General features: G+C 44.4%; 1 protein-coding gene across 1 annotated transcript; it reads left to right on the top strand.

Annotated features, from left to right (window-relative positions):
* Positions 1–16,543: 16,543 nt before the first annotated feature.
* Positions 16,544–39,858, top strand: LOC147689350 (phytanoyl-CoA dioxygenase, peroxisomal-like). The gene is made up of 6 exons (XM_086939918.1): positions 16,544–16,673; positions 20,136–20,352; positions 20,794–20,885; positions 22,169–22,308; positions 36,502–36,606; positions 39,297–39,858. The coding sequence occupies exons 1-5, from the start codon at positions 16,544–16,546 to the stop codon at positions 36,511–36,513; spliced, it is 591 nt and encodes a 196-aa protein (XP_086796044.1). The 3' UTR covers positions 36,514–36,606; positions 39,297–39,858.
* The last annotated feature ends 32,231 nt before the right edge of the window (positions 39,859–72,089 follow it).

Genomic DNA, 72,089 nt, shown 5'->3' on the forward strand with positions numbered 1-72,089 from the left:
AGAGTCTTTGAGGAGTATGAAGCATGAACAAATTAAAAAAACAAAGAAGTGTGGAGTGTGTGGAGTGGACCCCATAAAGGAATTTCGCTATTCTATTTCTCAAAGGGGAAGGAAAAAAAATAACCTTCAGGGGCAAATTATTGATCAGCTGTCAGTGCTGGGGCCACCAACATCATGAATTGCAAATCTGAATCATCACTAACACATTAAGTGTAACAAACACCCGGCCAACACATGAATCATCTCTTCTCAATCTCAACATACATGAAGATGACACTTCACAACAATCACTCAGCATGCAATACACACCGGCATTTACCTGTTCACTGTTATCGATTGGTGGTACATTGCAGTATAAAGATTCTCTATTTGTTTGCGAAGCAGAGAATTGCCAGTGTAAATCGAATTATAATAAGGTCACATGTGAGGCAGATTCTCTAGGGAAGGAAAGAAACAATCACAGCCCAGGCTTGGAGGCAGGCACACATTTGTTTACTCTCTGCCCAATGTCTTGCTTGAGGGAAATGGCATTAGAGGGCGAGTCGTGACTTCTTCACTGCACACAGTTGCGAGTCTGACTTCAATCCGACAATAAAATGTGTCTACGAGTAAGACGGTGGAGATAAATTGGTCAACCAGACACACACAAATAATAGAGTAAATAATGCTCCATAGCTACCTATATATTTTTTGGGGGGGCGTCAAAGAAAGAGAGCCTAATAGTCAGGAAATTGAGCTCGTCCTCAAACTCTGGTGGTTCGCCAATTCAAGAACACCGTGATGTAGCGCTGGAGCCGCAACTCCTGCAAAATAGGACCTGCTGGGAACCTTCCATTTTGGGCTGATGGCTGGCAAAAATTCAAGAAAACCCAACCGTCAACAAAAGAAAAAGGAAGGAGGTCGAGTGCTAACATTTTAGCCAGCTTTGCATTGTAGAAACATGCCTTTGAGTGCTTGCATTTATACTGCTCCTCTGGCCTAAACTCGGCAGGAATGGCAGCCAGAGTTTTTATCTTCCCTGATGTCACTGATTCAGGTGACGTCTTGAGAGCAGGCAATTGTAGGTTCTTTGTGCTTTTCAGCAGGGCCGTCACTGTCCTATGTTACCTTGGTGTTTCAACCAGAGTCTTGAGCCATTGCGATGTTGCTGATGAGGGCGATGTTACTGTACTGCTGGGGAGAGGGCTGCTTTGCATAATGAAGATGTTTTCCTCTTCTTCACATTCCACCGTGATTGGATGGGATTCTGATTCCTTGCCTAGTAGGCTTTTACCCTCTTAACCAATAGCATTTGCAGTTTTTTGGCCGCTAAGGTGTGCCTCCCAGTGGATCATATGGTGCTTTCTCAAATGTGTTGTTTGGCCCCCAATACCAAGCTTACCCCGACTAACACTTGCTCTGCAAAGGGAGTCTATGGCAATGTTCGCCTCCTTCTGGCTTACCGAAAAGAAATCCCAAACTGGGGAGCTCAGTATTCTGAACCTGGTGCCACTGCCAATGTTGGATGAACTAGCGGTAGGTGGACGTTTTGACATTTGACTCTCTGCAGTACCTACCTCTACTGAGGTCGTTGTGGATTTAGGTCACTGCCAGGAATTTGCAAATATGGCAGCTGGTGGTGGTTGGATCTGTGGTGCCACTGCCACATCCTGCCTGGGTAGTTGGGATGGGGTAACGTCGGTCTCCACTGGGGCTGGGCTAACATCCATGATGACTGGCTCATCGTCATCCTCCTCTTCTACATCAGCCTCCATAAACCTAAGGCTTTCTAGAACCTTCCTTTTCCCTAGCCTCATCCCAGTCATCTCGTGGCATATCTCACACTCAGACTGAGGCAGCATACAAGTGGTGTCTAGATCATCAGAAGGGGGGCTTGAAGAAGAAGATGATGCATTACTAACCCTCCTTTTTCTCGCTGGAGATCTGGAAGACAATGGATCATCTGGATCAGATTGCTCTACTTCCTCAACATGAAGCTCAATCTCTTGAACTGCTCTTACCTCAGGCGGAACTACTATTAGCAGTTGTGGCTGTTGTTCTTGTTGTTGTTCACTTCTCTGAGTTTCCTGCAATGATTGGATACTACGTTGCGCTAGAGATAAGTCAATGTCAACATCACTGCTCATTGGTGTTGCCGTGATTAGACGGGCTGCCTCTGTGACAGACATGGGCTCGGGCCTAGATTGGGTGGGTCCACTGGTTTGGATGTGCTGCTCCTAGCTTGCTCCCCAGAGGCCGGTGCGGCAGGCCCAGTTTTTTGCTATTCAAAAAACATCTGGGGTGACATGCCAGTGGTGATGGTGGTGGTAAGCTCCTTCTTCTTCTCACTGGCTACTTTCCTGGTAGCAGTTTTAGCATCTTTCTTTGGGGCTATCTTGAAGCAGTTAGTTAGCAGTGGCACTTAGCTTCACAAGTTGAAGAGATGTCTGATGTTAGGGTCACTCATGCGTCATGCTCACACTGTGCACTGGCGGAACATGGGGGCTGGTTACGCTGGTCGCAGGATCCCCTGAGCGAAGGAGTGAGGGAATTCAACTTCGGGAAAGCGTGAAGCAATGATTTGGTTTGCGGTGGTGAGGTATAGTGGCGAGCGCAAATAAATTTGGCTGATTAATCTGCTTCAGAGGTGCATATGGAACAAATACGGTAACAGGTTCCACCGGTGCCATACAGGGGAATTGGTGCTGGGCGAAGGCATTGCTGCAGAGATACCGCGTGGCGATGGCGTTGGCCGGCATCCGGTCCATGAGTGGTAGAGTCAGCACAGTCTGAGTACAGGGACTCCAAGGACCAGGAGCCCTGCAACGCTGTTCACCTGTGCTGTCTGTTTCCCCTCCCACAAGCCCTATATTACATCTCGCGGCCCCCACTTCGCGGGAGCCGCTCGCTGTTGGGTTCGCTAGGGACTGGCTGCTGTTTCCTGAGTACAGGGACTCCAAGGACCAGGAGCCCTGCAACACTGTCCATCTGTGCTGCCTGTTTCCCCGCCCACAAGCCCTATATTACATCTCGCGGCACCAAGGAAATAACAACGTTAATGAGACCCCGGGGTCTATTATTGAATGCTACCTCGTGAAGGCGGTTGGCGCCATTAGCCTTGAGATAGATAAGGCTGAGCTGTGCCTTTCGCTAGGGCCAGGAAATGTACCCGCTCCTGCAAAAGCGATTGACTCATTATTGGAGTCTAAAATTGAGCCTAGTACTACTAATATTACCCCCCACCCGAATGTCTTTAGCCAAGATCATGCCCCTGATTCTTCCTCGGAACCTAGAGAAGTACATAGTATAGAGGAAAGTAAAGAACCACCTACCCCTAAAAAGAAAAGGACCTGTAGAAAAAAACAGCAAAAACAGGGGACAGTTAATACTGTACAAAGCCATACTCAACTATACGTTCTGAAAATGAATTAAAAAATATGAGGGGGGAAGCATGAGTAATGAGTATACCATGACCCCAAGGGGCTAAGGGACCTCCACCCTTGATTGGCTAGCCACAGCATGGACATGTTGTGGCAGTCATTACATGGCTCGTGGATATGGTCGTAATTGAAATAAATTAGGTAAAAACATGTTTTTGAGGGTCACAAAAAGGAGCACGTATAGAGGGTAACAACCGATTCTAATCACAATGAAAGTCATTTGTTAAAGATGTTATGCTCATTGTAGGAATTCAGGTGGGTTCTCGAGGTAATTTTACAGAGTGAAAAACAATGACTCTCTGCTGGGATTTGCTGAACCTTGTCTGAGAGAAAACCTTTTTCTCATGATTTTCTCATAGAGATTACAGAAGGTGCTTTAGAAGTAAAAAAGAGAGTACATTTTCTATAAATTCACACTATCTTCCTGAGCCATGTGAAAATAAAATCTAGTGTTCTTAGTAAAACATGTACTTCCAGCAGCAGCAGCCTATCAGATCATTTTGCATTAAGGACACTCGCTCGCTGTTGGGTTCGCTAGGGACTGGCTGCTGTTTCCTGAGTACAGGGTACTCCAAGGACCATGAGCCCTGCAACGCTGTTCACCTGTGCTGCCTGTTTCCCCGCCCACAAGCTCTATATTATATCTCGTGGCACACGCTGCACGGGACGCGCGCGGGCGAAGCCCGGGCCAAGGGCAGGCCCATCTGAGCCCGTCCGAGACTGTGCGAGGCTGGGCTGGGTCAACCCTTTTGGATCTGTAACGTGAGACTGTTGAAGAACTTCTGAGTAACCGGTTATGCTAGTGTTCTGTTAAAGTTGATGGAACCGGCTCCCTTGGACAAGCTTAACCGTCTTGTAGTTTTAAAAATAGCAGAAGCACATTTTTTCTGAATTTTAGTTAAGCTTTTGTTTTATAATTTTAAGGGTCTCTGTGTAATAAGGATATTTGACCCGACACTGGTTTTTAAATCTGTACTATCACTCCCGATTGCTGGTTATATTAGAGTACTAGGCTCAGGCTTTTGGAATAAGGGTTACATTCGTAATACCGAGTATATAAGGGTACCTGTGTTCCGGCTATTACTAAGTAAAAAACAATACCTTATTAAGTGGGGTCTTATTGTTTGTTATTTACGGATTCTACTTAAATTCGCCACTAACAATATGTCGAAACGCAAAACTCAAAAAGGAAATAACGATAATGAGACCCCGGGCTCTACTATTGAATGCTACCTCGTGAAGGCGGTTAGCGCCATTAGCATTGAGATAGATAAGGCTGAGCGGCGCCTTTTGCTAGGGCCAGGAAATGTACCCGTTCCCGCGAAAGCGATTGACTCATTATTGGAGTCTAATATTGAGCCTAGTACTAGTAATATTACCCCCCACCCGAATGTCTTATTCCAAGATCATGCCCCTGATTCTTCCTCGGAACCTAGAGAAGTACATAGTATAGAGGAAAGTAAAGAACCACCTACCCCTAAAAAGAAAAGGACCTGTAGAAATAACCAGCAAAAACAGGGGACAGTTAATAAAGGTACCAAGGTTCTATCATCTAATCCTACAGTGGAAGATCCATCTAATATGGGGATTATGTGTGATGCCCAAGTTAATAAGATCATAACAGCCCTAACCCTTACACTAGAAAAATATCTTGAACCACTGGAAGAAAGAATAAATAAACTTAACAGTGAGGTGGTTCGACTTAACGGGATGTTTAACAATTTAGAAAAGTTGCTCAAAGATAATGTTAATAGTCACCATAAAGATCTACAGGGTACAGGAACATCAACTGCCCTAGGGGTCGTATCTGACACCTTAGGGCACGGTAGGGCTGGGCAATCAATAAGCCCTCATCCTGGAGTACTGTAGCGGGGTGCGTAGAAATGGGCAGTAGGCGAGTTTTTGTTCGTTAAGGTTTTAATTGTTGATACAGGATATCAGTACATGTTTTTCTACTGTGAGTCCGTCTCGGGGATCTGCTTCGCTCGGGTCGCTGTTTTCTCTGAGTTTCCTCCTCCTTCCTCCGAATAGGACTCCGCCTCATCTCCACCTGATCCGTCTCCGTGATTATGGTGCTCGCCGCCTCGGGAGAAGACACAAGAGAGGACGTATCAATTCGAGGTATTCTCCAGACACACTCGTGAGGGGAAGGGAGTGAGTGGGCACCACTGGTGAATATTTACATCAAGTGTTGGGGCAGGGAGGGTGTGCAGGAAGGGTTCTCCGGGGAACGAGGGGAAACGGGATTCTGGTTACTCTACGTTCCCTCCTCTTCTTTTAAACCAGCCCGTGATACGATTACGTACCTCGGTGAGACACACGCCTCCAGGTCGCGTGCGGCTTGGCGGCTCGTGTTGCTGTTGGCCTCCAGGCTCCCGCGCCGTCAACGGGTCTCTCTGCTCCTCCTCTCCCTCGGTAGATGGAAAACCGGGTTCTCTTCTCTCCGTTCTGTCTTCGATCCTCTCTCTCCAACTCGCTTCTCTCCGCTCGCGGTCCTCCGCTCCGGTGTACAAGCACACCTGACTGCCTTCACCTGCCGGATTTAAGGCGTGTCTGGGCTCCTCCTCTTCACTGCTCCGCTTCCAGTTAAAGGGCCAGTCGTCTATTTCCTCATCATCGCAGCTGTAGCGTTCTTCAGGCACTGACCAGACCTGTGGTTGGGAAGGCTGAAATGACAGGAGGGGGGGTCACAAGGTGAATACCCACACGGGGTGGTAGCGGCCTTCGTGGCACCCAGTGGCACGCCGCCCTCGTCACAAGTACTTAATCCAGTAGATAACTTAGTCCCTGTAGGACAAAGAAAGGAACTAGCAAGGGATAGTTACACCTGTGAGACAGAAAGCCAAGGCATTAGGAATAAGGAGGCCATTAAGATATCCACAAATCCGACAGATAAAGACGCAGAGGCAGGAATAAGGATTAGATCCATTAATTTGCCCCCGTATTGTTGTCCTTATGTGGCAGTTTTAGTCAACATCCCCCCCTTAGCCCGAGTTCAAAAGAAACACATGCATCCCTAAAGAATAAAATGGTCGATTGGCTAAACCGTAAATGCGGTTTTCAATTTAGTCATGTAGACCAGATCCTTACGACCAGAAGAGTAAACTGGATCGGTCCTACAAGGAAAACAAAGAAGGGGGATTGTGTTATTGTGAATTTTAAGGACCCATATTATGCCAGGATTACATTGGAGAGAGCCTCTGCCCTGACAGATAATGATCGTAGTATTCTAGCCCTGCCCCTTGGTTTTTTCTATAGCCATTTAAAACGAGATATACCCATGGCATTAGATCGGGCCCATCCAAGAACTAATTGGTCATTGCCATCTTTGCAACAATTTGCCCTCCCTGTACACAATAGATTCCTACCACTTAGTTCCCTCGAAGATAATGATTGACACAAACCTGCCCACCACAATAAAAGAATGGCAGGTTTTAAGAGCCCTAGGCAACAAGGGGCCGAGAACTCAGTAGGGCAACTGTCATCTGGTCGGGTCCCAAGTTTACAGGGGGATATAAGCATTTTGGAAGGCAGGAATCTGAGTGAAGAACAGGGAGAGACTATAGATGGCAATGGGAATGTACCTACAGAGGCAGTTTTTTTTAACTATGCTGTGCCCAATATGGTTAACGCGACTGGGGATAATCAGCGGCCAATGACCCAGATAGCAGAAACCATAGAGAAATCTAAAACTAGAGGGTTCAGTATAGCTTCATGGAATAGAGCCGGACTGATTAAGAAACAAAATATGTTAGGATGGATGGACTTTGTTAACAAACATGACATTATTTGTCTCCAGGAAACCTGGTGTGTCGAACATGTAAATTTTGATGGGTTTGTCTCTTATAACTTGCCATCTGCTTTGCGTTCTATAGCAGGTAGAGCAAAGGGGGGTTTGTTAATACTTATGTCCATTGACCTGCCGATAGAAGTTAAAACATCTAATAATGTTGACTGCCATTCACAGGTACTTTGGCTACACCAGAAAAATGGTAGGGAAATTTTGGTAATCAACTTTTATAATAATTTGTTTGATCATACACGTCACAAGATAGTTACCGAATTGGAGAATGTAATTGATATTTTGTGTTGTGATGCAGGGGTTATTTTTTATATAATTTGGGTGGGTGATTTTAATACACAATTGTGCCCCCTGTCTGCAACTAAGATATGTGGGTTTAAGAATAATATAGGAGATGACTGTGTGCACTTCCCACACTATCATTACGGCAAAATTTTAAATACATTTATGGCTTAATTCGGCTTGCATATAATGCAGAGTGTAAAAGACGGCAATGGAAAGTTGATTCCTACATTCCCGGGCAGAAATGCTAACACCATTATAGATCACATATTGGTCTCAACAAACATTGTCTCTCTATGCTTCACACCCCGGGTAGAAGATCTATTATTAAGTGACCATAATTGTATTACAATGACTTTAGATGTATGAGGCAATAGATGCCCAGTAATACAAACAAGGATTGGTAATATAACCCCATGTAGATCCAATGGCACCAGGATAAAATGGAAGGGGGTTAACCCGGAAAAGGTATTAAAAAATATTATTACAGTTGGCTACACAGAGATTATGAAGAATTTGGAAGTTAACGTCGAAGAAGCCCAGATTTTAATGAATTTTTGTAAAATCAATGGATTTATTGATAATATTATGACTAGGACTTCTAACAAGAAATCGATCCAGAATAGAGGATGGTTCAACCATGCATGTACGCACTCACTGAATCAGTTAAAACATGTACTTTCTAGTAGGAGTAGGGACACAGAGCTTGTTAAGAACTTAGGATTGACCTATAAATTGCAACTCAATCAGAGAAAGAGAGAGCTCCAAGAGGAGGCCTGGGACAAATTAACACTGGCCGTTGAAACATCTAACAGCCAGTTGCTCTGGGAAACAGTTAATTCACCCTTCTTAAAAAATGAAGAGGTCCCTGAAATGACATCGTATGTCAGTAGTGTGGCATGGGTCGTGCATTTCGCTAATATTTTTAACCCTGGAAATGTAATTACAACGTACTCCAGGGATTCAGGCATCTGGCCAATTCTACCACTAAACATTACACTCAAGGAGGTGGAATAAGGTATTAACAGCAGCAAGGGAGAGAAAGCCCCTGGACTGAATGGTGTTCCGATAGATGTCTATAAAGTCATTCCTGCTCTCTGGTGCCCCATATTAAATAGAGGTTTTAATATTGTCTTAATGGAAGGATCCCCCCCTACATGGGGTGAATCAATAATTATTCCCATTTTCAATAAAGGGGATAGATCCGAAGCAAACAATTAACGTCCGATTTCTCTTTTAGACTCATCAATCAAAATTATGAGTAGGGTCTTACTAGTTAGGTTAGAGGAGTGGGCAGAGGAATATGGGATTTTAACACAGTCCCAATACGGTTTTAGGAAAGGGCGAGGAACCCTTGAGCAGTGCATTAATTTGGATTTAATAATAGGAAAATGTACATGTGCAAAGCAAGGGTCCCTTTTCCTATGCTTTGCTGACCTAAGCAACGCATTTGATCTAGTGGATCATGCCCTGTTATGGCCGATCCTACTTGGTCTTCGTGCCCCAGAGCCTATAATCTTTTTTTTGGCTAGGCTCTATGAAAAATTATTGACATCTGCGCGATATGGCCAAAGGGGCGACTGTACCCCTAAATTTGAAGTTAAATTGGGCATTAGGCAAGGCTGCGTCCTTGCTCCATTGCTTTTCACACTTTTTATTAATGCAGTGGTTGCAGAGCTTAAACTTGTTAAGTCGGATGCTCCTCAGGTGGATGGTCATGATGTGCCGGTTCTGCTTTTTGCAGATGGTGCCGTGCTCCTATCGAGAACTCCTATAGGATTACAGAGGTTAATAGATACATTTGTTGCTTTTATTAACGGTAGAAAATTGCAGAATAATAAGACCAAAACTTATTCTATGATTTGTGGCTTGAGGCCCGGGAAAATCAAATCCTTTTTTGTAGAAGGACAGAAAATACAAACAGTAGATAAGTTCTGTTACTTAGGGATAAGTTTCTCCAGTAACGGTAAATGGTGGCAGGAAATGATAAATGTTAGGTCCAAATTGGCAAAAAGTGTGCACAGAGTTTTTAGGACTGCTGCCAAAATCGGGGACTGCAGAATTAAAGATATGGTGCATATTTACCAGTCCAGATGTACCTCGATTGCACTTTACGGTGCAGGGGTATGGGGCCATTACCACCATGATGACCACCAAACAGAGGAAAATAAGTTTCTCAAAAAGTTGCTCTGTTTGCCCACTTCTGCATCCACTGATCTTATACATAGCGAAGTGGGGATTAATTACCTGACAGATCTAATTGGGTTAAGACCATTACTGTTATGGAGATCTATATGGTTGAAAGAAGAGACTACATTTAACAGAAACATTATCAAAGATTGTCTTCGATTAGACAATTATTTAAAGATTCCTTGGCTCAACTATATAGCGCAAACCTTCAAAGACCTATGTAATATAAATATAACGGAAAACCCCAATGGAATGATAGAAATTCCTAAGATTGAACTGAAAAATATGTTTTTCCGGGAGAAAAACTGTGACCGTGAAAAAAGGAGTGAGCTTCTGACAACTTGCCAGTTCTATTACTCTCATATAGAAATTGAGGGGTTCCAGGCCTATCTGTGTCAGGTCACCAGGCCATCACATCGATTCGTTCTTACAAGAATGAGATTAGGCCTTGTCCACCATCTGGTAGCATTTCCTTGTGTTAAAAAGTATCCCACTACCCCGTGCCCATGCAATGGACATACTAAACGGAACACTTTGCACTTTCTCCTTATTTGTGTCTTATATTTGAACCTCCGTATTGCCTTCCTTAAACCCTTGTTTAAAAAATATTGTACTTTAACTAAAAATGCTGCTATGAGTCTGCTGTTTACCATGCAAGAGCCTGATATCTGTTTTTATACTGCAACTTATATTTTAAAATCATTCAATCTAAGGAAAAGTATGATGTTTTAAATGTGTCCTAATGTCAAGAATGTATTTCATTGATATAATCTTTTTATTACTACTCCATGCAATTCTTTAAGCTAAACACAGCGCCAGACTTAAAACTCCAAAAATGACATCAAAGATTTTGAGAACCCAGAACTTCCTCTTTTCATTGCTGCTCCGGGTCTGTTAAGCACCCTTCGCACTGAGTTTTGTTTCTGATGTGAGACTGCTTGTTTGAATATGTTTTTCAGATACTGTGATTTGTGAGTTGGTAATAGCATAAAAACCATATTTGTTAGTTTATTGTTGTTTTTTTTCTCAAAGTTTTAAAATAATCCCAATTAATGGGATAATTGAGATTTGTGTTTTGTTCTGGAGTTTTTAATGGGAATAGATACCGATTTTCAAATTGTTTTTTTATTAATAAAAATTATATATAATTTGGAATTCAAAAGTTGTACATGTGACCAGTTTTATGGATGAATTGAGGCTCAATAACTTTCATTTTGAAAGTATACTTTGAGCGCGGCCACAACCTTCAAAGTTGACGCCAGTCATTTAATCTGACGCAAATCAACACTGGGAGGCAGCTGTGTACTGTGCACAACATGCGCAATGATGCAAAGCCTTATCAAGGCCATTTTGGATTGGGTCTGGCTTGATCGAGTCAGTTTGATGCGTTAATGCGAGTCCTGGCAACCTTTTTATGAATGTGTTATTTAAAAAAGAAAGAAAATAAAAACATTCACCAAAATTTAATTGAGTAACATAGGACCTCATGTACAAAGAATGCATTAGATAAAAGTGTTTGCAATTTTTCCACTGACTATTATGAAATGCATTCTTATTTTGTGACCGATCAAAAATACCAGATTGCAGTGAGTCACAATTCAACCTACCTCATAAATATTAATAAGGTAGATAGCAACTTGCAACCCACTATGATTGGCTACAATCACAGGCATGGTGTCCTGTTGGGGTCAGTAGACCCCAACAGGACACCATGATTGATTTTCAACAAAGCAATCTTTGTTTTCAAATGTAGCCATTTTCCTGAAAGGAAAACAGGATGCGTTTAAAAAATAGAAAATGAAAATGTTTACCAACATTTATTTAAGTGCTTACCTTAAAGAAATGTTTTTTCACCATTCACAAAGAGGAAGGGGTTGCTTTGGGACAAATGTGATTGACTGGTAAAGGGCTAGGTAGAATATGTTTTGACATCTTGAAAATTGTGAATCAAATCAGGTTAGCGACTTTTTCGCTGTGGAAAAACATATTTCCCAGCAATGGTAGGGTTCATGATGAAATGTGTCGGAACATAGGGGTGTGTTCGGGAGACCCAGAATCATAGACAACTTGAGTATCACTCCATGAAAAAAAACAGAAAAAAGGCATGATTCATGAGCAAAACATGAGTGTGCTGGCCACTAATTTAAACAGCGGGTTTGTCCACCATTTTGTGAAAAAAGCGGATTCAATTTGCAACTTTCATAAAAGGTAAATAAAAAGTCTTGTGGTGTGACGCAAAGAGATGAAAAGAGAGAAACAGAGAATAATTGACAGATAGAGGCAAGCCAAAGTTCATGCACAGTTGTGGGGTGGTGTTGTCAGTCACAGTTGTGCGGTCACAGCAGGTTAGATGCAGGGCTCAGGCCTGGGCCAGGCCCATTAGCCATGCCCTGCTTCACACCGTTGCACACAGCAGGGGATCTGTGCTTACAGTGGGTTGGGCAGTGCACAGCGGGATTGCTCCACCACCCCTTGAAGGTTGGGTACAGGATCTGCCTGAAGGATGTGCACACTTGGGGTTGAAAATATAGTGTAAAAAACCCCTTGAAATCAACTGAAAAAACTGTTAAAAAACGGAGTAATTGTATTGCACGGATATGAATGTACCTTAAATAAATGAAAAGGCAAGAGGCATTTGGAAAAACAGGAACAAGTTGGTTTAATTAAACGATGCGGCTGGGAGTGCCTGGACAAAACGTGTCTGCTCAAAATTTCTCGATGTACAACGTTTTGGGGTTCAATTTACACAGTTCATGAGGTACAGTAAAAAAAGTCTACATTCCCAAAGAGCATCTCAGTAGTACATTAACAAACTCTAGCATCTGATAAGGACACAGATGGCCCTCGGCCTCAGGGAGAGTTAGTGTGGGTCAGTGTGTATGTGTCCAGATGTCTGGCAATTAGGAGCGTGTGATTGCCGCTTGTGGTGACCTGTTATGTCGTGATTCGTTGAGCGTGCCTATCTACATGTGGTAGTTAGCTTTGTGGTATTTCTGGTGAACGTGAATCTTTGGCCAAACAGGTTTTATTGGAGCCAATTATTTCAGACTTGTTTGTGGTGCAGCTATCTATCTGTGGAATTGATTAGGGTTTTCCCTGGGTGCATGCCATCTTTGGTTTATGGGGGACCCCACCTCTGACCTGATATTCACTAGTTGTGGGCATTGGGTCGCTGGACTATAGCAACTGGCAGAAAGACGGAGCAGGCAGCCACACTTCAATTCAAAACATTATCTTTATTGTTTGCTTTGTGAGGCATGGGTGCTTTCTAAAAGTGTATGTGGGCACACTTGCACCCTTGATCAAACTCGAGGCTTAGGGATATCACTGGAATCCGGTTTTAATTAGAAGAGTGAGGGAAGACGCCTCTGGTGCAAATACAAAGCTACTGGGAAGTTAAGGATGGGAAGAAGGGATCCAGTTATGATTTATTTATTTATTTATTTTGCGAGTTTATAGAGCGCTTGAATAGACTCCCAGGGGAGTATCTCCGCGCTTTATGACTGCCAAACCTACCAGGGAACAAGTTATATAACTGTAATCCAATTCTGAAACCTGTAAAGCTAGACCTGAAACAGAAACGTCTTCAACTTTTTCCTGAAGGCCAGATGATTTTCAAGCTGCCTAAGCTGGAGGGGGAGGCCGTTCCAAATCTTTGGTCCCCTTACCGACAGAGCCTTACCCCCTTGCCTTGCCCGCTTGATCCTAGGAACCACAAGAAGCAATTGATCACTGGACCGTAGAGCACGGGAAGGGACATACGGCACAAACTTGTCTGCGAGATAAGAGGGACCCAAACCATGAAAACCTTTATGTACCGTGCAACAGATCTTAAAGGTGATTCTCTGCCGGATGGAGAGCCAATGAAGCCTGGCGAGAAGAGGTTTTGATGGTGTTCTGGGAGGAGCATTTACCACCAGCCTAGCTGCAGTGTTCTGCACAACCTGCAACCTGTCCAAATCCTCCTCATTGGCTGACAACAGGAGGCCATTACAATAGTCGAGACGACTGATAACCAGCGCCTGGACCAGGGTCTTTCTAATAGTGTCTGGAAGCAGAGGAAAAACTCGGCGTAGAAGCCCTATAGTTCGAAAGCAGGACCCTACAATGTTGGTGACATGCTGCTTCAGGCTGAGTTCTTGTTCCAGACGGACCCCTAAGTTCTTAACTATCTGCTTAGGATCAGGGACTGGGCCTAGGTCTAAAGGCCACCAGTCAGGAGCCCAGCAGATTTTGGCCTCACCAAAGAGCATAACCTCTGTCTTTGAGACGTTGCACTGCAACTTGTTCAAAGACATCCATTGGGAAACTGCTCTCATCCCCTCAGAGAAAGAGTGTAATACCTCTGGAGTTAGATGGTCAAAGGGAAAGAGCAGCTGAGTATCATCAGCATATGACACTGGGCAAAAGCCAAAGGCTCTCAGGATGTTCGCCAGGGGGGCCACATAGATGTTGAATAATGTGGGGCTCAAACAAGAGCCCTGTGGCACCCCCTTAGTAATCCTGGTCTCCTTGGATCGAAAATCTCCCATGGTGACACATTGGGTTCGATCCAGAAGAAAGCTCTTTAGCCAAGCCAGTGCCGTGCCCCCTAGTCCAGTCTCAGTCAGGCGCTCAACCAAAATTTCATGAGAGATGGTATCAAAAGCTGCCGATAGATCTAGCAGCACCAGGACAGCTGATGTTCCTTTGTCCTGGAGCATGCGTAGATCATCGGTAATTGACAGCAATGCTGTTTCCGTGCTGTATTTTGGTCTAAAGCCCGACTGAGATGGATCAAGTGCACCAGTATGTTCCAGGTGATTGGACAAGTGCTTGTTGACATGCTTTTCTATGAGCTTTCCCAAGAATGGCAAGAGGGAAATAGGTCTCAAATTGGTCATGTCAGCCCATGCAGTGGCGGTATTCTTGCGGATGGGTCGCACTTGGGCTCTCTTCCACTCTAAAGGGACACATCCTGTGTCCAAAGAGAGGTTGACCAAACTTTGGATTTCTGGTGCCAATATGCTCCTCACTGAGATCATCACTCTCGGTGGAAGCTGATCCATGGGGCTCCCACTTTTTATAGTTGTAATGAGTCCCTCCACTTCATCCACAGTGATGTTAGGAAAATTAGTGAAGGTGGGGGCGAGGACCTTTTTACTCGCTGGGACCACAGTGGGAAAGATAACATGTCCAATGGATGCTATGGAGGCATGAATCTTTTCATAGATGGTATCGATCTTATTCGTGAGGAAGCTGGCAGTATCGTCACAAAGTTGTTGAGATGAAGTGTCAACACTCTCACATGCTGCCGGCTTCAGGAAGGAGTTCAGTATCTGGTAGAGTATCCTTGGCGCATTTCCTACCGCCTCTAATTGTGAGGAAATATGTTGTTTGCGGGCAGTTCGAATAGCTTTATGATATGAATTTAGCGCCGTCTGATACTTCCCTTTATCTGACTCCAGATGGGATGTACGCCAGATTTTCTCTAATTTCCTAGTACTCCGTTTCATGGATCTTAAATCCTCTGAGAACCACACCTCCTGATTTTTGGTCGGGCGGGTCTTAAAGGTTTTCAATGGAGCTATATGTTCAATGGCAATAGTTACTGCCTTTTCATAATTTTCTAGTGCCACATCGATATCGTTCGTTGTGACATGATCTTGAATAGAGAAGGCATCCCTCAGAGATTCGCTAGTTATCTTGTGCCATTGTCTCCGTTTAATAGGAATCTGAGTGGATCTTTTAGGAATAGGTCCTATCTCAGGAATAGAGAATTCTAACGTAAAATGGTCAGTCCATACATTTACGATAGGGGCAGAGCACTCAATTCCGGGAAACCTGGACAAGATGAGGTCCAGAGTATGTCCGGCCCTATGGGTAGGTCCAATATTACGGAGCAGGAATCCCAATGAAGAAAGGGCATTTAAAAAATCCTGGGTTTCTTTTTCCTCCTGTAACTCAGCATGTATATTAAAATCACCCAATAGTAAAAAGTCTTTATCTCCATTAACATGGGGGGCCAATAATTCCAATAACATGTTGGAAAAATTGTTCATGGGTCCGGGAGGGCGATAGATCAGAGCACCATTCACAAAGCATTTAGGCAAGGTATAGATTTTAAAAACCAACATCTCAATCTTTGCAGAGCAATATTGCTCGAGAATGGAGACCATAATGCTATCCTTGTGCACAATGGCTAAGCCACCTCCCTTTTTTATGGGTCTATCCTGGCAGATAATTTTATATCCCTCCGGTATTCCCAATGTAATGGTAGGGGCAGTGTGAGGCTTTAGCCAAGTTTCGGTGAAGAAACATAAGTCAGGTTGTGCCTCTGAGATGAGATCCCAGATCTGAATGTGATGTTTAGGCAGTGTCCTTGGAAGTCAAAAGTTGTTTGATGTCACTGGGGTCCAGATCTAGTAATCCCTTGTATTGCCCAAGGCAACGCAAGGCTTAAGTCAAAGTGGTATAGTAGGCCGCTTGCATCATTTTTGGTGCCTTGCGTGGTGGAAGGGCTGCACTGGCCTGTGTGACGCAGTCATTAATGTATGCAAGGTGGGTGTTCCCATCCAAATACCAATGTAACAGTAACGCAGTGGGATTTACAAAGATATTGCTGTGTGACACATCTCTCGCCCTTGTGTTATAGCGCCATTTAGTAAATAAAGCACGAATTTGCTATTGCCCAGGTTTTCGTTTTATGGTAGGGTTGGGCCTGAAACACCGAGATACATAAATAAGGGAAGCATAAGATGGAGAGGCATCCACAGCTGGCAGTGGACGGCAAACCACCAACAGCGAGCACTGCTGCACCTTCAGAGCAAGAGGACTACACCTCCCAGAAGCACCGGTTTCTAAGCTCAACATGACCACCGAGGCTGTGAAGGTGAAGACATTCTACAATGCCAATGGCTTCCTGACTGGACTACCCGTGCTGGGCACCGAGGACCTTGAGGCTACAAGTACAGCCTTCGAAGAGCTGGAGAAGGAGTATGGTAAGTACAAAAGGGCAGGTCCCAGTTCACAAATGGTTTTGCAGACCTTTCTGCACAATTCAGTCACTTGCAAGAGTAACGCCCAGACTGCAATAATGTAATGTACACTTGTGAATGCAAAAGATCCATCAGTGTTACCGTATTCACAAGAGCAGCTGTAATGTGCATTCCTGGGGGTGGCGGTGCTGCAGATTCCAATGGCTACTCAAAATTTGGAAGTTTGTATGTAGTTGTGGTACATTTGTGGATACATTACCCCATGTGCACAGCAGAGTTCTCAGTAAATTACACTTCTGTCCGGCACACCACCTTTTAGGTTAGGCTTTGGAGGACATTTGCTCTGTCTGCCAGCATCATCCATGCATATTAGGCACAGAATGCTCATCACACTGCACCTAAGACTAGATCACTCTATTGACTACTTCCAAGGAAAACTAATCCAACACACTGAACAACTCCAAGGAACACTAACCCACCACACGGTTCTGCATCCCTGAAGAACTAAAAACTAGACCAACACACTGAACTGCTTCCAAGGAACACTAACCCTCCACACGGTTCTGCATCCCTGAAGCACTAAAACTATACCCAACACACGGAACTGCTTCCAAGGAACACTAACCCAACACACTTCGCAGGATCCCTGAAGAATTTAAGACTAGCCCATCACACACAACTGCATCTTGGGAACACTAACCCAACACACTGAACTGCTCCCTTGAAGCACTAAAGACTAGACAACCACACTGAACTGTCTCTTAAGAACACTAACCCACCACACTGTGCTGCATCCCTGAAACACTTACAAATAGACCAATACACTGAACTGCATTTTAGGAAAACTAACCCAACACACTGCTGCATCCCTGAAGCACATAAGGTTATACCAACACACTGAACAACTCCAAGGAACACTAACCCACCACACGGTTCTGCATCCCTGAAGAACTAAAGACTAGACAACCACACTGAACTGTCTCTTAAGAACACTAACCCACCACACTGTGCTGCATCCCTGAAACACTTACAAATAGACCAACACACTGAACTGCATTTTAGGAAAACTAACCCAACACACTCTATTGCATCCCTGAAACACTTAAGACTGGACCACCACAATGAACAGCACCCCAAGAAGAAGAACACAACACATTGCGCCACATCCCTGAAGCACTAAAGACTAGATAACCACACTGAAATGTGAAAAAACAATAACTGAAACTAACAGCCTGATTCATCAAGCTGAAATCGGCTCGCAAAGGGTCAGATTCTGAGAATCTGGCCCTTTGCGAGCGCTATTTTTGCATTTGGGATTCATCATCCCAAATGCAAAAATCGGTAATTGCTAATTCGCTAAATTGCGAGGAATTACGTTTAAGGAATCTCTATTTGAGATTCCTTAAATGCAATTCATCAACCATTTTTAAATTGCTAATTCGCAATTTCGGGCCGCTATTTACCGAGAGGTCAGACCTCTCGGTAAATAGCAAAAACTTAGAAAAATGCTTTTAAAAGCATTTTTCTAAGTTGCATGTTGCGCACACACATGTCCTTTGGACATGTGTGTGTGCAACACCTGTGTGAAATTTCATTTGAGGGGTGCTACAGGGTGTCCTGTGGACACCCCTGGCACCCTTCAAATCGCAATCTTATTTGCGATTAGCTAATTGCTAATCGCAAATAAGGAATACTCCCCATTCATTCCTATGGGCCTTTTGGCCCATAGGAATGAATGGCGAGTTATTCCTTATTTGCGATTAGCAATTAGCTAATCGCAAATAAGGAATTGTAAGGAATCGCATTTTTATTGCATATTCCTACTTGAATCCCGTTTTGCGAGTCCTTAATAGCGATTCGCTATGAATCGCTATTAGGGCCTCGCAAAACGGGAGCATGATGAATCAGGCGGTAAGAGTAAGCATGGGGTACACACTAGTGAACAACACCTGATGAATATTGTGCAAGGTGCCTTAATCTGGACTAACTGAAATTATCTTTACAACCGATGGATTGTATGTTTACATCGGATTAGAAGACCATTCTACCTCCAGCAAACACCACTACAGGACAAAATCCTCACAACCAAATGCTCATAAAATGAGTTTCGCCCTTTCACCATGTTTACTTTTGAGCTCTTCCGGCGTCTAATGGTTATTGGCCTGTTCACAAAATACAACATGCACTCCAACAAAAGGGCCTTTGTCCATCCTTTGTACAAATCCAAGCTTCCTCGACTTTACACAAAAGACAGACCTTTTGGCTTTGTAGGTGTGTTTGCATCTGTGTGCAGGTGACATTATTGTGGTTGCAATGTTACACAGGCAGAGCAGAGACGCTCCTCACAGGAGCACCTGGACTCAACAGCAAATATTCACCTTTGAGGACAGAGGGAGGGGGTGACAGGCGTAAATCACCGGAGACAATCCCAAATCTATCATAATTGTAAATATGTGTAAATATGCAAATTACACTCTACAGAAAGGTATTAATTCTCCCACTCGCCCCCCTCCCCATTGTAATCTGTTCTGAACCAGGCCCGCCAGACCCCAGTGTTCAGTGTTTACAACCTAAGGCTCGAAATGCTGTTGCCGCATTAATAGTGTCTGTCAAAGAAGGTCTGAGCTACATCAAATACTCAGCGTCAGTGGAATTATGCTTCAAAGGAGGGCCAAATTATCAAAGATGACCCGATAACGTTTGCAAAGGACCTACCACAGCTCAGCATTGTGTGGGTCCCTGTTTTAATAACTTTTGATCCATTTGAGGTAGAACCAAAACATCTATTAAAATCTTCGAATTATGCAACAGATAATGGATTAGGTGGCAAATGCGACAAACGCATCATAATTATGCTGGGGGCTCTGTACCACATAACTACAGTAGCACAAAAATACTTAAAACAGGAATATTGATTATAGCGGTGACATCAGCAGCTGGAGTTGAACACATGCTGGCACAACATTCGCCATTTTGTGAATTGCAAACCTGCCCTTGTCACCGAACAAGTTTGCTGTGTGAAAAATGCAAAACCATTTTGTCATAAAAAAAACTAACTGTTTTCCTCAAACAATGAGGTGATTCTTTAAACGCCAAATTTACATATTATTACATAATTTAGTTCTTTAAAAAAACGGCTTATCTGAGAAAACAGCATATTTTTCAAAAAGAATTACAAAACGTGTTTCTCTAAAAATATTTTAATTCTCAACTGTAAATGTATTAGATATGCTCCCCATATTAGATGTTTTGTAAATATTTTTTTCAGCTCAATTCACAGTTTATGTAAATAAGAAAAAATAACATTTACCCATTCTTTCTTAGCATGGATGACAACCTTAGCAGACATGGCCACCCGCATCTGGTGACCCTATAATCCATAGGATCACTTGCTGAGCCTCCCCTTAGCACAGGAGGCTGTGCTGTTTGTTTACTCAGTGAATGCTTCTTCCGTGTGTTACACAGGTAAGGAGCACACCCAGTACAGCCTGCATAAAATCCACCTAGCCCACCCTTGGGTGATGGACCTGGCCGCCCACCTGGACATCCTGAAGGTCATCACTGCTGTGCTGGGACCAGACATAATCCTGCCGGACTCCCGGTTCATCTGTAAATACCCCTCCTCCGACATTCCACACACAGATGATGCGGTGCCCTACATGGCCTGGCACCAGGATATCAAGTAAGGCGACGCGCATGCGCACTAGATCCTCATACCTTTGGGGACAGATGGGGGCTTAAACTAGAGGTCTGTAAAACTGCAATGGTGCAGGCCTCATTGGCCCCCATTCATCCGTTTGTTATTGTATTAAATGTGGACATTTTGAATGTTATTTTTTTCTGTAAAATAAAGGCCACTAGCTCCTAAAAATTAAGTTATCAAAGGAAATTTTTGAAAAAGTCGAGTGATAACTTCTTTCTCTCGCAAAACCGATATTTTGCTGACATTATGCCTCACAGTTAATAATTTACACATTGTGAGTTGAGAGCCAGAAATCATTTTTACAGGCATTATGTGAGCGGCATTAATAGCTAAACTGGTTTGACAATATCACCCCTGACCGAGGATGTGTTGACGTTCAGTTAATGTATTACAGCTGGTCTTTCTGTTTACCCTTCACAGGTACTGGGGCTTCGAGGGCGGGCCAGTGGCCTCGGTGTGGCTCGCCCTGGATGACGTAGACACAGAAAATGGCGTCCTTCAGGTTATTCCAGGTATGTGCAGGGCATCAGTCTGAGAGTCTGGGGCAAAGCGAGAAGGAGAGACCTATCTTGCTTTCAGCAAAGAGCTTTTGTGTCATTAGGAGCAACTTGGCAAACGTTATGAAGTTGGGGAACTGTCCATATATTTACAGTGTTTTGATCAGGGTCTCAGACAGAACATATAGAATCAGATTCACTTCCCAAAGTTCAGCAATGAATCTATCAGCTGTGATGCCACCTGGAAACAAATAGCTCACCAAAAGTGGGAATGTAGAAATCAACACAAAAGAGACAGAAGAATCCTGTCACACCAGCAGATCTTCCTCTGAGACTGCCTTCCTCCTAGCTCTCATAATAGGCAACGCTTTCTCTATTTCCATTGAGACCCCAAAAAACACTTCCTACAAACCTTCTGTTGGTCTTCTTCTTGAGTGCCACCAATCCATTCAACAATTCATTCTCAGCCATGACCGCTCCTCAACCAGCCTTCGCCTCCTTCCTCCTGAGCATCCATATTCTAAAGGGCCCCTTATTCTATGTGGCTACTTTATAAGTCCTACGTAACAACACACAATTACATCCCTCTAATTATTATGAAGGTAGAGACACAGAAGTACCCAGAAGTATGAGAGTGATTGGTGAGGTGGCGGGAAGAGGGAAGAGGTAAGAGGAGAAGGCATGTGATGGTCCCTAGATGGATGCTTGTGGAAAAAGCAGGACCCAGTTGTTCATGGTCTGCCCTTTCACATTGGGAATGTGTGGCTGGGGTACAGAGGTGGTCTTGACAGGGGTCACCATCAGGAAATAATGAAAATGTTTACACTCAATCTGTGACAATACCGCATTACAATCTAATTTGCATTTAATGTTTTTTTGCTCTTTCTATTCCACCCCCAAAAAACTCTATTTAAAACCTCTGTTAAACCGTTGGGGTGTAAGAAATTGTAGGCCTGCCTTCTTAAGACTGTTAAAACTTGAAGACGAGCACGTGATTTTTGCGGTATCTTGTTTTTTAAGATCTGTCATGTTGTTGCGGAAAACCATGTGGTAAAACATTCTTGCCTGGGTCCCTCTATGCCTACTGTGTTGGTCAGCACAAATTCCATTTCATATTGTATTGTATTTGAATGAATTTTTAACACTTGATTATTACAATTGCTGTTTTTTAACTGTTAAATCTCATACGCAAGCATTTATTATTAATTGTGATGTTTTTATATGTATGTGTTGTGCTTTTATGATTTTACGAAAATCAAATAAAGCTTATACTACTACTACTACTGTGTCCTCTGTAGGAAGTCACACGCGGGGCATCCTAGAACACCAAACAGCCATCAACCCAGGAAACATGTTAACTGCTAATCAAGAGATTCCCCGACACTTGGTGGATGCAGAGAACGCGGTGGAGTGTCCGCTCAAAGCTGGGCAGATGTTGGTAAGTGCACCTTGTTCCTTTATTTTCCTGCACATTGTATTTTAACTAATTCTAATTAATCGACTGACTTACTGTAGGATTTGTCTACCACACAGTACCCTAACAGTGATGGGTGACCTAGCACAGTTGCCTAGTTCAAATGAGTCTTGAGCAGGTGACTGAAGGAAGTAGCTGCAGGGACAGTCTAGACATTTCAAGGAAGGCCAATCAAGGCAAACGTATCCTAATGTAGAAACATTTTTCTCTTTGATATGGCGAAATAGGAGTCTTAAGTGTGCACACCTGAGAACACCTGGCCACCCTAGATGAAAGATATACCAGGCAGGCATGATTTAAAGAGAGTATACTCTTTGATTGAGAACCAGTTAAGAAGTGGTGAGCATCTTAAAATTATCTTTCATCTTTAAACTATGCACCAGGTGAGTGTCACTTATCACATCAGCTATAGTCAATGTACAGTCATCTTAGGGAGTTCAGGCATACACTTGTCATCACCTATAGTATAAGTATGGCAGACTTAGGGAGATAACCACAGACCTCTGATCATCTTTGGTCTGTGTGTGGGCACACATAGAGAGATCAGTATACAACTTGCATCACCTGTAGTTTATGTATGTCCGACTTAGAGAAATCAGTGTACAGCTTGCATTACCTATAGTAAATGTACAGGATACCCAAATTAGCATTGTCTCACTTGGAGTTGATCACTGCTCCAACAATGTCGGCCCAATGTACCACTGTTACCAAACTGGACCCCTGCATATGACTGAATAACATTAATAGACTATGTGATAGCTCAAAGTAACTGGTCTGTGACCCAGCAATTACTAGCCCTTTATTTTAGAAAAGCTAAAATTGGCATCAGATCATTTTATCTGTATGAATCCAAATTCTTTAGAAATCTAATTATTAAGCCTAGAATGTTTATGCTATAAATACAAGTTAATTCCAATTATAGTTCCAGAAAGCCCAATACTACAAAAACTCCCATCAGAAGCAGTACTGACGTGTGCTTAGCCCATGACCTAATAAGACTGTAACTTCCACTGGCCCATTTTGTGAACACTACATTTTACATAGACCATGCTGTGGTGACATCACAAACTACTGTGGATAATGGCCGTGCACTGCGCTTTTTGTTCAGTGGTTTAGGGCGTGAGTCGTGATCCTTCGGATTACTCCCCGCTAAGGAGTATAAGTAATGTATAAGGATTGCGCTGGCACTATTTGTGCAAGTGTATCCTAGGGCACTGACGGTTGTGTGCTGGAATGACCAGCAAAACTATAGTCAATAAAGTTTTCAACAAAGATTTTCTTTTTAACTTTTCATAAGTATTTTATTCATACTCATAGAGGTTATTCCGTGTAAATGCATGAAATTTGTTCAACCATAAATCATGTATATCCGACTTGGTTTTCAACAAATATTCTTTTCATCCGACTTATTTATCAAATACATCCAATGCATTTCGGCCATGGGGCCTTCATCGTGGAAATCTGTGAAACAAAGGTTGTATCTATCACTATCTTACATATTCACAAGTATTTATCAGTAAAAAGTGTGTTGTAGCAACGTTCAACTGGGTTTCAATATTGGTTGAAAAATATGATCTCTATGTCTACATTAAACATAAACAAGAATTAAGCAGGACAATCACTGTTGCATTAGCTAGGTTTGATGACTTCCCCTTAATCTCCTATTGGGGCGCAATCTAATTGAAAATGTGACTCGGAGCTAATACTCATTACGCGCTAGAATCTTAAGTGTGACATTCCCTGCGAGTTGCCCACCCTAATTGGCATACTCATGGCATTCTAATGCGTTGTTTTCACGGCTACGTGCTTACCGGAATCGGCATTTTTACGGTGTTAACATTTGCCGCGTTTATTTAAAAAAACGCCTTAGTGCCTTGTTTATAATGCTCGCATTTTGAGTTACATAACAATGAGCATTTTAAAGTTTAGCGCTCAACCAAGGTGCTTACCGGAATCGGATAGTTCGTGTTGTTCAATCGCGCTGCCTGGATTACTGCCTTTCCTGCAGGGATGTTGGCGTGTGACGCGTTTAGGGTGTGATTATGTGAGAGTTACGCGCGCCTATGTTTAAAGGGCCAGACTGATGGGAATTAAAGGGACTTTACTAAAAGATGTGTGATGCCGCCTAAAAGGACATCACTAAATGCAACTAAATATAAACATGATGTGGGGGTACCCATAACTGATATCTAATTATCATGAACATTGCTAACACTTATGCAACATCGGTATTCTGCACAGCACAAAACGTGAATTGATACATTATAAATGAAATGTTCATAAATAGCAACTAAATTCTGTCCGTTCATTAATCCCATGGGGGCTTAAGGTCTGTAAGTGGTATATCCAGTAGTTTTCACGTTTTAACAGGGCTTTTCTGTTGTCGGTTTCATTTTTTTCCACAACTTCCAATATGCAAGCTTTGATTTGATTGATTTGATGATTATGCTCAACAAAGTGGGTGGCTACTGCTGATTTTAACACTTTAGTTCTTATGTTGCTTTTATGTTCGGTTAGCCTTATTTTCAATTTGCGTTCTGTCTGTCGAACATAGGCTTTTCCACACGGGCACTTCATCATGTAAATAATGTTTTTAGTATCACAAGTACCATTGACTTTTAGCTTGATTTTATTCCCTCTCATAGGGTGGGTGATGGTATTACCCTCCATGATATTGTTGCAATTACTGCAGTTTTTACATGGGACTGTGCCTCTGAATTTCATGTTAGGTTTGGTTACTGTAGCATTCTTGATGATTGCTCCCACATTTTTGCTCTTGAGAACGCACATACTGGCTCATCAAGGAAAATGTTATTAAAATCTGGTTCAGTTTGTAGTATTCGCCAATGTTTCTTAATGATTTTTTTGAACTGCGGGCTCGCTGTGGAAAATTTGCTTACGCATGTTATTTTGGTTACCTTTTTGGTTTTTGGCGTTGAAAGTAGTGTTTTTCTGTCTTTTAATTGAGCTCTTTCAAGAGCTGAGTTTAACACCTCATTTGGATATCCTCTTTTTTTGAATTTGTTTTACATGATTCGAGATTGCGTCATTGATTCTTCAGGGTCTGAGACAATTCTTTTCACACGGAGGAGTTGTGAATATGGTAAATGTTGTTTGAGTGGAGTGGGGTGGAAGCTCTGATAAGTTAGTAGGTTAATAGGGACCCTTTCCTGTTTGGAATCGTACCTGTACTGTGTTGCCGCCCAATCTTGCAGGAAAAACGCCGGTTTCACTCGCAGCCTCCCCGTGTCCCAGGAGGGATTGACCGCCCCGCCGCTTTTCTACAACTTGCAGCACCCGCTTCGCGGGTGCCGCTGCGCGGCGTGTGGCGTGGGGTCGAGGCTGCTGGAGTGCTCGTGAGACGGAGAAAGGAGGAGAGAGCACCGTGATCCAACTGAGGGCGCGCGCTGCAGGGACTCTCAAGACCAGGAGTCCCTGCGCTGCACAGGTGTGCACGGCCGCGCCCCCAGTAAGACACGCCCCCGGCTGACCAGAACTCTTAAGCAGGAAGACATCCTGTTTGACGTGTGACCCTTTCCTGTTTGGAATCGTACCTGTACTGTGTTGCCGCCCAATCTTGCAGGAAAAACGCCGGTTTCACTCGCAGCCTCCCCGTGTCCCAGGAGGGATTGACCGCCCCGCCGCTTTCCTACAACTTGCAGCACCTGCTTCGCGGGTGCCGCTGCGCGGCGTGTGGCGTGGGGTCGAGGCTGCTGGAGTGCTCGTGAGACGGAGAAAGGAGGAGAGAGCACCGTGATCCAACTGAGGGCGCGCGCTGCAGGGACTCTCAAGACCAGGAGTCCCTGCGCTGCACAGGTGTGCACGGCCGCGCCCCCAGTAAGACACGCCCCCGGCTGACCAGAACTCTTAAGCAGGAAGACATCCTGTTTGACGTGGGACCCTTTCCTGTTTGGAATCGTACCTGTACTGTGTTGCCGCCCAATCTTGCAGGAAAAACGCCGGTTTCACTCGCAGCCTCCCCGTGTCCCAGGAGGTATTGACCGCCCCGCCGCTTTCCTACAACTTGCAGCACGCGCTTCGCGGGTGCCGCTGCGCGGCGTGTGGCGTGGGGTCGAGGCTGCTGGAGTGCTCGTGAGACGGAGAAAGGAGGAGAGAGCACCGTGATCCAACTGAGGGCGCACGCTGCAGGGACTCTCAAGACCAGGAGTCCCTGCGTTGCACAGGTGTGCACGGCCGCGCCCCCAGTAAGACACGCCCCCCGGCTGCAACGCCTCCCCTTATGAACAGCGTCCCATCGCGTAGCGGGACGCGAGCGGGACGCCGAGCGAAGCCCGGGCAAAGGGCGGGCCCTCTGCGGCCCTCAGAGGCCAAAAGAGGCCGGTCCGGGCCACTTCCCTAACTGGATCCAGCGCATATCGCATATCAGGTATTTAATCTTGACTTATTCACATCTGTCGAACCCACCTACTGCTCTCGCATCCTGCATTGTAGATTATGAGGAAGACTGCCAAGAAGTCCAAGATGCCTACTCTAAGATCAAGCACAAAATCCAAAACGGACCTGCCTCCGCGTTTACCAACTTTAACCGCTATCGACAAGATGCTCAAACAAACCATAGGGGCGGTATCTAATACCATCGCAAACACTGAAAGAAGGATGTCCCTACCACCCGTGACTATTGTCCAAGAAACCCAGGAATCCCTTATTAATCTATCTGAAGCTTCCCAAAATCTGGCAGAGGAACTTGACACTAGCCTGCCCCTCACCCCCTCTTCTTTCATCGACCTCCCTTGTGCCCAGGTGTCCACCGAAATTAGTAGTGAGAGATCTGGCGCACAAACAAACAACTACAATAAGAAATCAAATATTACAGACAAAACCTCACATAAGGAAGGTCCCAAATGCGGGGGTAAAAAAGGATCACTAAAAACTAGAAACCATAATTTGGTAACGCCTATAAATCCATCCACACCAGGAATACCCTGTTGGATCACCAATATGGTGGCTGACCTCAAAACGGACCTTGAACATTCCATCACTGTGCTGATAAAACCCCTTATAGCCAAAATCGATAGATTAACATCACTCGTAAATAATAAGGGGTTCGGCTCGAAAGGCCAACTAGTGCAAGAAGGTGCCTTAACAAAACAGAATGAGCCAATACCCAAAAGACTAACCAAAGATAAGGCCGCTGCAACACCCGATACGGCAGCAAAGATCTCCAACAGAGTCACACAAAAAAGCATCAAAGATACACAAAAGGCTACTACCACACCGAACACAGGTAAAAATAATAAACAAGCAATCACTGATAATAACAAACTACCCCCTGGACCCCCTCAAACATTGGAAGGTAATAATGCTCAAACCCCCAAAGCGAATCCGAAGACCAATTCGACTCCCTCCACAACAACCACCAAAGAAAATAAAACAGCAACTCGCTTCAGGACAATTAACCTTCCGCCTGAAGCATTACCCTTTGTAGTAGTTTTAACAGGAGTCCCACCTTTAAGGGAGGGCAAACGGGAATCACAAGTAGAGCTAAAAAACAAATGTGCACAGTGGTTACAAATACATAGACCACTGCCCCCCAATATTTATGGGGAGATTCTTTCAGTAAGAAGGGGGGAGTGGATCGGTAAAGGTACAAAGACCATAGCAGGGGACATAATCACGGTAAACTTCAGAGACATGGCAGCAGTCAACTTTATCTGCAATGCCCCCCGAGCTATACCCGTTCACAAATTCATCCGGTACATCTATCCTACTTTTATCCTTTCGCATTTCAAAGACCCAGGCAGAGCAACAGACCACCACCGACTAGAATACCCCATATGGACCTTCAATATGGACCTCCCCAGTGGCAAAGGCCAAATTATGTTATTCCAAATTATGACTCCTCCCTAATGCAGCATGCACACTGGAATAGGTTCAGCACACTTGAAGAGGTCGACTGACAGGGACGGGATAAACAACCCCCTAAGTTCGCAAGGTGGAAGGAGGTAAGCCCACTATCATCAGGAAGAAGAACGGGGGCAGGAAACGGAACAGTACTTGTGCCCAGTAAAGGAAGCAGTACCAAATCGCCAAACACAAGTAGAGGAAAAGACAAATCCCCCAAAATATAGGTCAACCACCAAACAGAGCAGACTAGCTGCCCCTAGCAGTATACAACCCAGTCCTGTCATTTCATCGAAAGCGGGAAAATATGCAATGCTCCCTTCAGGAGACCCAAAAGGTACTCCAAAGGATATGACCCAAGAAAACTTACAAATTGCATCCTGGAACATTGCAGGATTAGCGTCCAAATTTGAATCTCAGGAATGGCTTAGCTATATAAACAAATTCCAAATCATATGCCTGCAAGAAACCTGGGCTACCGAACTAAATGATTACAGCTTGGAAGGCTACAAAAGTTTTTCTGTCCCAGCTAAAAAAGTACCCTCGGGGAGAGCTAGCGGAGGACTCGTTACATATGTCAACCTGGACATTAAGGGCACCTGGTCCAACATCAAATGGGCTTCACATAACCTCCCAGCACTAAGGTTCGTCTCACCAAGACTAACCTTTTTCCTAGTCAACTGGTACAATGCTCCTGGAACGACGGAGAAGGGAACCGCCGCTAACGAGCTGGAAGCCTGTCTAAAAAATCTGAACTTTTTAAATAAGACACCAAGCCTCACAAGCTTAATACTTATGGGAGATTTTAACTGCCACCTTTGTGATAAACTAAAACCCTTTAACAAAGACTGGTCAAGATGCACCATAATGAAAGGCCCACACTTCACTCATTCAAAAGAGGGATGGGACCTGGAGAGACTAACAAAAAGGCATGACCTGACTCAAACTCTAGACCTCGTGGCGCTGGGTGAAAAAGGAGAATTAACCCCAACATTCAAAGGAAGAGGTTGCCACTCCTTTATTGACTATGTTTTAGTCTCTCCCATATTAAAAAGAAACATCAGCAAAACTATAATAGAGGCCAGCATCTTTAGTGACCACAACCCGGTCATTATCACAATTGAAGGTTTTGATTTTAACTTGTGTCCAAAGAGACCTGACATTATGGAAAAAGCAGTGGATCAAGGAAGAAGAATTAAATGGGCCAAGATTGATGGGGACAGATTTTACAAAAAACTACTAACAGAGGCCTCAGAAGCAATAGACAAATGTCTTGATCCAAGTGTGGTTGGTGTTCAGGTGGTCAGGGCATTCGAAGAAATTGCGTGCCATGTAAATAATTCCCTAAAGACTACTGGGTCTAATAAAACGTCCTCAAATCCTCGCTGGTTTGATTCGAACTGCACCAAGGCACTTAAAAAACTGAAGGATAGCCTCCACACCAAACCAAGGGATAAGAACATGGTGGGACAGAACAGAGCCGAATATAAAAAAGCCCTGAAGAAACGCAAGCAAAGCCTACAAAATCAAGCCTGGGAGGACCTAAGGGACGCCGCTGAAAGGAAAGACTCTGCAAGTTTCTGGAAGGTGATTAACTCCCCATGTTTTCAGGATCAAGGGGCACCAAAAATTATGAATATTATTCTGCCGGAACAATGGCAGAACCACTTCCAGAGCCTATACAATCACTCAAGCCACCTAACGCTGGAGGATGCTCCGAGGGGCTATCAGCCGGCCAAATTGGACTTTTCCCTGAAAGAAATCGAAATGGGAATAGCAGGGCTCAGTAAAAATAAGGCACCGGGTCCGGACGGAATCCCACCAGACCTATTTCTAAGCAGACCCGATCTATGGGCCCCGTTGCTTACCAGGGTATTAAACGAGGCAGTGGTGGCAGGTCTGCCTCAGTCCTGGTCAACGGCGACCATAGTTCCCATCTACAAAAAAGGGAACCGTGATGACCCCCAATGCTACCGACCCATCTCTCTTATTGATGTGACAGCAAAGGTATTGGGGCGAGTCATTCTACAGCGGTTGCAAGACTGGGCCGAGGAGCACCAAGTCCTTTCGGATATCCAATATGGCTTCAGGAAAGGTAGATCCACCACCGATCAATGTCTAAACTTATACCTCCTGATAGCTAAATATACCATCGCTGGGAAGGGGTCCATTCACATGGGGTTTATGGACCTTTCAGCGGCCTTCGACCGCATAAATAGAAGAAAGCTCTGGTCCATGCTGTTAGAACTAGGAGTGGATCAACCGCTAGTCGACACCCTGCAAAATCTCCACCGGAACACCACCGCAAGTGTGAGGTACAATCAAGAGGGAAAAAAGACCGACCCCTTCACCTGCACTAGTGGAGTAAGGCAGGGATGTATCCTCGCGCCCTTTCTTTTTTCTATCTATATTAACTCGCTGGAAAACGACCTCCTCAAACTTAAGGTGGACTCACCCCAAATCGGTCATCGTGCAGTGCCTGTACTACTCTACGCCGATGACGCGGTTTTGCTTGCCAGAACCCCCATAGGATTACAAAAACTGATTGACGGGTTCGTCATGTTCATGGACAAACTGGACCTGGCGACAAACCTGGAAAAATCCTATATTATGTCATCAGGGCAACTGACAAAAGGGAATTTCACCTATCACATTGGGTCACACAAAATAGACCAGGTCAAGACCTTTTCATACCTGGGGGTATTATTTGATCATCATCTTACCTTTAAACCTCTGGTAGAAAAGCATTCTATGAAACTGACAGCCTCAGTAGGAGCCATCATGGGGTACGGGCAAAGACTAGGAAAATGGTCCCCAGAACAAATATTGAACTTGTACAGGTCAATTTGCTGTGCGAAGGCATCCTATGGGGCAGAAGTGTGGGGCTTCCTGGACAATAAAGTACAGCAGATCCAGACAGAAGAAAATAAATTCTTGAGAAGAATTCTGAAAGTGCCCCAGAGTGTATCGGCCCACATCATCCATGAGGAAGTGGGAGAACCCTTCATTGAAGACAGGATTAAAATTAAACCTCTCCTGGCATGGGTCAAAGTATGGACCAACCCAGAGGCGGCCCTAACAAGACAAATTATATTGGACTGCCTCAAACGAGACAAAGGTCAAACCATCCCCTGGCTGAAATTCGTCAAGAAATCTTTAGCAGAGATTGATTGTACTAACTTTTTTACATCTCCAGACTCTCTAACATCTGAGAGCAAGGCCCTGGTGAAAAAACTCTTTCCGGCACAGCTTAAGTTATCAAGGGCAGAAAAAGAAAACCATAAACCCACTAATCTCTCTTATAATGAACTCACAGCGAAGCACGGGATGGAACCTTATCTGAGGGTCATGTATAACGCTCAGGATCGCTACGTCATGACTCGTTTTAGACTCAACATGCTCCACCATCTATTCGCGGTCCCGGCTGGGTTCACCCACACTGTGGAGGAGAAGGGTACCTGCGGCTGCGACCACAGGTCTCCGCAGGATACCCTTCACTTTGTTTTACTGTGCCCATTTTATACCGTCCCAAGACGTAAGTTCCTGGTGGGGATCCTGAAAGACTTAAAGTTCAAACATGCAAAATTGGCCCTGAGGTTCTTACAGGAAGCGGAGGATGCTTATACCCTCTTTTGTACCATAAACTTTATTCGGGTGGCAATACGACTGAGGAACACTAGAGAAACTGGTCCCTAACATTACTTGTCCCCTTGAACATTTAAATTCCTGATCCCCTAGCCTTCTGAATTATGGTGCCAGATAATTTTAACATTTATAACCTTTTAATGGAAAATTATTCTCGTTTTTAAACATTTTTGTGTGTATTTTGTATTTGTGCTTTTATGGTGTCTTTTTAAGAACCGAATAAAGATTACAAATTGATTGAATTGATAGTAGGTTATTGCGATCTGTTGTTTTGGTGTAAAGTGTGGTTTCAAATTTGTCACCTGTTTTTTTGATTGTTACATCTAGGTAGTTGATTTGACTGTCGTGGATTTCATAGGTGAACTGTATCCGTTGGTCTATGAGGTTTAGTTGTTGAATGTTGGAGATCAAGCTCTCTCTCGTGTCTTTCCACAATATGAAAATATCGTCGATATATCTAAGATATAGACGTAACCCTTGTTGCCATTGTTCTTTTTGTAGGATGTGGGTGTTCTCATATTGATGCATAAAAATGTTAGCGTACGAAGGGGCTGCCGGATTTCCCATAGCAGTACCCGATTTTTGTAAGTACCATTTATCTTCCCATCTGAAATAACTGTGCATTAGGGTGAAGTTGAGTAATTCTAACAAGAATACTTTCATATTTTCTTCATATTCCATGTGAAGCAATGCTTCTTCTACTGCTTCTAACCCCATCATGTGGGGTATAGAGGTGTATAGAGCTTGGACGTCAATAGTACACATGATTATCTCTTCGTCAGGTTCAAGATTTAAGTTGTCTAGTTTGATTAAAAAGTCAGTGGTGTCTTTAATGTAAGAGTTCATAGTGATGACGTAGGGTTGAAGATACTTATCAATCAGTTTGCCCACTGGTTCCTGGATGCTCCCACAAGTTGAAACTATGGAACGACAGGGAGGTTTGATAGGATCTTTATAGATTTTTGGTGTCAAGTAGAATTTTGGTGTTTTGGGATGATCAATAGTAAGGTATTTTTTCATTTTGTCATCTACACATCCTTTTGTTATGCCCTCTGTGATGATAGTCTGGAGTACTGCTTGTATTTCTTTCGTGGGGTTAGAGTTGAGTTCCATATACGTGTTCTCATCCTGTAGATGTAATGAAGCTTGTGAATTGTAATAGTCCTTGTTCATGATGACAAGACCACCACCCTTGTCCGCTCTTTGGCAAATAATCATGGGGTTGTTTGCTATGGTTTTAAGGATGGCATATTCTTTTTGAGTGAGATTCTTGGTCTTGGTTTGTTTTCGATAGTTGATTTTATTTAGATCCTGTTTGACTAATTGTTCAAACAAATCCAGTGTCTTATGGCTGATAGGGGCCATATATGTGCTTGTGGTGGTGAGGCCTTTAAGGGAGTCTTCCTTAATGTCTTGGTGTTCTCCTATAATGTTAGTGAAGAAGTGTCGAAGTCTTAACTTTCTCATAAGTTTGAACAGGCTGATATTGACTTCTAGGTGGTTTGTGTGTGCGGTGGGCACAAACGATGTCCCTTTTTGAAGAGTTTTAATTTGCAGTTTAGTTAAGTTAACATCTGAAATGTTGATTACCAAGTTGTCTATCGGTTCTTTTTCTTGTCTTTCTTGGTCGTTACATTCCGAGTTTGTGGAGGATCTTTCTCCTTCTCTTGTTCTGAGTTTTCTTCTTGACCTCCTGGGTCGTCTCCTGCTTTGGGGCCTACTCCTAAAAAAGGCTGAACAACTGTGCTTGTACTAGCGGTGGGTGTAGGTACTGTAGGTCTTTTTCTGGATGTTTCTGAAGTAGCGTCAGTATCTGAAGAGGATGTATCCGTCTGTTGTGTATATGGGCGGCTTTGTCTTTTTCTTGCATATACTTCAGCCCAATTATAAACTTCGCCCAGTTTATAGTCGATGGTGTCTCGACAGTATTTGCGCAGTTTTCTTTCATTCACTTCTTCAGAATGTTTTGCCAGTTGAGTCTTGATGTCGTCTAATATTTTGTTCAGTTGTTCGGGGGTCATCGTTTTTCCTAGTTCTTCTTTAACAGTAACGATATCTTTCTCTAATTCTTCCAAAATTTGGGACAGTTCTTCAATAATCAACAGAATTAGGTCTAAGGAGCACTTATTAAGGATTGCGTACCATTTATCAGTGAATTTCTTGGAGTTTTTGCAAAGAGATGGTTTGAATAATATTCTCAGTCCCCTTGGGATTCTTGACACCTTGTGGTATCTAATCATTGTGCTGGCATGTAACCGCTGATTGATAATTTTACGTGATAAATACAAGAGTTGTTTCACTTGTTGATCTTTTGATTTAGTTGTGGTATATTCGATAGTTTCTTCATGGATAAGTGAGTATATTTTTGATGATTCCTCGTTCGAGTATGCAAATGTATCTGCTTTGGTTTCCGTAAGTTTGGTAATTTCATCATATTGCATTTTGTCCTGAGTTGCGTGCTACAGTCAATGAGCAGGAACGAATCAAATCACTGTGGATAATGGCCGTGCACTGCGCTTTTTGTTCAGTGGTTTAGGGCGTGAGTCGTGCTCCTTCGGATTACTCCCCGCTAAGGAGTATAAGTAATGTATAAGGATTGCGCTGGCACTATTTGTGCAAGTGTATCCTAGGGCACTGACGGTTGGGTGCTGGAATGACCAGCAAAACTATAGTCAATAAAGTTTTCAACAAAGATTTTCTTTTTAACTTTTCATAAGTATTTTATTCATACTCATAGAGGTTATTCCGTGTAAATGCATGAAATTTGTTCAACCATAAATCATGTATATCCGACTTGGTTTTCAACAAATATTCTTTTCATCCGACTTATTTATCAAATACATTCCAATGCATTTCGGCCATGGGGCCTTCATCGGGGCAGTAATCCAGGCAGCGCGATTGAACAACACGAACTATCCGATTCCGGTAAGCACCTTCGTTGAGCGCTAAACTTTAAAATGCTCCTTGTATGTAACTCAAAATGCGAGCATTATAAACAAGGCACTAAGGCGTTTTTTTAAATAAACGCGGCAAATGTTAACACCGTAAAAATGCCGATTCCGGTAAGCACGTAGCCGTGAAAACAACGCATTAGAATGCCATGAGTATGCCGATTAGGGTGGGCAACTCGCAGGGAATGTCACACTTAAGATTCTAGCGCGTAATGCGTATTAGCTCCGAGTCACATTTTCAATTAGATTGCGCCCCGATAGGAGATTAAGGGGAAGTCATCAAACTTAGCTAATGCAACAGTGATTGTCCTGCTTAATTCTTGTTTATGTTTAATGTAGACATATGGATCATATTTTTCAACCAATATTGAAACCCAGTTGAACATTACTACAACACACTTGTTACTGATAAATACTTGTGAATATGTAAGATAGTGATAGATACAACCTTTGTTTCACAGATTTCCCCGATGAAGGCCCCATGGCCGAAATGCATTGGAATGTATTTGATAAAAAAGTCGGATGAAAAGAATATTTGTTGAAAACAAAGTCGGATATACATGATTTATGGTTGAACAAATTTCATGCATTTACACGGAATAACCTCTGTGTGTATGAATAAAATACTTATGAAAAGTTAAAAAGAAAATCTTTGTTGAAAACTTTATTGACTATAGTTTTGCAGGTCATTCCAGCACCCAACCGTCAGTGCCCTAGGAGACACTTGCACAAATAGTGCCAGCGCAATCCTTAGACATCACAAACTAGACACTGACAAGAAACTAAAGAAGACAGGACAAAAACTACTTATTCCATAGAGAAAGTTATTTTCTGACTGTTAGAGGGTTTTTTGTTAATTTGTTTTGTAGTATTTTGGTACTGTTCAAATGGTACTCTCACTAATGTATTTTTTCCCTTACATGTTATTTCAAAATCTTCTAAAAACAGGAAGGTTTGTGAGGTACTCTTCAGTTCAAATTCGGGAGTTCATACTAATTCAAATTGACTGGCCAATTAATGTTTCTTTTAACGTACGCTATAAAACTCAAACAGCCTTCCAACATATTATTTGTATGCTTACTCACTTCCCCATGGCAAAGACATATTCAGTGAATAATAACACAAGTGATATGAAAATGTCATAGTGTTTTTAGATTTGTGTCAAATGTCTTGATTGACAATTTTACTGCGGGGGACAAACATTTATGTGGTCTTTCCTGTTGTATGAAGTCATGTATACATTTGCTATCAAGAGCACATTCAAAAATAGTTTTTGAGCCATCAAGAAATTTATCAAATTCAAGAAACACCGGATAATCGGACCTTTCTTAATGCCCTGTTGCTCTGTTTACATGCACTTTGGATTCTCATTGGTTTGAACAATACACTAATTTCATGAACACAAAAATACTTTTGTGCACAGGATACCATGTTAGAGAGCATTCATTCCATTTAGCTAGTATCAGTAGTCTTAGTCTGCCATTTTCCCAAGGATTTGCTTAGAGATTCATGGATCTGAGCCTTGATGTGCTAATGATCTCTCGTAATAGAAAGGTATAACTATGTAGAAGTAAATATTGACTGCAAGTAAGGACCGCTAACCCCAATACTCTTCTTCGTCCTTTGGTCCATCTCCTTATAAACCTTTAATGTGCCTGTCCACTCCTAAATATTTAATATCATCATCTTGTCCTTCCAGATCCATGATTGACTGACCATCCATGCGAGTGACCCGAACATGTCCCACAGGAGAAGATGTGGATTTGTGATCCGGTATATCCCCACTAGAGCCTATCCTGTGACGGTGAGTGGAGTCGAAGGATATCAGAATTGGACAGACCGTCTATCAGTTCAGGTGCAAGTCCTGCCAACCAGAAATCAAATATAGAACAGCTGCTACAATTTCCCTGCCCACTTTGAAAATTCAGATCTTTTACCATTTCTAGAATTTTTTTTTTTCTGAAAGTGAGTATCTGTTGCCCTGGTACTTTTTAGGACACTTTTAGGACACATCAGTATGAAATCCTAATAGTTTCTGAAGCCTGTACATGCAGCCCCAGAGAGGGCCATCAATTGACTGTGAACTGTTAAATGCTTTTGCAGTATTTTAAAAAACACAAATAGAAGGTAGTTTTGTATTCAATATACTTAAAATGAAGAACAATTGCTTACATCATTGGGGAAACCAGTAGGCGTCCACATATAAGCAGAGGAACAGTCTAATATACCGCATAGCTTCCTACAGAATAGACGCTGTACCATTTGCACAGCGCTGCACCAGGCATCAAGCGCTAAAGGGAACAAAACACAGCTTCACACAAGGAGAAACACATCATTTTGTAAGTAATTTTCTAGCATTCTGATTTGTATCTGGCAGCTTCTGGATTTCTGTAAATTTGACATTGGGCATGTTTTGAGACCAATCAGTGTTAGATGCTTGTAGGGATTAGTGAGCTTTGGATTGCAATCGTTTATTGAGGTCATGTATTTATAGTGTAGTACTGTCTTTTCATGGGTAATCAGTTTTGGAGATTACCTATTGTGGAGATTGGTACATTGTGCAGGTTAGTTTTGGAAGTTGCGTGGTTTAAAGGTAATAGAACATTTTAAAGGTTTGTTAGATTTTGATGCTAGTTAACCCAGGAGAATAGTTGACTTTGAAGGTTAAGTAGGTTGGGAAATGGATATTATACAGTTTCGCATGTTAGTAGGTTTTAGGATTTAGTAAATTTAGACCCATAAATAGTTTTTGAAAGTAGCAAATTTGGAGGTACATTGTTGGGTTAAGTAGGTTTGCAGACTATAAAGGGTTGTTCGTTTGATTGTTTGTGAGAGAAGGTGGTTAGTTTTGTAAGACACTCAAGGTAAGATACATTTTATGTCTGCTTTCCGCAAAGCTTAACAAAGTGCATTATTAGAAGTTAAGCTGTGCTGCTAAGTTAGTGCCTGTGGTGGATGCGGCCACACTAAAACGCACAGTGGCAACCAGCGTGCCATGCCATGGTTTGATGACAGACTGGTCAGCATGTTTTTCAAAGACAACCCCAGAGATAAAGGTTTGTTCTTGAGATTAATAAAAACTCAATGCCCCTGACAGGCAGGAGTTTCCTCTCAGCATGTCACAGACATTGTTCTTGTCTTCTTGTCAGAGGCCGCATTATCTCGCAGAATGATCCTGAGCTGGAAGTTCATTGGGAGATCCGTCCTAAATAGGGTAAGTCCCTGGTGATGCTCGGTTAACAGTCCTGCATCAGGCGGACTCCTGGGAAGGAGTTTATGATGGTGGATCTTAACCTGTTGCATGCACATGACGGCTCCACGCCGTCATGAGTCACAAGGCGGCGTATGCTCATGACGGTGTGGAGCCGTCATGCCGCTGCCACTCCACCCACGTGGCACTAGTTCCCCGCCTGTGCGGGCGAATGAATGAGTGGCCAGGGTTGTGAAGGCTCCATGCAGTCATGAGCACATGCCGCCCGTGACTCATGACGTTGTGGAGCCGTCATAAGTACCGGAGCGCCACGCCCACCCCTAGGCCCTCCCACATCGCGGCTGCTTTCGCGGCGCAGGAAAGGGGTTAATGGACTCCTAGGAAGGTGTTTATGATGGTGGTCCCTAGTGGAGCTCAGTGGACTCCTGGGAAGGTGTTTATGATGGTGGACCCTAGTGGAGCTCAGTGGACTCCTGGGAAGGTGTTTATGATGGTGGATCCAAGTTGAGTGTAATGGACTCCTGGTAAGGTGTTTATGATGGTGGGTCCAAGTTGAGTTTAATGGACTCCTGGTAAGGTGTTTATAATGGTGGACCCTAGTGGAGCTCAGTGGACTCCTGGGAAGGTGTTTATGATGGTGGATCCAAGTTGAGTTTAATGGACTCCTGGGAAGGTGTTTATGATGGTGGATCCAAGTTGAGTTTAATTGACTCCTTGTAAGGTGTTTATAATGGTGGACCCTAGTGGAGCTCAGTGGACTCCTGGGAAGGTGTTTATGATGGTGGACCCTAGTGGAGCTCAGTGGACTCCTGGTAAGGTGTTTATGATGGTGGACCCTAGTGGAGCTCAGTGGACTCCTGGGAAGGTGTTTATGATGGTGGATCCAAGTTGAGTTTAATGGACTCCTGGGAAGGTGTTTATGATGGTGGATCCAAGTTGAGTTTAATGGACTCCTGGTAAGGTGTTTATAATGGTGGACCCTAGTGGAGCTTAGTGGACTCTTGGGAAGGTGTTTATAATGATGGATCTTAGTTGGGGTTGCTGAAATTCTGTTGTTGGAAATATAATAATACAACCTCGAAGTGGGTGAACGGGCATCTATCACTCTTTAACAGTACCACCCACTTCTAAATGATCCCGCAAGTCTTGAATTTAAATTGTGTGGTGAGAGAGACTTTGAGAGAATCATTAAACAATGATTGGTGGTCCTGTGGGAATGGCTCATATGTCTGTCAAAGCCAAACCCTCTCATCCTGATGTTGTTTTCTACTCTATGATTCTAGGACCCAGAGCGCCCTCGCTCCTTTCCTGCCACAGTCCTGGTCGCCGGAACAGATGAATATAAGCATTTCGAAGATCATGCACCCAGTTTCTTCTGTAAGGCTTTCTGAACCACAGGGACACTTCTGGCAGCAGATCACTGATGGAAAAGCACTATCCCTCCTACTGCACACGGGGATCGATTATTGTAATTGAAATTCAATAAATGACGGAGCACTGTTGCTAATGTCCACCATAGTTAGAGACGCTATTGACTGAACTTCATGCCTCAGGCTTTAATTTTTGTCGTGCAAATGCTAAATGAAGTATATTAAGTCCAGTAATCTCAGATTCTCTCCACTCTGTGAAGCAAACTGTTGACTTAACATAAATAACAAAATATTTCAGAGCTTAGAAAAGTACCTACTTTCCACTTTTATTAGATAACTGAGATATGGACCATGGACACTCTAAACTGTACTTGTATCGTGAATTCTCTGTTGCTTGTCATTATTATATTTATTTAAGGCATTTGTATAGTTTTGAATCAATAAGCAGTGTATTAAATATGTATAATTCCAAAGCATTATGAGTCCTTGTATGTGTACTGCACCTATAAATTCACCCCGTGTCACAAATTCATATACATTCTGTTCAGGATGCAACGAGGCTGCTTAGAAATGCAATGAATTTGTGTCCTGGTACAGACCGCAAGACCCCTATCCCTCACCCATATGTTGCTGCTGCTACTCCTTGATGGAGTGTCAGAGAAGAACTACTGGGTCCAGTGCTCCTGGGCTGGTGGAAGATGATGTCGGAGAGCCTCTTGCATGAACTAGATATCCCAACCCTCCTGTGGGCACAGGTGGTGCCAATGTGTTTCAGTCAGTGGAGTGCAACATATCAGTTACACTATTAACTCTCATTCATGGTTATTCCATGTCCTTAGAGTTCAGCCCTGTGGTCGATCTGCTGTTAAAGGGCTTTGAGAAAAAAGAAAGAAGGAACAGTTAAAGGGAACAGTATAAATCCCTCCATGTCATCGCCTCAATCACAAAATATTGAGGTTAAAAATATAGCAATGCAAAAATATTGCAGAAAAACATGAAGTACAAAAATATCGACCTCGAATACTTACTCTGTAAAGTTCAAATAATATCTACTATACGAATGTCATGGTTAACCTTAACGAAATTACCTAGCTAAGTTTATTTATTTTAAAGTATTTAACATTCAAGTAATTTAAAAAAAATACATTTACTTTACAAAACATGTTAAAAAACAAATAGATATACTAAAAAGTAAATAGAAATGTGATAGATTTAAAAAAAAAATGTTTTGTTTCATTTATAAAGCGCTCTATCACCTGACAGCATCCTGGCGCTGAGAAACTCGGAGTACACGGCAGAAAAACAGAGAGGCAGGGGCAACTAATACAGAACAGTATAACAGCTAAGCTTTAGGAAAAAGCAAAGTTTTTAACCTTCTTCTAAAAGGCAAAAGATCACTGATCTGTCTTAATTCCAAAGGAAGTCCGTTCCCAAGTCTGGCCGCAGCAACCGTAAAAGTTCTGCCACCGCTTCTGACTTTCCTAAAGCTGGCTACCTTAACCAATCTAGTTGAGGCGGAATGGAGGTCCCTAGCTGGAACATACCACTCAAATTTCCTCTGTAGCACGACCGGGCCCGCCCCATGCAGAGCTTTAAACACAAGACAGAGGGACTTGAACTTTACTGTCTGTCCCACCGGAAGCCAGTGTAGTTCTTCAAGGGCCCTGGAGGATGAGGACCATCTCGGCCAGCCCAAAGCAAGTTTAGCTGCGATAGACTGAATTCTCAAAAGTCTGTCCAGTAGGGGCTTGGTAGATTCAAGCAAAAGGGCATTACAATAGTCCAGTCTACTCAAGACTGTGCTCTGTACAACTAGTGCCCGCGCTTGAGGAGGTAGTAGGGGAAGAATTTTACGTAGTGACCTAATGATCACCAAGCAACTTCCCACCGTTCTGGTGACTTGGGCCTCCATGGTCAACTTATTGTTAAACATAATGCCCAAATTGCGAACCTTCTCCACTGGTCTCACTGCAATTGACATATCACTAGGCCAAAAGTTGCTAGGCAGCGCTGAAGGAATCCTGTCCACAGGGCAGAAGAGAACCTCCGTTTTACCGGCATTAAATTGTAATGAGTTATCTTTCAAACATTGAGCCGTGTTACGCAAGCAGCAATGAAACTCAGCAATAGAGATAGATTGTTCACTATCCAATGAGAAGATGAGCTGCGTGTTGTCGGCATAGCTTGTGATGTTAATCCCATGCTCTTTAACAACCGCATTCAAAGGTTTCATATAAATGTTGAAGAGTATCGGGCTGATAATATAAATACTTGAATTTAATAAATGTGGACTAGATATGCAGATGCTGAGGAAGTAGGAGCGGTAGGGGGCACTGAAGAGGTCATCACCAGCGGCAGCGAGTCTGACATCTCTTTGGTTAGTGAAACTGTACCACCTAAAGGAAAAAAGCAGACTTTTTTAGACGAATACCGGACCCTAAGAAGGGGGCGCTTAACAACCAGGGAGACTCCGGTACCAAAGCCCAGGGGACGGGGAACTCGAGGAAGAGGAAGAGGAAGGGGCAACGCCGCAACAGAAGAACGCGGATCAGACAAAGATGGCAAAAGCGACAAGGGACGTGGCGATATGGGAACCAAGAAGGGACGCGCCCAAAAGAAATATTGATGGATGATCAAATGGTAAATATGACCATAGTGAACCTATCTAGAAGGAAACTCAACATGAATGAGAAGAGAACCCTATGTCTAGGATTGTCATTTTGCCCCTCTTTCCCATCCAGGTATACAGACAATCGCATAGATTTATTCAAATATACACGTAAGTTGAAACTACAAAAATGGTATAAATTGAAGGGAGATCGCACTGAAAACCCTTCTGATATCATTGACATCTCTAGTGTATATAATTTCAACATAGCTGATGTTGAAAATTTGGAAACTATAATGGAATTAGGTATCACCGAGGGGGAGGGTGGCACCCCCTGCAGTTCCACACAAATGCTTAGAGATTTGGACATATGCACAGACGCCGCAGCCAACACTAAGTTTAAGAATAAATCCAAGTTCATACCTATCCTACCTCATGACAACATTGACTCTTTTCATGAATGTGTCAATAACAATTTAAATGAACTACGACACAAACAGAGACACAAACCAAAAAACAAACAGAATCTCAGATACAAACAGAGAGAGGCTATTAAATCACTAATGGAGGATGATTCTATCGTCATCCGTCCTGCTGACAAGGGAGGAAATATTGTTGTCCTTGACAGGGAAATGTATCTAGAAGAAGCTAACAGACAATTATCTGATAAAAAATTCTATGAATGCATTGAAATGGAAATTTATGAAAAAAGTATTTGTGGTTTATGGGACCTACTGTTTGAATGGAAAGAGAGGGGCATTTTGACGTGGGAGGAATATGAGTATTTGAAATGCGATTATCCTGTCTTGCCGGTACTTTATCTGTTACCCAAAGTACACAAAAATGCCACTAGACCACCGGGGAGGCCCATTGTGTCTTCTCGTGGCAGTGCGTCTGAAAAAGTCTCAAAATATATAGATCATTTTCTAAGAGAACATGTTATCACGTTAGCAAGCTATGTACGTGATACCAAAGATTTTTTGAATAAAATTGAGAAGTATGATTGGGAGACAGGCTCTGTACTTATAACACTTGATGTACAGAGTCTATACACCATTATTGATCACAAGCAAGGTGTTGAAGCCTGTGAGGAATTTCTGAAAGAGAGACACATAAAATATAGAGAGCACACTCGGATGTTGCTCAACATGGTGAGATACGGTCTAGAGAATAACATCTTTCTCTTCAATGGCGAACTATTTAGACAGGTCAGTGGTTCAGCCATGGGCTCGTGTTTTTCACCCAGTTTTGCCAATTTGTTTTTGGGTAAATGGGAGAGTGACATTCGTTCTGATCCCACTTTACAGCAGGATTTCAAAAAGGTATCGATGTGGCTGAGGTACATCGATGACCTTTTCATTATATGGAAAGGAACCATTGAGGAGGCAGATAATTTCATCATGAAATTGAACTGCAACTCCAGGAACATTGTTCTCAGTGGCTGTAAAAGCCATACAGACATTGAATATCTTGATATTAAAATCAGGATTGTGAATAATGAAATCCATACATCACTCTTTCGCAAGGCGACCGCAGGCAATAGTGTACTACATGCCCTGAGCAGTCATCCAGACAAGCTGAAATGGAGTATTCCGTTTGGAGAACTGTTGAGGGCCAAACGCAACTGCAACACTGCGACAGCATACTTGGAGGAGAGTGGTATCATTCTTGACAGATTCAAGGAGAGAGGTTATCCCAATTGGGTTCTGAAAAAAGCTAAGGACAGAGCCAACACTATCCAAAGACCCGATACCCTCCTAGATAATAGCGAAGAGAAAGAGGAAGGAGGTGACTCCACCAGACTCATCCTCACCTATAGCAATGACTCCCAAGACATCAGGAGAATTGTAGCCAAAAATTGGGACATTCTCAAAGCAGACAGTGTTATAGGGAAGGAACTACCTCCTAGACCCAGTATAACATACAGAAGGGGAAGAAGTATTCGGGACATGCTAGTGCACAGTGATATCACTGTGTACCCACCCAGCAACATACAGGGACTATCCGGTTTCTTCCCGTGTGGGCACTGCAAAGCCTGTGCCAACAGCAAATCTGTGAAAGAAGTGATGTATAACGGTGTCCAGAAAAAGATTGTACCTTTCCTAACATGCAGCTCCACGTTTGTTATATACGCCATTACATGCACCTGCAATAAATGGTATATAGGAAGCACGACCTGTATGGCCAAAAAGAGAATACTGGAACACACCAGAGCCATCAGTAACTTTGACCCCAAATACCCGGTGGCACGACATTTTAGGGATAAACACTTCTCTAATGTCAAGGATCTGAGTTATTTCATCTTGGAACAGATCAAGAAAAATCCCAGAGGGGGTAATAGGGTACTCAAGTTACGTCAAAGGGAGTCCAAGCTTATCATAGACTTCCAAACTAAGACACCGGGGGGCCTTAATCAGGATGAGGAGTTAGCCGTGCACCTCAAAGAATAATATGTTCAGTTTATAGCGTTCTCCTTTAACCATGTTTTTGACTGTCTGAAAATGTAATTTTTAGCTACATGTAACCTTCCAATTTGATGAAACTGTTTTTAACTGTCTTTGTTATTTGTTTTGTTGTAGGACCGAGATTTGGGGCCCAATTCACCTTGGCACTTCACCTCACGGGACCCCTCCCCTTATCCGGTTCTTGTCACATGAGCACCCCTGCGTTGAGAATCTGCCACCACTGAAAACTTAAGTGGACCGACTTCCTTTGTGAGAGTTTTTTTAGGCACTTGCCATTAAGATCACGTTCATCAGGACTTGACTGTAATCAGGAGATTTGTTTTTGGGCACTTGCCATTAATTGATCTCGCTCTGCTCCTCTGATATGGGATTCCTCTTCCCTTCACTATCCATTTGCAAATTCTGTGCGCATGCGCGCTTGTATTTCCATGCGCCTCTGAGTGAGCCCCGAGTCTTACACGCATTGCGATCCATGGGTGTAGACAATATGTGACTTAGCGGTCTTTTTGGTGTTATTTGCCCCCTCTTTCCGCTGCGTTTTTGCCGTGAGTAGGCAGCTTTCATTTACATGTTGGCATTGTTTGATTTACATGTGATGGTAACATTGTTCTCATAACATGTCGACAATTAACTTTATCAATACTTCAGTTTGTAAACGTACTACTTTACATACTTTACTCTCACTATGATATGAAAGGGAAGTCCTCTCTCTATTTCCACTGTTTTGTAATATATGGCACTGATTTGTTAACACCAATTCACGTGATCAAGCCGTTTGTCGGCGAAACGCGTTGTGAATTAAAACAGCACTGGCTCTAATGTGGTGTCTCCGAGTTGTTTCCTGAGAGCGTGGGATATGGACTGTGCTTATTGAGAACATATATATATATATATATATATATCCATACTAATATAATAAAGAGAGAGCCCAAACCTTTGAGGCGGGTAATCTCAGGAACCACAGCACCAATCACAACACCCAATACAGCGTTGGAAAGGGCAGTTGCAGCAAAAGGACATAGGCTATGCAGACACCGACCATATACATTTAAAAGGTAAAAGAACCGTGCCAGCAAAGTAGTCCCTTGTGGGTGTGTCTGCGTTGTGCTGTGGGCGTCTGCTGTGGGCGTGACAAACGCTGGGGGCGTGTGGTAAGTTCCACCCTTCATGCCATGTCTCATATCGTGTGCTAATCCCACCCTGCTCCCTTTAAATACCTCTGCACCCCATAATCATAACCCACCCTTACTCCTTAAAATAGCCCTACACCCTTAAACACTAACCCATCTTAACCCTATAAATATACCCGGTACCCCAAAACCCAAACCTATCCCTAAACCCTAAAAATACCCCTATACCCCAAAACCCAAACCTAGCCCTGAACCCTATAAATACCCCTGTACCTCAAAACCCAAACCTACCCCTGAACCCTAAAAATACCCCTGTACCCCAAAACCCAAACCTAGCCCTGAACCTTTAAAATAGCCTTGTACCCCAAAACCCATACCTATCCCTAAACCCTAAAACTACCCCTGTACCCCATAACCCAAAACTATATCTGAACCCTTAAAATACCCAAACACCCCAAAACATATACCTCAGTACCTCAAAACATATACCCCTATACCCATACTTACCTTATCCAAACATAAAAAAAAAACATGCTTTTACCATTCATGCATTTACAACGAATTTCGTTGTAAATGTATGCGTGGTAAAAGCATATAAAATGTAATGCCATGCGTTATAATGGCATTGCAGAGTCATGGTACTTTCATAATGAAAGTATGCGGAGTGATGGTATGCGGAAAGAAAGTTGCGGAATAATGGGTGTTTACCCTCCCCCGGTAAGTACATTGGTGGCACGGCGGCCCACATCTCCAGCAACATACTCATATTTTTTCACCACCCATTTGAAAAATGCACAGGTCTCTCTCATTGATGGCCAGCACCGACATACACTTTTAGACACACCTCCCGCCACAAGTTCTAGAATTGCGAACTTTAGAGCTAGGGAGCTACGTTCGAATCTCGGCATCAGCTCAACATCCTGTGATTCCAGGCAAATCACTTTGTCTCCCCGTGCCTACCACAAATGAATGTGTTCTTCTGTAATGTAAATTGGGCTCATGCCATGTTGTCGAGTTCACGCTATATAAAGTAGGGAAACGCGAGTTCACATACTACTGAACGCACACTCTTAAGTGCATCAGCAGTGCACTGTGAATCGGAGCGTTTCACAGGCCTGTCACAGATAAGAAATGCTATCAAAACAAAATCCTACAAAACAATATACTACTGGCCGGCTGCAATTCATACCCGGACAACGTCGGGACAGGCTGTATATATATATGCTCCTGCAGTGCCCACCCCCGGGACACTGCTGTTTGCTATGACAGGGCGGGAGCCGCGCGGCTCCCGCCCTGTCATAGCAAACTTGCTTTGGATTTTGGAAGCGAGAGCTAGGAAACCTGCTCTCGCTTCCAAAATCCAAAGCTGATTGCTTTTCCACACGGGGAGCTGCATGTCGGCAGCTTCCCGTGTGGAAAAGCAATGCTGGCTCCTGCAGGACGGGGGAGCCGGCAGGACCGTTGGGGCATTGGGGCTCCCCCCACGGTCCCCACTGGTGAGGCCAGGCCCCGGGTGATGAGGTCCTCGGGGCCAGAATTGGCCACGGGAGGGGGGCCTAGGCGGTCCTCTTTTCGTTTTTTTCTCTCTAAATAATTAACATGTCGGCATGCTTGGAGGGATGGGGACCCCGAGGGAAATGTAAATTAGTGAAAGTGGCCGTTTAAAATGTTTTCATTTTTTTAATGGAGTCACCACTCTAGCAGGGCTCTCAGAACGGCCCCTGTATGAAAGCGATGGGTGTGCGGCTCTCAGCGCGGCACTCAAGTACTTCTTAAGTCTTTCAAACACTGAGGGGTATATGCTCAAGGACACATCGCAGAGTTAACACCACTTTATCCCAACCAAAATGGTGATAACTTTAACATACCATTCACAAGCTGGAGCAAACAGCCACCTGTTTACCAGCAATAGCAGCCTCAAAAAGCATTGTCAGGGATGACCTCGGGGAATATTGCTAATGAGATGTAGAGTAGGCGTTCCCGCGCAAAAAGCAGCGAACACATCACTTAACATGTTTCTCAACCACCAGCAAGATCGCCGAAGAGAGTACAAAACAGGCTATAAGGTGCGTTAGTAGCAGGAAGTTTATACCTGCTCTGAAGTGGTGTAAAGTCAGACTACAACCTGCAACATGAAAGGGAGCCCAGCCCAGAGCCACACCTGAACAACAACAGATGCAATGGAGCCAACGATCATGAAGTTCGGATACCCAACACTGCTCTGACACCCCCCGCCACGTGGCTCCGGCCCTGTCATAGCAAGATTGCTTGGATTTTGGAAGCGAGAGCTGGTAAACATGCTCTTGCTACCAAAAACAAAGCTGATTGCTTTTCCACACGGGGAGCTGCATATCAGCAGCTCCCCGTGTGGAAAAGCAATGCCGGATCCCGCTGGACGTGGGGAGCAGCGGGACTGTGGGGGCATTGGGGCTCCCCCCACGGACCCCAACGGCGAGGCCAGGCCACAAGAGATGGGGTCCTTGGGGCCCTTGGGGCCGGAATTGGCCACGGGAGGGGGGCCAAAGTGGCCCTCTTTTTGTTTAAAAAAAAAAAATTAACATGTCGGCATGCTTCAGGGGATGGGGTCACGAGGCGAATGTAAATTAGTGAAAGTGGACGTTTAAAAATAATAATTTTTTTAATGGAGTTGTGACTCTAAAACGGCTCTCAGCGTGGCCCTGTGTGAAAGCGTTGGGTGTGCGGCTCTCAGCGCGGCACTCAAGTACTTCTTAAGTCTTTCAAACACCGAGGGGTATATTCTCAAGGACACATCGCCGAGTTAACAGTTCTTTATCGCAACCAAAATGGTGATACATTGGACGCACCATTCACAAGCTGGAGCAAACAGCCCATATCACCAGTTTACCAGCAATAGCAGCCTCAAAAAGCATTGTCTTGGATGACCTCCGCAAATATTGCTAATGAGATGTAGAGTAGGCGTTTCTGTGCAAAAAGCAGCGAACACATAATTTCGCAAGTTTCTCAACCACCAGCAAGATCGTCGAAGAGAGTACAAAACAGGCTATAAGGTGCGTTAGTAGCAGGAAGTTAACACCTGCTCTGAGGTGGTGTAAAGTCGGACTACAACCTGCAACATGAAAGAGAGCCCAGAGCCACACCTGAACGACAACAGATGCCATGGAGCCAACGATCGTGCAGCTCGAACACCCAACACTGCTCTGACACCCCCCACCGCCAGCCACCGGTCCGCCATCCCCTCTCACCCCCCCACAAACAAAATGTGACAGCAACCTTAGAAAATCTGGAAGGTAACAAACTGGCTGATGTCGCACAGTTATAATTAAGAAGATGCATGTGAGGTTGCACAAATAAGAATCTCAGTCCTCCGTGGATTTAGATATAAAACATTTTATTTAAACAAAACAACAAAATAAAAGTAGGTACAGGCATGGCATGTCATCCCACGACAATTTGTGAATCACAGCCTGCAAGATAAGACGAAAGATAAGATTGTGCGTCATGCGTCCATCAAAAGCAGAGAGAGAGAGAGAGAGAGAGAGAGAGAAAGAGAGAAAGAGTGAGAGAGAGGAAGAGAGAAAGAAAGAAAGAGTGAGAGAGAGAGGAAGAGAGAGATAAAGAGAGAAAGAGTGAGATACCAGGGATAAAGAGAGAAACACAGTGAGACAGAGGGAGAGAGAGAGAGAGAAAGTGAGACTGAGGTAGAAAGAGAGAAAGAGAAAGAATGAGAGAGGAAGAGACAGAGAAAGAGAGAAAGAGTGTGAGAGAGAGAAAGGAAGAGATAGAGAGTGAGAGAGAGTGAGAGAGAAACAGTGTGAGTGACAGAAAGGAAGAGATGGAGAGGGAGAGTGAGGTTTGACACTGTGGAGAAAATCCTCACAGCTCACCTTTCTGCCACCGGTGTGTCTCCAACCACATGCCGGGACATAGTGCAGCCCTCAAGTTTAGTCATCTGAAACATAGTATAGAATCAGTAATGGCAGAGTACATACAACTGCAGACGCCTAATTCTCTGCTACACCCCTGCGCACCCAGGCTGCTGCACCCTATCGACTCCCATCACCCAGAGGTGTGTGCCCGCTGGTGTGCACCCAGGCTGCTGCACCCAATCCACTCCCACTGCCCGGAGGTGACTGCCTGTTCCTGTGCACACAGACTGCTGCACCCCATCCACTCCTACTGCCTAGAGGTGTCTGCCCGCTCCTGATCACCCAGGCTGCTGCACGCCATCCACTCCCACTGCTCGGACATGTCTGCCCGTACACGTGCACCTAGGCTGCTGCACACTATCCACTCCCAACGCCCAGAGGTGACTTTCCACTACTGCGGAAACAAGACTCCCTGCTCACCTTCCGCCACCGGCGTGTGTCTAAGAGGATCCACCAGGTGCCGAAGCAACCTTCTCAGCCGTTGCGTACATGCGGTCTAGCCGAGCTCACAATTCAACGTGGGTGTTGATTGCCAAGATGGCCACGCATCATCGCAGGCTGCACACACGCTCAGCTCTCGTGGCACTAACTCAGTGGAACTGAAGTCTTCGCCTCATGGCGGGAGGTCCGTGTCGGGGGAGGTCGTCAATCTGTGAATCACAGCCTGCTAAACAAAAAGCAAGAAAAGATTGTGCGTCATGGGTCCATCAAAGGAGAGAGAGAGAGAGAGAATGAGTGAGAGGAAGACATAGAGAAAGAGAGAAAGAGTGAGAGAGAGAGGACGAGAGAGAGAAAAAGTAAGAGAGAGAGGAAGAGAGATAGAAACAGTGAGAGAGAGGAAGAGAAAAAGAAACAGAGAAACAGAGTGAGAAAGAGGAAGAGAGACAGAGGAAGAGTGAGAAAGTGAGAGAAAGAAAGAGCGAGAGAAAGAGAGAGAGAGAGGACGAGAGAGAGAAAGAGAGAAACAGTGTGAGAGAGTGGAAGAGATAGAGTGTGAGAGAGAGGAAGAGAGAGAGAAAGAGTGTGAGGTAGAGCAAGGAAGAGATGGAGAGGGACAGCGAGTGCCCACACTGTGGACAAAACCCTCACAGCTCACCTTTCCGCCACCGGTGTGGGTCCAACCACGTGCTGGGACATAGTGGAGCCCTAAAGCTTACTCATCTGAAACATAGTATGGAATCAGTAATGGTAGAGTACATACAACTGCCCACGCCTATATTGCTGTCCCGCCTTTGTGCTTCCAGGCTGGTGCACCCCATCCACTTCCACTGCCCAGGGGTGTCTGCCCGCTGCTGCGCACCCAGGCTGCTGCCGGTGTGCCTGTGCCGGCCGCAGCGCATCCGATGCGAGCAACTTTGAAATGCTGTAGAGCCCGTGTGCCCAGGCTTTTTTATTGGCAGGGTTACGTGTCCTGTGACGCCTGTGCTGGATGGCTGTGTTGTGGGTGTATACCACCCGTGAGGGAGTGGCTGTGGCGTACTGACAACTAGGCTGTGACCAGCAGATCACTGCAATGAAAACCTGGGCCATGTAGTGTTGTTGTCCTTTCCTGTAAGCGTAAGCAGAGTGGGCTGGCCTGGCGTATGCCAGTCCTGCGTGAGACATTGAAGAATGACTTCTGAGCTATGGGCGTGGCTCCGTCCTGGGCTGTATGAGGAATCAACTGATGCGGGTATCTCTGTTGTAGTGCTGCTGTCACCTGGGTCGCAAGCACCAATGTGTCACTCTGTGAGTCAAGTCCCACAACATGACCAACATGGAAGGTACAGGGAATCACTGACCCTACATTCATCCATAGTTCCACACATGAAAGATGGTGGACAAGATATATCTGTGTGGATATGAATGTTTATTGAACATTCAGTGGAGTGTTGCAGCTGTAGCAATACAGGGCCCTGCAAAGTTCAAGTTTCAGTTTTTGGTACATGGAGGGCAGCTAATTAGAGCCAAGCTTGTGTTCGGGGTTAGGCTGCGCCAACATATGTACTTATACAATCACTCCGCCAATGACCAAGCACTTATAAATTCACTATACACTCTCCTTGCAGTACTCTAATGATCCAGTCTCTACGTGCGTACTTGTACAATGACTGAGACATAGTTATATAACCAATGTTTTCCCCACTGCCAGAGGTAAAATGGTTGCATACGCTGTCCATAGCACAATGTAATGTGGTAGGACCCAGGGGCAGCATCTTGCATACATAATGAACACACCGACACAGATAGATAGTGGAACTGGGTACAGGCACGTGCGCTCGACTCCTTTTAAATGCCAGGGTCACATGTCCAGTGACGTCTGTGCTGGATGCGTGTGGGGTGATTGTAAGCCAGCCCTCCGGGAATGGTTGGTGCTGGCAACAAGTACAACAGGAATCTTTGGATCAGACACAGAGATTCAATCATAAAGCGCCAATGATTTGTGCTGCAGTAAGGTAGGGGCAGCAGATGTGAAATAATACACAAAAGATTCTATCGTAAAGGGTCCATGACTTGTGGTACTCTAAGAATGGGGGAAACAGATGTGAAATTATACACAAAATATTGTATCATAAAGGGTCCATGAGTTGTGCTGCACTGAGATAGGGGCATCAGAAGCATTTAGCGTGTGCGTAGCCAGCGATGATACGTGGTGTGGGCGAGCCGCAGTGAGAGCAATGTCTGTTGCCTACTGGACTGCGTCATCTGCAATCGCGACTCGATGTGAATTGTGAGCCCTGCTGTCCGCTGTGTAGCTCGAAGGCAGTAGTCAGCACAGACATCGAGGAATGCTTTTAGTCACTTCCTCTTGAAAAATTCGAGGACATAGAGTACAATTCTCTCTGCAATAAATAAATCATGTCTCAATTTAAATTGTGAGCTCTGCTGACCGCAGGGTAGGTGTATGGAACAAAAGATGATTTTTTTTTAATACACTGTTGAAATATGTAGGTTTCAGGGATGTTATAGTTATTTGCCTACTGGACTTTGACATTAATGAATGAAGACTGAATTTGAATTGTGAGCCTTGCTGAGCACAGTGTAGGTCGGAGGCTGCGCTAAGGAAGGATCCACAGCCATGTGGAGTTGATTTGAGCTGCATGGAGTTAGTGGTAGGTGTGGCGCTCAGCGTGTGCGCATCCAGCGATGATGCAATGTCTCTTGCCTACTGGACTGCGTCATCTGCAATCGCAACTCAATCTGAATTGTGAGCCCTGCTGACTGCAGTGTAGGCCGAAGGCAGTGGTCAGGAAGGGCCCACAGCCACGTGGCGTTGACTTGAGCCACATAGACATAGTGGTAGGTGTGACACTCAGCATGTGCGCAGCCAGTGATGATGCAATGTCTCTTGCCTACTGGACTACATCATCTGCAATCGTGACTCGATCTGAATTGTGAGCCCTGCTGTCCACAGTGTAGATCGAAGGCAGTAGTCAGAACAGACATCAAGGAATTCTTTTTGTCACTTCCTCTAGACAAAGTCTGAGGACATATAGTACAATTCTGTCTGCAAGTAATAAATCAAGACTGAATTCAAATTGTGAGCTCTGCTGTCCGCAGTGTAGACTGTCATTCAGTGTTCCTTTGGACTTGCAAGATGACTTTGGTCATTGTAGTAATAGGGAGATTTGTAGAGCGCCTGGTTACGCACACCGGCGTGTCCCCGCGCTGTGACAAGTGGAAGTGACAGAATCAGGCGGCTAGTAGCATTGCCAGACTAGCGGATAAAGAGGAAGGTTTTAAGTTCCCCCTGAATCTGGATTCAGATGGCTCTTGGCGCGGCTCTGACGGCAGTCCATTCCAGCTTCTGGCTGCCAGATACCGGAAGGACCTGCCCCCCATCCGAGCCTTTCTTACTTTGGGGACTTTCAGTAGCCCCGCACCGGTGGAACGCAGGGCACGAGATGGCTCATAGTGAGAAATCAGGTCCCGCAACGGTATCGGCGCCTTACCGTGCAAAATGCGGTGACATGTACACAATGCCTTATACTCAATCCTGCTTCTCACTGGGAGCCAGTGAAGTGCCTGGAGCGCTCTCCCTGAGGCCGACCTTCGAGGTAGTCTCAGGACCAAACGGGCCGCGGCATTCTGCAATACCTGGAGACGACTGATGTTCTTTCCTGTCACCCCCAGATACAGCAGATTGCCGTAGTCCAGTCGCGCCGTTACCAGGGCGTGCACCAGCGTCCTACGGGCCTCCATCGGAAGCAAATCAAGGATCTTCCGTAGTCTTTTTAGGACACTGAAGCATACCCCCACCACTCGGCTTATCTGGGGTCCAAAAGTGAGGTCAGCATCCAGCCATACCCCAAGATTTTTGGCTTCTTGACACAGTGTAGGTGTCAACCCCAGACAGGATGGCCACCATGCCGACGACCACACTGACGGACCTCCCCCCACCACCAGCACCTCCGTCTTGCTGCCATTTAACTTTAGGCAGTTGGCAGACATCCAGGTTGCCAACTCCTGCATGCATACTCTAAATTTCTCTGCAGCAAGACCGGGCGCTGGCGATAGGGAGATGGCCAGCTGTGTGTCGTCGGCATACGACACTATGCGAAGCCCATGGCTTTCCACTATAGTGCCCACTGGGGAGACATACAGGTTAAAAAGAGTAGGGCTCAGGGATGACCCTTGGGGCATGCCCTGACCCAAATTAACCACTCTCGAATAGTAGTCTCCCTGCCTGACCTGAAAGCCTCTATCTGTCAGTAAGGACTGGATCCACTTCAACTGAGCACCAGAGATCCCACCTTCATTCAGACACTGTAGCAAGATGGCATGAGCTACACTGTCGAATGCTGCGCTGAGATCCAACAGGATCAAGGCCATAGTTTGGCCCTCATCCACCCCCTGCCTCATGGTCTCGACTGCTCTAAGTAGGGCCAACTCCGTGGAGTGCCGGGGCCGGAATCCGAACTGAGTGTCGTGAAGGAGGCTTGCCTCCTCCACAAACTCTATTAGTTGCATATTCACCGCCTTCTCCGCCACTTTAGCCATGTAGGGTAAAAGGGAGATTGGGCGAAGATTTTCCAATTTTTCGAAGCTAATGTTAGGCTGCAATTTCAAGGGTGCAAGGGTGTCAAAAGGACACCTTGTTGCACCCCTGAAACTGATATGTGCTCCCATGTTATGCACACACATGCCACAAGGGCATGTGTGTGCGTAACATGGGAGTTTGAAAAATGCACTTTGGTGCTTTTTTCAAAAAAATCACAATTTACCATCACCTTTCATTTAATGGTAAATTGCGATTCTTAATTGCAAAATCGCAATTCTTTTTACTTTACTGTATTGCATTTAAGAAATCACAAATTGCGATTCCTTAAATGCAATCGCAATTTAAGAAATCGCGATAATTGCAATTTTTTAAATTGCGAGTGTCAAGTTGTTTCATGCATCGCAAAAGCTAATTTTGTGATAGTAAGCGGCCGATTTTTGCGAATCGCACTGTTTGCGATCGCAAAAAGCTTTGATGCATGTGCCTGTATATCTTTCTGAATTCTCAACACGTTAATGTTTATGTTTCTTTATACCCTGCTAAAGGATGGAATACACAGCGCCTCGACAACTGTCATAATAAGTTGCATTCGATTTTCCAGGCAAGTGAGGACATTAGACAGAAGATGCATAGTCAAGGGCATTTAATCAGTGACATAGATATGTAGCATACATAAATGGTGTTGAATAGCTATGTTGCTTATGGAAACATGGTTAATTGTATGTGGAACTTAGGCTGGGTGGTTGAGGATACAAAGATGGAGTCACAGATGCATTTGTGGACCTTAACTTACATCACACATCAAACCCAATGAGTGCAACATAGAGCGGTGATCTGAGAGCAGAGAGTCATAGCTTGCATTGAGCTTGGTCAGGCATCCCTTGGACACAAACTGCCTGTTTTCTAATTTGTGCACTTTGAGATTCTGAAGACTCAAATCTCAAAATGGAAGCCAGATGTATGGGTCTGCAAAAACAAAGAAATCTATCACAGGGATGGTAGTGCTACCATGGTTGGAATGTCTGGAATAAACGCAATCAGCTTTAAACTGATTGGATTAGCAATAGTATGTGCACTGCATTAAGCAACAATTATGAATTTTAAGTAATTGACATAGCAATTAGACCTGCACTCTGGTCACACAGGCACGGAACCTTTAAGTCAGGGAGACACCAGGTAACCTTATTATAAGTTCTAGTGGAATGAAGTGTTCATCTTTTTCCACTCATGAGAGAGCTGAGGGACTCCATGATGCTCTCCTTTCTCTTGGAAGAGTTGTGGGTATCATTCGTACTCTGGGATGGGTCTGACTTGCACGTCTCCGTCACAAATTGATGCCACATGAACTTTAGAATATTTTAAGATGCCCTCTACTTCATAGTGTCAATTGCCTTCACCTGTTGCCCCACACTGCACCTTATGCAGGCACTGGGCAAGCAATTAAGAAGTTTGTGCATCCAGATTAGAAATAGGCTCAATGCTGGTGTAAAGCCCCTGAGGATGGAGAAATGCAGCATCACTGTGCACAGCACCATAAACAACAAACCGAAGGAAATAATGCATGAAGCAATCTCAGCCGCTGGCAATTGCTTGGAGCCACATTCCACTGGTCAGATGTTTGTTATTTCTCAGTTTCTGTGGCATCATTAGTGTGCATGACTCTCACCTCCCAGGGGTCTGAAATCACCTTCAGACATTCATCTCGACTCAGTTCTGCCTTTTTGTTTCTCTTGTTCCTGGTTCCTTGTTGTCTCAGGGTGGTGGGGAAATTGGCTAATCAAGGGAAACAATGAAGTCCACAGGATGTTAAGGCCAAACGTTTGTGTTTTGACATATGAGAGAGCGCAAACTGAACAAAACGCATGAGTGCACCATAAGTACACGTTAGTCGCATAATTATAATAAGAAGTGCCTGTAAGTGTCGAAGATATATTCACCTATACTTAGACGTGTGTAGTTAACACAGAAAATACATATAGAAGTGGGACTGATGCAGAAATATGTGGAAAATGTATTCTTATTAGATGTGATTAATCATGATCCATGTTATGTAGCTGCTAATGGAGGAATGTCATGCTGCAAAGCATCGAAGGGAGCAGGCCTCATGGTCAGGGCGGAAGGGTCTAGAAATGACCACTCATACATAAACATGGATTGCACTAACGTTATAGTGATTTTGTTTATTCATTAGATTTATATTCCATAGGAGTGTTTTCTTATTATCCAAGAATAAGATGCTAACATGTTATTTCAAGTTAACCTCTGAGAAAAGGGTTGTAGGCCTGAAAAGAGAAAAAGGGTTTCTTATTTGCACGTGCTGATACATGTCGAGTTGCATTGGGAAATGTTGCAAACTTTTGTTAAAGGTCTATGAGAATTGGGATTCAAGCTGCGGATGTCTGTCTGCAGGTGCGAGGGGGTTTCGATTAAAAGTTTAATGAATAGAGCTCTGTTTGAGTAGACTGGTACAGACATGGAGGAGGATTCAGGAATGTTTAGGGGGTATCAGCGGGCCGGAGAAGAGCCTGAGAAGCAAGGTCAACGCTGAACACAAGTCCCAGAGGAAGATCATCATGGAAAAAGCCAGAATCGACACCACGTGAGGGGCGTCTCGTGAGGGGCGTTTCCACTGTAAACTGTGTTTTGTATTAGGGTCAGGATCCCTGGGTGGAGTTAGAGCAGATGCCTGAGGACCCTTCAGAGAGCGGATGGGTAGGCAGAGAGGGGTCATGACTGGAGATCATAGGGTTTTCACCTAAGACTAAGAGTGGGTGATCTTCTTAAGAAGACATTCACAGCTGACACCTTTGATAGGTCGGGACCTGGTTAAGTAGGGATACCATCTAGTACAGGGTAGGGACAGCCTAACCTGATTCCTTCCTTCCTTTGTGAATGTCGGATAGATCGCAATTCGTGTCTATGCTTGCATCCCTGCTGATTCTGGAGCTAGTCCTAGTAGTGTTCTTTGCTCGCCTAAGAAACTTTAGAGAACACATGTTTATATTAGTGCCTCTATACCTTTTGAATCTCGTTTTGAGATGCCTGTATTTGCAGTTATCAATGACTCTGTAATAAACCTTTGAAACTTAGAAGTAGTCTGTGGTTTTTCAGAGTCTAGTCCATCGTTGATCAAACTAACCTGGTATTGGATGCACTTTCTTTCCTCAATGACAGGCAATAAAGATTCAGTCGACCAGAACGGGGTTTAGATCTGGAATGATAAGATAGAGATCAAAAATCCCGCCCTCCCAGTTGGTAGCAGAGGATGGTTGCCTTCTTGAGGAAGGTGATCTAGGCCAGGTTAGATTACCCCAAGGCCCCAGAAATCGAAAATCGATGATCGGAAGAACCGCCCGCCGAAGAGGGTGCTGACGGCGCGAGAAAGAAAAGCAGCAGTAACGGTCGAAAGTGAGTTGAAAGGGTCATGCGTGTTAGATTGCGGTGTTTTCGTGTTGCATCTATGTTGTAATGTTTGGCGGAGTTGAATGCCTGTAGAGTGACTGTGGAACAGGTTGTGAGCGCGCGCAACCGGTGCAAATCTTAAGTTCAGAAGAGAGCTTAAGTGGTTCGGGTGTATCGGACATCCAAAGTAATTGTCAACCAAGTGTGAAGGGGGTCATGAGGTACCATTGATCGCCCGCTGGACCGTGATAGGGGGAACGTAAGAGTGAGCGTGTGAGTAACGGACTCTGGTCGGAAGTTACTGTGTGTAAGCAACCTATCAGAGAGACGATTGCCTGGAAAGGTATTTCGTCAGTTGTGGTGACAATTACAGATAGACTGTGGACGTACAGTCAAGAAAAGTGATCGCTTGGTCGGAAGTAGTCATTTTTCGGTGTATGAATGGGACGCATGCGTGACCGGGAAACGAGCTGAGAAAGGAGGGGAACTGCTGCGAGACGGGAGACGAGTGACGTCAGAAAGTGCCGCGCTGGGATTGGCCGGCACAGGTGAGACCGCGCTGTGATAGGCCAGCTAACAAAGCCGCGCTAGGATTGGTGGATTGTCGCCAGGAAGTAAACAGGATAGCGAAGCAGGAAATTGTACGTTTAATCATGAAATGTTTTAAATGGTTAAGAGCGGCGTTTAAGAGAGAGAGGCGGAGATCTTATGATGGGGAAGAAGCCCCGCCGGAGGGTACGCCGGCAGATTATATGGCGACGAATGTTGGATTGCATACTATATTGTGGATTTCAAATTGGTGTAAGATTACAGAAGGAAATGAGGAACTGACGTTCCCAAAGTATGGGACGTTCAGATTAGAGGTATTACATCGATTAAAAACAGTTATGACCGCAATGAGACCTCTGCCTAGACCGACCCAGTTTGAAGCCCTCAATGCATGGATTAGGGCAGCGCACGATAGAAACCAGAACAGGCGCCAAGAAAGGGTGAAGAGATCGGTAAGAGCAGTGCAGGATGCCAAATGGGATGCGGATGCTAAAAGATGGAGAGTGCATAACCTTGCAGTAAACAAACTGTACCCAGTGATAGAGGTGGCGGAAAACAAGAGCCCATTCGAGGAAGATGATGAGAGCGAGACAGAGGACAGCCTGATAAATAGGTTGCTAACAGATAGGCCACCCCCGTACAACAGAGAGACAGAAAAGGCCGAGCCCAGCAGAGAAGGAGGGGCTGACATAGGGGAGTATAGACCACTTCCTAGCACGGATTGGGATCCCACTTCAAGTAAAGTATTGCCTCAACCTGGTCCGGTGCAGAGGGTAGTCGGAAGGTTTGTGGTACAAAAGGCGCCAGAAACGGAGCGTGCCACATCCTATGCACTGCCAGACGCCCTGCAAGTACCTGTTACAATAGGTCCTATAGTATCGATATACGACCCAGAGAGAGCCAGCGGGGAGGAACAGGTACGAGTGGACAGGGAGAGAGCAGAAATGATGAGGAGGGACGATACGATCAATTCCCCAAGACAGCTGCCAGGACCAAGAGATTGGAGTACCCCAGTACACACAGCAGTAGATCCCACAAGAGATCAGGGGGGCCCGAGGTGGCCGATGGATCTGAGGGGATCAGGGCCGAAATCCTTCCAGGAGTTAAGAGAGTACCTGAAGGAATGGGATGCGACAGTAGAGGCTCACAAGAGCCTGATAGCAGCGGAAGCTGAAAGGGAAAGCCAAGATAGCTGGATCCGGACTCACTGCGGGGCTGGCGAAAGCAGTCCGGAGTGGGACGGGAGGAGTCAGGAAAATAGAGAAGATACTTGTCGCACCAGAAATGGAGGTAGACCAGTATTGGAGAACAGGAGCCCGGAGTGTGGGGGGGTGTCCCGCCCCATTTACAGTGAAGGGGATAGGAGAACGCAGGAGTACAGGGACAGCTTTAAGTGTACACCCCATACGTCTGGCAATAGCAGACAAAATGAGAGTTGCGAGAGGTCTCGCCATGACCCCTGTGATCACGGACATGGACGGAATCCAGAGGATATGGGGAGCCGAGAAGGGGCTTACCAGATATTGAGCGACACTAGACAAAGAGGAAATAGCGACAGGCTGGAGAACAGCAGAGAGTCCTATCATGGGGCCAAGGAGAACAGGCAGGAGGGACAAAATGAAAGTGGGGGAAACAGGGCAGTGTTTCCCCACCCTCCAAGGGAAGATGGCCGAGCATGGGACTTAGAAAGATGGGAACAAGGGAGGACTCTCCTTAACGCCCCTGAGCCTAGACGTAGGACCCGGAGCTGGGATGGGAGAGATAGCAATGAACACCCTAGGAAAGACATACTGCGAGCTGAGATAAAAGCAAAGAGACTTGATGTCGCCAGTTTAAGAGCAGATCTGGACGACATGGTAGATGGTACTTTGCCTTTGGAGAGAATGGAAATGTATGAACAGGATGAAATACTGTTCATGGCAAAGGACGTCACTAGGAAAGCGAGAGCAGCACATGAGAAATTAGTCGAACTGGCCGGAAAATACATGGTAGACTTGTCAAGGACTAAAGCATTACAGGGTAACCACAGGCTACATTATTCAGATCAGGACCTAGATGAGAGAAGAACAATTGGATTAAAAACACACATAAGGGAACTGATCACTGGAATAAGGACATGGAGAGCACTGGATAAATGGGAAGAAAGATGGTCCAAGAAAGGGACCGTCAGGAGAAGCACACTTGGGATGTCCCCAGAGGGAGGGCTGCAGAAGATAGAGGCATACCCTTTGCGCGAGGTTGCAAACGGGAGCTACGTGCATGTGCCCTGGAGTAGGGGGCACTTAGCTGCCTTTACCAATTCCTTTCCTAAATTGAGGGAGAATCCAGTGGAGTGGTATAAGCAGGTAGAGAGGTTCGTAAAAATCTCCAAAGTACTCTGGATTGACCTGAACACCCTGTTTGACATTGTAGTACCAGGAGACTTGTGGTCAGCATGTAAGGTCAGTGCTGAATGGCCCACATCAGAACCAGAGAGAGATGCACAGACTAATGGGCCGTCCGAGACAGTAATGGCCAAATATGAGAGAGTGATGACTTGGCTGAAGGATAAGGTGCCAATGCAGGACATAGATTGGGTCAAAATAGATCGAACTAGGCAGGAACCCAAGGAGACAGTCCATGAATATTATGAGAGGTTGCTGAAGGCGTTTAAACAATATAGCGGGTTGGACGTAATGGATCCTAAAGACATAGGGCAGTTTGTGTCTAAATTCGTTTTGGGCTTAAGACCGGATATTTGTTTAATGATTCAGCAACACTTGATCTGTTGGCAAAATAAACCCTTGGACGAAATTCTGAGATATGCTAGGTACTGCAGCGATGAGATAGATTCAAAAGCCAAGAAGCTAAAAGAAAAACTGATGGTGGTACAGATGCAGTCAGCTGGCAAGGGTGGACAACAGCAACAGGGAACAGGGACTGGGGGCAGGAGACAGAATAACCAGAACAAAGGTAACGAGGAGAACTCCAACTTCAGACCTAGGGTAGATATTGCGACATTGAAAAAGACGACCCGGTGCCACCAATGTAACGAGGTGGGACATTGGAAACGCGAGTGCCCCTACAACGTTGAGATTGGAGAACTAGAGATAGAGGAGGAAGGGGTTCAAAACACTCCCGGAAACGGGGCAACAGCATACCAAGGGAAGGTGGTCAAAGGGGGGACCCCAGCACCACGAGCCCAGTTCCCTCAGCCACCCCGAATAGCGACAGGGGGAAAGACCTATAGACAGATGCCTCTTTTCGTAGGAGGAGAAGAGTGTTACTACGTTGATCCCCTAACAGGACAGAGAGTGGAGAGAGAAGACTGTACCCTCGGGCCGTCTTAGAGGTGGATCAAAGGGGACCATACGTTGAGGCCGAAGTGGCAGGGTGCCCCACGACTTTCTTAGTAGACACAGGGGCCACTCGATCCACAATAAGATCAGCAGTAGTTCCAGGTCTGCCAATGTCCGGAGAGACGATTCAAGTGGTGGGGGTCGCAAACAGGAGAATGACAAGCCCATTGACAGAACCAGTGCTAGTGAAGATAGGGAAATACAGCGATGAACATCAGTTTGTGGTTTGTGATTCTAGTCCTGTATGTCTATTGGGAAGAGATTTATTGTGCAAGTTAAATTGTACAATATACTGCACACCGCAGGGAGTGGAGGTACTGACTAATGATGATGACGCTGACTTTAAGGTCGCAAACTCAAGAACGTGCGTGGAGCTGTACCCCACTCTGACAGTGGATGAGCTCCCCTGGGATCTAAGGGAGGCCGTGGTACCAGAAGTATGGGATTTCACTGGGGAAGAGATTGGACTAGTCAAAGGAGTGGACCCAGTGAAAATCATAGTAAAGCCGAATGCTGAGTTTCCGAGAACACCCCAGTACAAATTGACCCCAGAAACGATTGCAGGTATAAAACCCGTGATCGAGTCCATGATTAAGCAGGGAATACTGAAGGAAATCGTGGGTAGTCCATGTAACTCCCCGATTATGGGTTTGCAGAAACCAAGTGGGAAATTCAGAATAGTGCAGGATCTTCGAAAAATAAATAACATAGTTTTCTCATGTTGTCCAGTGGTACCGAATCCATCAGTGATATTGTTTCAGATACCGTTCCAAGCCGAATGGTTCACAGTGATAGACCTTTGTCAAGCTTTCTTTTCAATCCCTTTGGACGAGGATAGCCATTTCCTTTTCGCTTTTAAGCTGGAAGGTCGAGTATTAACATGGTGTCGTATCCCACAGGGGTATACAGAGAGCCCATCGATTTTTAACCAGCTTTTGAAGAAAAATCTTGAAAGTCTAGTACTGCCCCAGAATTCGGTTCTGGTCCAGTACATAGACGACCTACTTGTCGCGTCAGAAACTGAAGAAGCTTGCAGGGAGGACTCCATTGCATTGCTAAATCACCTAGCTGTAAACGGGCACAAGGTGTCTCCGAGCAAATTACAGTACTGCCTGACAGAAGTGCAGTATTTGGGGCACAGGATTGAAAAAGGAAAGCGGAAGGTGTCACCGGACAGAATCGAGGCGATCATGAAAATGAACGCACCTAAAACACAGAGAGAAGTTAGGATGTTCCTAGGGATGGTGGGTTATTGCCGACAGTGGATAGCGAACTTTTCACTGAAAGCAAAACCCTTGCAAAAACTGAGGCACAAGGAGGTGAGTGATCCGGTACCATGGGACAAAGATTGTTTTATGGCGTTCCTGCAGCTGAGGGAGGACCTGTGTCGTGCTCCTGCTCTGGGAATGCCAGATGACGACAAACCATTCTTGCTTTACTGTTGTGAAAGAGAGGGTTGTGCCTTGTCAGTCCTGGTCCAAATCCATGGGAATGCCCGTAGACCAGTTGCCTACTTTTCGGCTACCTTAGACCCAGTAGCCGCAGCGTTGCCCGGATGTCTCAAATCCGTTGCTGCAACGGGTGTCAGCATTGAGCGTTGTGAGAATATAGTTATGGGACATCAGTTAGAGGTGTATGTGCCACATTCTGTTGAACTGTTGATGACCAGGACCAAAACACAGCATCTGACCAATAGCAGGCTCACGCGCTATGAGCAAGTCATTCTTGCTGCAGAGAACGTGACCCTCAAGAGATGCTCTGTTTTGAACCCTGCCACATTGATGCCACTCCCAAGTGACATTGATGATGATGTATGTACAGACCATGATTGCCTCGATGTGACTGAACTATGCACCAAACCAAGACCCAACATCATGGATGAGCCACTGACTGACCCTGATGAAGTTTTCTTTGTCGATGGCTCATGTGTAAGAGACGATGTTGGTCAGTTGAGAGCAGCTTATGCTGTTTGTACAATTACCAGAGTTGTGGAAGCCGCATGCCTGGAAGGAGTACACTCCGCTCAGGTAGCTGAAATTATTGCATTGACGCGTGCCTGCCTGGCAAGCAACAAAATTCGAGTCACCATATACACCGATAGCCAATATGGTTTCGGGGTAGTTCATGATTACGGGCAATTATGGTCTCAAAGGGGTTACATGACCTCTTCAGGTTCCCCCATTCGAAATGGAGAGTTTGTACGCCTATTGTTGGAAGCCTTGCAATGTCCGGCAGCTATTGCCGTCGTGAAATGTACCGCACACACAAGGAACATGGACTTTGTGTCACAGGGCAATAGATACGCGGACGAGGTGGCACGATACTGTGCCGAGCAGGGATACTCCTTCACGGAGGTGGAAGTGGGTGGAATCAGTGTAAGGACTGAATTAGCTATGATATTGGAGACAGTAGATACTTGGGACGAGTTAAAATGTGTACAAGAAAATGCACCCGATTTTGAGAAAAGAACATGGGAAACTGCAGGATGTGTGATAGGTGACACAGATTTTTGGGTCTCATCCGATGGAAGGGCAGTGTTGCCAAACGAGTTGGTGAGCCCAATGGCGAGACAAATACATGGTCCAGTACACCTGGGGAGAGACGCTATGCTGAGAGTATTCAGACAAACCTGGTACAACCCTAAGTTCAGAGTAGCAGCCGAAGCAGTGTGCCAGCGTTGTGTGACCTGTCAGCAGCTGAACATAGGGAAAAGAACACCAGTTACATTGAGCCACATAGGGAGGTCTGGAGGTCCATTTAATCGAATGCAAATTGATTTCATTGAAATGCCAAGGTGCAACCGCCTTCGATACGTGCTGGTGGTTGTTTGCATATTTTCCAGATGGGTCGAGGCATACCCTACACGCAGGTGTGACACCCTCACAGTAGCCAAGTTATTGCTTAGGGAGCTCATTCCGCGCTTCGGGGTACCGGCCTCTTTGGAATCAGATAGGGGAACACATTTCAACAGCGAGCTTGTGAAGATGATTTGTGCAGCCCTGAACATAGACCAGAAATTGCATTGTAGCTATCGACCAGAAGCTTCGGGAATTGTGGAGCAGATAAACAGCACCATAAAGACCCGAATTGCCAAAATGTGTTCATCAATGTCTCTGAGTTGGCCCGATGCCTTGCCACTAGTTCTCATGAGCATCCGTAGTACCCCAGACAGAAGAACGGGACTATCGCCACACGAGGTGTTAATGGGGAGGGCGATGAGATTGCCATCAGTACCGACTGCAGCCTTGTTGAATATCACAGATGATATGATCCTGGACTATTGTAAGGGTCTGTCTGACGCCATTCATTCTGTGTCCCTTCAGGTGCAGGCTGCGGAGGTCCCGTCGTGCCAGGACTTGTGTCATGACCTGTTCCCTGGAGATTGGGTACTGATCAAAAAGCACGTCAGAAGAAGCTGCCTAGATGTCCGCTGGCATGGGCCCTACCAGATCATCCTAATATCGAACACTGCTGTGAAAGTGGGAGGTCTGCCCAACTGGATCCACGCGTCTCATACGCGGAGAGTTGCAGCATCTCTGGAAGAAACAGCTCCTCTCTCGGATGTAAGTCCAGATGCGGACAGAGAAGCCACAGAGGGGGCCAGCCAAGCTGTAGAGGTGCAAGAAGAAGCTGGGAGTGTGTCTGACCAAGCTGAGGACGGTCAGTACAATAGTGAAACCGACGACGCCACAGAAGGAGGAAGTAGCTGGGAGTACGAATCAGACGCGGGCCGAGCTGAAAGTGAGCCCGAGCGAAGCAGAAGGACCAGGAGCGGAGGGGCAAGGCGTAGAGAGGCTAGTTGGCCGCAGAGGAGAAGGTCGAGCCTGAGGTCAACTCCAGAGAGAACTCTTGTTCCAATATCCGAAGACTCAGATCCGGACGAAGGTGCTCTGGGCACTGAAGCAGCAGGTCCAAGAAGGTCAAGGCGAGTACGTGTGCCTAGCAGAAGATACGCCACTCCTGAGTGGACATATCTGGCGACAGATGTCTTGGGAACAAACGACAGGGAGAATAAGGGCGGTGCTAGTGGCCAATGTTGAACCCATCATCACAGTAGAAGTACAGCTGTTGGTGCCTGGAGTCGAAACAGAAGGGTCACTAACGTTCAAAGTCCCCAACCCTCCCTACCTGAGCAAGTTAAAGCACATGTTCTTCACCGAATTGCAATTCCTCGACTTTGGAACCACGATAACAAGTCATGAAGAATACATTCTTCGTTTGGAGCTATTGAACTATGCTATCCAAGCCGCTGGTCCCAGCCTCATTGTAGATGCTTAAAGACTTTGTAAATAAACAAGAAGAAAGAAGATTACCTAGCGCCCAGGAATGCAGAGAAACTTAGAGGTTTCCTTTAAGTGGACGGAGAAGGGCTAGGGTTGTCTGAGAGAAAGTTCGAAAAGACTTTTGCAAAAAAAAAAAAAAAAAAAAAAAGATTGCCAGCTTCCGATTGTGTGATTCTAAAGACTGAATTCAAGAACCGTACTGTCTGAAGAAATGGAGGCCGGTAGTCCAAACCGCAGAGCCAAATGTATAATAGGCACACTTATTGTAGGAGTGATACTTCTTATAGCTTTAGTAGTTACTGTATCATATGTAGTGGGACACGAGAGTGAGGCAGGGGTACCAGAGACAAAATCTGTAGTGACACCAAAACCCACCACTGCCGGTAGGAAAGGTGAAACCGAACAGGAGAAAGCGTTATTAGCAGCAGAAGCCCGTAGGTTACACATGGATGAGTCCCAAGGCGACTATAGGTCAAATGCTTATGCCAAATTATTATATGAATACGTAGATGCCATGGAAGTCAAAGACTGTTATGTCTGTATGCAGCTGCCTGCGTCTGTAGCTGAAGGCATTCGATATCATCATCTCCCATTGACTTATTGCATTACATGTAGCTTATTGCTTAGCATATTTTATGGTAGAGATAGTTTTGAGTATTATTTTTCTAATTATGATTCAGTGTTACCTGAGGTCCCAAATTATAAGCAAATGAATAAGTGGGACTATTATAAGAGTGAAGACAGATTGGCCAAGTTCTTCATTCCTTGGGATACTTTAGATACTTCACATGCCCGCAGAAATAATCTGACTTGCAAAGTGTCAGAAGTCGAGAAGAAGTTTATAGGGCAAGTGGATGATCGTTATAGAAGGCAAAAGATTCTGAAGAAATCAGGACAGTGGAAGACAGATTGGACCGAGGAGGAGAAGGACCATAAAAGAAAGGGTAGTAGTGGTCCTATAGCTTTGGATAAAACACAGAGAGGGAAGTTATGCCTTCACAGGAGCAAAACGTACTACGAAAATGTATTTGTAGGGGAGGTCAGTTGTGAACATGCTTTTAGATTAGAGTATTACACAAAAGACTTTTTGAAGGGAATGCAAGTGATTCCAAATGTATATTTTGTATGTGGAAGAAATGCCTACGTGAGACTACCTGATAACTGGTACGGATCATGTTATTTGGCAATTGTCTTCCCCAAAATATACCATGCCCAAGACTTAGAGATCATAGAGGGCAAGGCCTCAACACGAGGAAGAAGAGACGTAGGGGATGCAGAACTAGTTGGAGATGTATTTGGTGCTGCATTTCCTATATTAGGACTGATCCTCAATGATGTCAAGATTAGAAGACTGGCCACAGTCGTAGACAGGTTGTCTGCCAGCACTGCTACATCCTTAATGCTGGTGGAAGGAGAGATGCAATCGATAAGGGCCATGGTGCTTCAGAACCGTCTTGCGTTAGACGTTCTGCTAGCAAAAGAGGGCGGAGTCTGTAAGGCTTTGAAGGTCCAGGAATGTTGCACTTACATTCCAGACAATTCAAAACCTCTGGAGAAAGTTATCATGAACATAACTAACATTCACAAAGAGATCGAAGACCTGACTAAAGTAAATGTTTGGGAAAAAGTGGGTCATGGAATGGGTACAGTTGGAGGTTGGTTCGCCAACATAGGGAAGAGCTTTGTATGGTACATACTGAAACCTATCATCATAATACTGATCTGCGTGATCGTGTTGTGGGGATTGGTGAGGTCGTACCAATGGTACAGATCAAATAGGTTGGAGAGATCCAGGAGAGAACAGGAACGAAGATTAGCTGCCATGCAGGACAATCAGTACAAGAGTCTGAGGGCTCTAGAAATACTGAAACGAGAGAGGATGGCAACTAGTTCAGTTTGAATTTGGTGATGACCACGAGAGGTCATCAAAGGGGGGAACTGAGAGAGCGCAAACTGAACAAAACGCATGAGTGCACCATAAGTACACGTTAGTCGCACAATTATAATAAGAAGTGCCTGTAAGTGTCGAAGATATATTCACCTATACTTAGACGTGTGTAGTTAACACAGAAAATACATATAGAAGTGGGACTGATGCAGAAATATGTGGAAAATGTATTCTTATTAGATGTGATTAATCATGATCCATGTTATGTAGCTGCTAATGGAGGAATGTCATTCTGCAAAGCATCGAAGGGAGCAGGCCTCATGGTCAGGGCGGATGGGTCTAGAAATGACCACTCATACATAAACATGGATTGCACTAACGTTATAGTGATTTTGTTTATTCATTAGATTTATATTCCATAGGAGTGTTTTCTTATTATCCAAGAATAAGATGCTAACATGTTATTTCAAGTTAACCTCTGAGAAAAGGGTTGTAGGCCTGAAAAGAGAAAAAGGGTTTCTTATTTGCACGTGCTTATACATGTCGAGTTGCATTGGGAAATGTTGCAAACTTTTGTTAAAGGTCTATGAGAATTGGGATTCAAGCTGCGGATGTCTGTCTGCAGGTGCGAGGGGGTTTCGATTAAAAGTTTAATGAATAGAGCTCTGTTTGAGTAGACTGGTACAGACATGGAGGAGGATTCAGGAATGTTTAGGGGGTATCAGCGGGCCGGAGAAGAGCCTGAGAAGCAAGGTCAACGCTGAACACAAGGCCCAGAGGAAGATCATCATGGAAAAAGCCAGAATCGACACCACGTGAGGGGCGTCTCGTGAGGGGCGTTTCGACTGTAAACTGTGTTTTGTATTAGGGTCAGGATCCCTGGGTGGAGTTAGAGCAGATGCCTGAGGACCCTTCAGAGAGCGGATGGGTAGGCAGAGAGGGGTCATGACTGGAGATCATAGGGTTTTCACCTAAGACTAAGAGTGGGTGATCTTCTTAAGAAGACATTCACAGCTGACACCTTTGATAGGTCGGGACCTGGTTAAGTAGGGATACCATCTAGTACAGGGTAGGGACTGCCTAACCTGATTCCTTCCTTCCTTTGTGAATGTCGGATAGATCGCAATTCGTGTCTATGCTTGCATCCCTGCTGATTCTGGAGCTAGTCCTAGTAGTGTTCTTTGCTCGCCTAAGAAACTTTAGAGAACACATGTTTATATTAGTGCCTCTATACCTTTTGAATCTCGTTTTGAGATGCCTGTATTTGCAGTTATCAATGACTCTGTAATAAACCTTTGAAACTTAGAAGTAGTCTGTGGTTTTTCAGAGTCTAGTCCATCGTTGATCAAACTAACCTGGTATTGGATGCACTTTCTTTCCTCAATGACAGGCAATAAAGATTCAGTCGACCAGAAGGGGTTTTAGATCTGGAATGATAAGATAGAGATCAAAAATCCCGCCCTCCCACATAGAACACAATACAACATGTCAATATTTATTATTGTCAAGGAAATTAAGGTCTGTAGTTGATAGATGCCGTTATTTGCCTAGTATCACACTGTTTGCTAAGAAGGAATGCAGGTACAAGACCTCATGTGCCCTGATTCTAAAATACAGTAATATTTGGCAGGTTTGCAAACATCTATGGAGGAAGAGCAATTTCCCAGTTGGCCCCAGCACTAACAAGCAAACGTATACCATTGCTACTATATGCCTTATCGGTATTCAACAATAGGACATTAAACGAAATGGAATAAATGTATGTGCCTAGCATTAAGCAACATCTCAGCCTGAGGGTAGCCACTCCATACAGCAAATGTAGGTTAACATTAAATGCGAGTAAGTTGGATAGCTTCCACAATGCTTCAACCATAAGTTATATGTGCTGTAACACTAAGGGGGAAATATATAAGGTCACAACAAGAAGTTTAAGGTAGGAGGGCCCTAGGGGAAATTTAAAGACCTGCAAAGGATTCTATCCCCAATGTTATCAGACAAAAACAAGTGTAGAATCCTTGGGTCTCACTCACTTTCTGGTGAGTTAGGGATTTCGTCCTAAAAAAGGGAATATCCCACAGCTAGGTCTGTGTGTTATCGTCTGTGATTTCTTCACAGTTCTACACTCAATAATATCTTTTCTTTGTGTTTCTGCGCAAATTAGTCCCAAGGATTCTACACTTGTTTTTGGATAATCTATAAGGACCTGCAATGTAGCAACTACATAAATGTGATCTGAAATCGGACAGCACTGGGGCGGTGCTCACGCAACACAATCTTCCAGACCTGTTCTCTCTTTCAAGCTTATCACTTCTTGAAGATGAAAGGCCAATAAAAGGTACATTTGAGCAGAACTATCAAGAGAAAGGTCTATGCTCTCTTTCGAAGTACCATCATAGTGACTTAACATTTAGGGCCATATGTATCATACCAAATTGAAATCACAAATGCCGAAATACGCAGAATTTCGGCGTTTGTGATCGCAATTTGGCTCAGTGGTATGTATGAAAGCAAAACTGCCTCGCAAAAAAAGGAACTGCAAAATTTGAGATTGCAATTGAAGTTAAGGAATCACAAATTGCTATTCCTTAAATGCAATGTAAGAAGCATAAAAAAGTGCAATTTGGCCTTAAGGAAACACAAATTACCACCAACTTCAAGTTGGTGGTAATTAGCGATTTCTTTAAAAAATGCACTTTTTTGCATTTTCAAAGTGCCATGTGGCGCACATACATGCCCTTAGGGCATGTATGTGTGTCTCATGTGCACACATGTACATTTCAGGGGTGCAACAGGGTGTCTTTTTGACACCCTGGCACCCTTGAAATTGCATTCTCAATTTGCGATTCTCTAGTTGAGAATCTCAAATTGAGAATGTCTTCCCATTCATTCCGATGGGCCTCTAAGCCCATAGGAATGAATGGGGAGGTATTCCTTAATTGCGAATTGCAATTTACGATTCACAATTAAGGAATATGTAGGATTCACAAAATTATTTTGCAAATCCTACATACATAGCATTTTGCGATTCTCAAAAAATCACTATTTGAGAATCGCAAAACCAAAGTTTCATACATATGGCCCTTAATCCCTTTTCCCTCCGAAGACAGCCTTACCTTGATTTTAACCTAGAGGCAACTAAGAAAAAGGAAATATTTAAGATTCAGACCTTTATATATTCCTTTGCATCAATTCGAAGGTCCTTGAAACACATACATAATCGGCAATGGCTCATGTCATTTACGTGGTTTTAAATCAGAGACTATAGAACATGTTATTTATATCTGCCACAATCTACTATGACTGCAAGGAATATATTCAGAGTTATTCGATCCACAAGAGAGGCAATCAACTGTTGTTTTAACAATCACATTCCATCTTTTATTAGTGCCTTAATGAGATTTTTAGATCTTGCTTATAGCAGCTTGGGTTTTTTATTTACTTCATTTATCTGACGTTTCTTTTTTGAAAAAGAAATTTATTTATCGATGATTATGATGCACTACTAAAATTTGTACGAAAAAAGGAAGCAACATGTAATTTTGTTTTCTTTTTTCTTTTAATTTTAAATTTAGAAGCTGTCAGATCTATGGTAAAATGATTTGATAAATACAATAACCCCACTTATCTACCTACCTGGTTCTAAAGGTGATGCCTTCACCACTTCTGCAGTATGCTTGGTGTTATTTAAACCCAGGCCCACATGAAGGAAAAATAGCAACTAGATATTTACCTTAACACACTTCACATCCAGATTATTTCTACAAATTTAGCTTCAGCTTCAGCTATGAAATAATATTGAAAACGGTGTCTTCCAGAATTATTCTGCCTTTTGTGGGGCATAATCAGTAGCTGTGTTTGGCTGGAGATACCAACCATAGTTTTATGATGGTGCAAAGCAGTGCATTACATGAAAAACTAAAATAGTTTGCATTTGCTATGAACTATGACTGCACCTTTAAATGAGAGACAACTTTGGCAATTCGTTTTCTGTACAATTAACTCAGGTTTTGGGGACTCAGTCTAAATGAGAGACTCAGGGGCTGATTCTGATGATGAAAGTAGAGGTTTAGGTTTTGGAGGTATTTTTTAGTATATCTGTTTTCTTAAGAAAGATGCAATATTTTGATCACCCGGTATTAGTATTTTTAACCGAT

Source organism: Lissotriton vulgaris, chromosome 10, assembly GCF_964263255.1.
Source record: "Lissotriton vulgaris chromosome 10, aLisVul1.2, whole genome shotgun sequence".
In the NCBI taxonomy this organism is placed as follows: Eukaryota; Metazoa; Chordata; class Amphibia; order Caudata; family Salamandridae; genus Lissotriton; species Lissotriton vulgaris.

What these genes read in the sequence shown, in the direction of transcription:
- LOC147689350 (XM_086939918.1), top strand. Translation starts at nt 16,544, where the DNA reads ATGACCACCGAGGCTGTGAAGGTGAAGACATTCTACAATGCCAATGGC. An exon ending in AGAGCTGGAGAAGGAGTATG is followed by an intron (nt 16,674 to 20,135) that starts GTAAGTACAAAA and finishes TGTGTTACACAG; the next exon opens with GTAAGGAGCACACCCAGTAC. An exon ending in GCCTGGCACCAGGATATCAA is followed by an intron (nt 20,353 to 20,793) that starts GTAAGGCGACGC and finishes TACCCTTCACAG; the next exon opens with GTACTGGGGCTTCGAGGGCG.